At 33.6% G+C, this 51,296-nt stretch overlaps 6 protein-coding genes across 11 annotated transcripts in view; 4 read left to right on the top strand and 2 right to left on the bottom strand.

Annotated features, from left to right (window-relative positions):
- The first annotated feature begins 2,682 nt into the window (after positions 1 to 2,682).
- Positions 2,683 to 9,875, top strand: LOC102588096 (AMSH-like ubiquitin thioesterase 1). The gene is made up of 14 exons (XM_006341528.2): positions 2,683 to 3,054; positions 4,284 to 4,348; positions 5,068 to 5,143; positions 5,220 to 5,411; positions 6,017 to 6,108; positions 6,756 to 6,861; positions 7,274 to 7,320; positions 7,527 to 7,860; positions 7,967 to 8,056; positions 8,142 to 8,204; positions 8,308 to 8,382; positions 8,700 to 8,762; positions 8,933 to 8,985; positions 9,308 to 9,875. Exons 1-14 carry the CDS (start codon positions 2,935 to 2,937, stop codon positions 9,480 to 9,482), a joined length of 1,551 nt encoding a protein of 516 aa, XP_006341590.1. The 5' UTR covers positions 2,683 to 2,934; the 3' UTR covers positions 9,483 to 9,875.
- A 5,403-nt stretch (positions 9,876 to 15,278) lies between these two features.
- Positions 15,279 to 15,989, top strand: LOC102587774 (uncharacterized). Its single transcript, XM_006341527.2, has one exon. The coding sequence runs from the start codon at positions 15,279 to 15,281 to the stop codon at positions 15,987 to 15,989; it is 711 nt and encodes a 236-aa protein (XP_006341589.1).
- Positions 15,990 to 19,670: 3,681 nt separating this feature from the next.
- LOC102587444 (uncharacterized) lies at positions 19,671 to 21,477 on the top strand. Its single transcript, XM_006341526.2, has 4 exons — positions 19,671 to 20,038; positions 20,759 to 20,839; positions 20,934 to 21,005; positions 21,093 to 21,477. The coding sequence occupies exons 1-4, from the start codon at positions 19,808 to 19,810 to the stop codon at positions 21,225 to 21,227; spliced, it is 519 nt and encodes a 172-aa protein (XP_006341588.1). The 5' UTR covers positions 19,671 to 19,807; the 3' UTR covers positions 21,228 to 21,477.
- Positions 21,478 to 24,229: 2,752 nt separating this feature from the next.
- On the bottom strand, positions 24,230 to 36,827 carry LOC102587113 (uncharacterized). Its single transcript, XM_006341525.2, has 14 exons — positions 36,262 to 36,827; positions 34,736 to 34,945; positions 31,610 to 31,804; positions 31,141 to 31,505; positions 29,732 to 29,960; positions 29,277 to 29,445; positions 27,977 to 29,185; positions 27,679 to 27,850; positions 27,357 to 27,575; positions 27,149 to 27,286; positions 25,879 to 26,113; positions 25,703 to 25,762; positions 25,163 to 25,234; positions 24,230 to 24,655 (listed from the first exon to the last, which is right to left on the bottom strand). Exons 1-14 carry the CDS (start codon positions 36,565 to 36,567, stop codon positions 24,521 to 24,523), a joined length of 3,714 nt encoding a protein of 1,237 aa, XP_006341587.1. The 5' UTR covers positions 36,568 to 36,827; the 3' UTR covers positions 24,230 to 24,520.
- Positions 36,828 to 38,271: 1,444 nt separating this feature from the next.
- LOC102586109 (HBS1-like protein) lies at positions 38,272 to 48,429 on the bottom strand. Of its 5 annotated transcripts, none has more exons than XM_006341521.2 (13): positions 48,285 to 48,429; positions 46,358 to 46,517; positions 46,076 to 46,200; positions 45,086 to 45,250; positions 44,065 to 44,301; positions 43,817 to 43,894; positions 42,726 to 43,066; positions 42,539 to 42,649; positions 41,971 to 42,458; positions 40,858 to 41,026; positions 39,150 to 39,389; positions 38,906 to 39,040; positions 38,272 to 38,744 (listed from the first exon to the last, which is right to left on the bottom strand). In XM_006341521.2, exons 3-13 carry the CDS (start codon positions 46,179 to 46,181, stop codon positions 38,613 to 38,615), a joined length of 2,202 nt encoding a protein of 733 aa, XP_006341583.1. In that variant the 5' UTR covers positions 46,182 to 46,200; positions 46,358 to 46,517; positions 48,285 to 48,429; the 3' UTR covers positions 38,272 to 38,612. The 5 variants fall into 5 exon arrangements, with proteins under 5 accessions (XP_006341583.1, XP_006341584.1, XP_006341585.1 ...); XM_006341522.2 differs by having other exon boundaries at positions 42,726 to 43,063; XM_006341523.2 differs by having other exon boundaries at positions 44,065 to 44,286.
- A 2,708-nt stretch (positions 48,430 to 51,137) lies between these two features.
- The window catches only part of LOC102585772 (histidine--tRNA ligase, chloroplastic/mitochondrial), a 9,009-nt gene continuing 8,850 nt past the window's right edge, over positions 51,138 to 51,296 (top strand). The window contains exon 1 of one of the 2 annotated variants that reach the window (XM_006341520.2): positions 51,138 to 51,282. In XM_006341520.2, coding sequence (XP_006341582.1) covers positions 51,221 to 51,282 — 62 coding nt within the window. In that variant the 5' untranslated portion in view covers positions 51,138 to 51,220. The other variant, XM_015306223.1, reaches the window with a different exon arrangement.

Genomic DNA, 51,296 nt, shown 5'->3' with positions numbered 1-51,296 from the left:
TATATATATATATATATATATTGAGTCATTTTCTTTGTACCTAAAAATACCTATAGTTTCTTCTCGTTGGCTAATTCAATAATGTAACATGACCCGAAACTTGCTTTTTTTTTTTTTTTTTTTTTAAATTTTGTTTTGGGATCCTCTTTTCCAATCTTCCGCGGAAAAAGAAAAAAAAAACTAAATAGTGCTGTTTCATTGAATCAGATTATAGAGTATGTTAGACCAACTTATTAAAAACTAGTAGTAGTATTTTATTTATTTTGAAAAATATGAGAAGTACTTTTATATGTGTTGCTTTATTTTGGTCCTTAATGTATCACATGATTGAAATGGTTCTTAATGTATTACAAAAAATGTTCACTTTAGTCTTTTACCCTAAATCTAACAAAAATTATAAAAGAATGTGTTATATTTAACGGTGAATTCCACGTGCTAACAAAATATAATAATGTTATTTTCTTTGCAAGCTCTAAAAAAGAGCTCCATGATTATCATCTTTTTTCTAACAAAAAAAATATTATTTTCTCTCTTAAAATGTTATTTTATCTCTTGATTTCTAAATATTGTTCTCTATTCTCATTTATGCATATTAAAATTCATGTTTATATATGATGTAGCTTTGTGGAAAATCACTTAGCTAAGCTTTGGGTGTCTTGTCTTATTAGAGATTTTATGGTATTTTCTGTTTACTGATTCGATTGTAAAATTTTGATTTTTTCTATATGTTTTTTGTGATAAAAAATTATTTCGTCATTTTGATTCACTGAAGTAAGCAATTTTCACATTATCATTAACAATTAAGGAAGCTTTCGCATTAGATTCCGTCAAGTTGTTGTTTTGGGCTCATTTAGATCTTAGTTTAAGCTTGAATAAACTATCGACGAAAACATCAGAAGGATTATAATTTAACGGCTAAAAACTGCTTTGGAGTTAAAATAATATTTATGAAAAGAGAAAATAATGAATTTTGTTAGAGAAAGTAGAGAAAATGGTGGTGTCTAGAGCTATTTCTTTAGAGCTAACAAAGAAGATAACAATGGTATAGTTTGTTAGCTACATGTGGGATCCACCGTTAAAAATAACACCTTCTTTTGACATCTTTGTTAGATTTAGGGCGAAAGACTAGAATGAACACTTTTTATAATACATTAAGGACCATTTTAATCATGTGTGATATATTAAAGACCAAAATAAAGTAACACATGTACATTAAGGACCATTTTGATCATTTTCTCTGAATAGTTTCATAAGACTTTGTTATTTTTTTGCACTTTTTTTTTTGGCACAATTACCTTGCTAGATGATACACAAATTTTAAATAAAAAAATTACCTCCATTCTAGTCATGTTAATCTAACAAACCCAACATTTGCTGGAGTGATTGATAGGCACTAAAATGAAGATATACTTTTATTTTTTCACGAAACTTATTGACGGGTTCATTTTATCTTTCTTCTTTTTGTGAATTTTTACCTCATCTATGGCGACGGCCTCTGTCGTACCAAAGTTGATCTAGGAGGAGTATAAGAAAACGATTTGACATAATTTTCGAAAGAAGCAAAAGAACTAAGGAGTATCCTCGAATCCTGATCAAGCCCCTGAAGCTGAAAGATTGCGCATCCGATCATCAAGCGACACATCTACACTATTTCCTTTTATCCCACCTGATGATTCAATTGATTTTTTTTCGAGCAATTGCAGATTTAAAAATTTATATATCATCTCAGAAAATGATTGTGCAAAAGGCAATGATCAGTGATATTATTGATCAGTATAAGACTCATGTTCAGAAATTGAAAGTCATACGAAGAAGAGATATGATTAAAAAGGATGATATCCGAGATAAGGTGAGAATGACTTTAGTGGAAGGACAAAATGTGGGAATCGAAACAGAAATGGTTCAGATATGTGAAAATGAGATGTTCAAATGTCCTAATGTGAAAATGTGAAAAGTGGGGCATAGATGGTTTCATTAGAGGCAGAGGTAGACCCAATAAGTACCGGGGAGATGATTAGATAAAACATAACACAATTCTAGCTTATCGGGGACATGTCCTTAGATAAGAGGTTGTGGAGGATACAAATTAGGGTAACACTTTGTGTGTCTTGTTATCCATTCATACTAGTTGTTGTAGTATTGCTCTTGTAGTATCTAGTCCTTTCATTTATGTAATTATTTGTTGTTTTGTACTTTAATTATCATATTATTTTATCGTAGTTTCTATTTTATGATGTTTGTTACTATTTCTTATTCTTGTACTTTTACTACTTTTTTTGGACTACTTTGGACTTTTTCTCCTTGGGTCGAAATCTATCCGAAACAATCTCTCTATCTTTGAGATAAATATTAGTTTTGAGACTATGTATTGTTTGTTAATAATGTATCTGTTATTTCTTGTATTTTTTTCGAACTACTTTGAAATTTTCTCCCTTGAGCTAAGATCTATCACATATTTTCTACCTCTAAAATTAATATAAGATATGTATACCCTTTACTTATTCTAAACTCCAATTTGTAAAATTATAAAGAGTATGTTATTATGATATGCTCAAATATAACTTGAAATGAATTATTATTTCAATATACAATGGGAGTAACCGAGTAATATAAAAAAGGACATGTGGGTACATTATTATATAAGAATTTTTATTTATTTTTTTAAAAAGAGTGTGAGTATCAATGTTTGTTCAACCAAACGAGCCCTAATATCGCCTTTCCACATTTGCCCCCGTAGGATTCGTGAATGACCTCTTTGTTGTCCTCGCCCGTGCCTTCCCCAATCTCTGCCTCTCTCTCTTCCAAGCAGGGGCAGGCGGGCAGCCATTGAAGACTCAATTTTCTGTGTCTGATCAACGTTACGAATTACGCTCTGCTTCAATTGAATGATAAGGAAGCAGAAATAGAGGAATTAAAACCTCCAAATTCTTCAATATGATGACTCGGTCGTCGTCGGGGCAAATCAACATCGCAGCGCGTACGAAGAAACTCGATGTGGATAATCGAATCGCTTTGAAAATTTACTATCGCATCGCAGATAATGTCCTCAAACAGGTCCTCCTTTTCCATAACCTATTTTATGAATTTGTACTTTTTATTTGAATTTCCCGTGAATTGTGAACTAAGTTAGTGAATTTTCGATCGATTGTTCAATGATCAAAGCTATATCATTACATGTGCAACTCCTAAGCTTGAAAATTGAATCACTGATTTTTATTTGCATACTGAAAATAATTGGCGACTGTAGGGTTTTCATTGGAGAACTATTGGGAGTATTTCGTTGTTGTTGTCACTATCATTATTTTATTGTGATTTTATTTATTTATAATTTCTTTAATTGGGAAACTAATAGTAAGCAGACTTCCATAATTGGAAACAATTTTCGCAACTCTCTAGGATTACCACTGCCCAGGTTTTACCATTGACTTATGTAATGCCTTTCTAGCTAAAATAAGTAACCATTGAACCACGAATGGAGTGCTAGCTGTTTAGGTTTTGCTGAAACAGAGCAAGTGAAGCTCTTCCACTTTGGGGTATTTAGGGCAACACATGCTCATTTCTTAGGTCAGTACTTAGGTCCAATGCTGGATTTTCATTAAGATTTGGCTTTGCATCAAGGTTAGTTCTTGGGTCTGTTCTGATCCTATTCCAATTCGAGTAGCATATATGATCCCCTTTACTCTAGTTATACTCTTGTTTGGTATAGTATAGAAGAACAGGCGATCAAAGATGTCATAATGTTATTTGAGCTTTAAGCAGATGCATTAGCTAGAATTAAGCTCTGCCAAGTATTGGTATACAATTACATATTTGAAGTCACCGAATCTCCCTAAGATTGTTGCTTCTACTTTGTCCAATAACTATCACATCTGTATGTTGCTTGTTGCTTTTGATGATCTTAGAGAACCTTGCTAATTCTTTTATGCTAGCCACAATTGATCCCTTGTTTGATCAACCCACTGCCACTATATTATTGTTTGCTATACCTGGTTAATACTCTGGAGCCTTTTCTTTGCATTCTTAATATTATCGCAACTATAGCATGGTACTTGTTTGGTGGTGCATTGTGTCTGTTTGAGTTGGAATTTTCTGTTCTGATATGCAACTGGTTAGTAACTTCCCCATCATTTTATGACTTCTTATGTCACTCAATTGAATGCCTTTTGGTGCTAAAGTGCTTTGCTGCTAGGAATAGTTTATAAATACCTTTCTGTATGAGTCCAAGTTCTTCTTTGTTCTCTACAAGCAACATTGCAGGAAATGATATGGTTACGATATTGTAGGCCGACATTTTTCGTGCAGAGGGAGATGTCATAGATTTGTATGTCATGCTTCTTAGATTCTCAAGGTGAGAAGGGAAGTCACATGATCCAAAATTATATTTTGTTTTCAGGTTAATGTCAGAGACTGCATTAGGGTTTATGTTTGTTATTGTGCTTAATTCTGAGGGGGTTAGATGCTAGAAGACCTTCCTTTCAAGTTTTGAGTACCCAAACTCTCTTCTTCTTCTTTTTTTTCAGAGTTGACCAAACCGTCCTATTGGATAATAGTACTATCTCCTAAGAAGAGCATTTCTCAATAGTGCATGCATCAAAGTTCTTTTATTTTTTACCTCCGAACTACTTGCTAACATAAGATACAGAGAAGCATTCAAAAATACTGTCTAAATTTTATGCTCGAGCCTTCCAAAACATTCTTTGATTCACCAGATTTCTTAAAAAACTGAGTTTTAGAAGCTTGTTAAATACTTAATAAATATTTTATTTGTTTTTAATCCACATTCTTATCCAGTCTTATCCAGTGGGTTAGTAGGTTAATTTACGTATAGAAAAAGTTTTTGGTTTCTCTAAATTTTCAAGTGCAGGAAGTTTGTAACTGAAATTAAAGATGGGTTATGTCTGATAGAGTAACCTCAAGTTAGGGTAATCAACCCTTAAAGTTTTTATTTTATATTTAAATTAGAAACCTCTAGATTGAATTACTAAGTGGTTTCAATGATTTGGATGTCTTAACTTTGTTCTGAATGCCTGGCAATGTATTTAAATTACGTGTGTTTTTCTGTTTAAGTTTGGTCTCTGAGACAATACCATGCCATCGAGATTATCGAGCATCACTGCAGAGCAACAAAATTTATTTGAAAAAGGTAAGACAACGATGCCTTTCCTCTGTGTTCATAAGTAAGCTTTACCTAATCTGACTTTCTTATATTTGATCTCTAGAGATTACTAAATGCTGTGGCTGAGCTTGAGGATTTGAAGCCAATAGTTCAACAGAAACTTGAGGCGCTAAACAGAAAAAGCACATATCAAGGAAATAAGGGGAACAATCATCATCAAAATAATCTTTTAGGATTCTCAGGGGAATATTCTCCTGGCAATAAGCAAAGATTTAAGGCTTGGGGGACAAATAAGGTATGCGTTGTGTACGTTCTACTTCCCAGGTGTCATTCAAGTGATCTTGTTTGGCAGCCTTGAATTTGGTTGTAATGCGTGCAAGTCTGTTTTTGTGGGTTCTATTTGTCTTTCATATTTTCTAGAAAGTGTATGGTTACTGGTGTGCAGTGCTCCAAGCACACTGTATATAATTATAATAACAAAAAATCAAGAGATGCACTGAAGATGTTGAAAAACTGTTTGTTTGAAGCTTACCAAAGCGATAATTGCAATTCCACTAACTAAGAGGCTTGCCGGAAACGAAACTTTTAAATTATAAGAAAACTTTGGTGTATCATAGCCATATGTTGTTTCTCTTACTTAAAATTGATTTTTTTCAATAACTGAGAAATTCCCAATGGCCAATGGTGGACAATTCAAAATTCAATGGATAATGGGCTCAGCCCTTTACCTTTCTCCACTTAAAATGTTGAGATTATGGTTGTGTTAGATTGCCTTCGAAGATTTTATTTAAGATAAGGTGAAAGGTTGTGAACGAAATGCTAGATTCATGGGTAGTTGGACCTTTTACAGCTTGTATTAATGGTCTATTTTGATGATGTTGTTGTTTCTGCATCTCACAGATAGCGGCGCCTGTTCGAGAATTTGGGTATAAAGTTCCAACATCCACACAGTTTTTGCCTGTGAAGCCTGTAGATGAGCATATCCGCCGTTTGTACGTTTCTCCAATAAAAATTACTCTGTAATTTATTGCTAGATCCAATGTGCCCGATCAATGCACTTTAATGGCATGGAGTAGTTGCTTAGTTCTGGCTCTAGTCTGGGGTCTCTTGCTAAATCTGAATGTTGCATGTGGAATCTGTTCATTTTACCTTGCTTAAAATTTACTGAAGAGCTATGGAATCACTTATACTGTTATACATGAACCACCAGCAGACGTTAGTATACATACCTCTTTGTAGCTTTCATCATTAGAGTAGTGTGTTTATTATTACTTGGAGCCTACAAATTATGAAAGAAAAACCTATGGATGTCAAGAATAGTTTCTTTTTATCTTAATAAAGCCATGAGTATTAAATGATAATGATACATTTTGCATTGTATACTGGATTAAAAGATTCCTGAAGTAAATGCTGTAACTTTAACTTGTCCACAAAGCATAGCAAGCACACATCTACACGCTGAAATCATATTTTATAGCATTCGCAAATTAAAATCTCTTCTTAGGCTGGCACAATATGTGGATTAGAAACAATGATGGGCAAGGTAGAATGCATTAGTCAAGGTGAAACTGAGCTTATGTTTGCCGGATGTCAACTATTTATTCAATGTTCTTCTTTGTTTATTATGTTGCTTTTCTAGGTCACTTAGTATTCCGCGTCCAACGGATGAAACTCTGAACAGACATTCCATCTTGGGTCCGAATGGACTTCGAGGACAGTTGCAGCTTCCAGCTAGTGACAGAGGGGTATGAAGGGTTTTTTATATTATTTATTTGTTTTGTATTTTTGTCTTAGATAAACATGATTATAGTCCTCAAACTAGTGACAGAGGAGAGTGAAGGATGTATTCTTATAACTTTGGCATAGTAAAATACAATTTTAATTCTCGTAAGTGAGAAGTCAATGAAATTCTGACTCTTAATCAAGATGTAGGTGTTCTAGTCTCCAATGTCTTTTATGTTGAATTCATTCTCATGCATCTCTGCAATAAAACTCTTGCACAAGGTCAGAAGCTCTTGAGTTGGATCATGGGAGGATAGGCATAGATTGAGTGTCCCGGCGAACAAACCTTTTTCAGGAATATAAGGGCTTAAGACCTGTTCAAGTAAATGTAAGGACTAAAGTCTAACAAATAACAACTTCTGTACTTAAATGCAGGTGTCTTATCCAAGTAATGTTGACTTCACCCCTGTTCTGATCCCCAGGTGAGTTTCTTAGTTAATTGATTTCTTTTCAACATGTTTTATCATTTGTGAATTTTTTTCGCTGTTACTACACGTATTAGTAATAGCATTGTCCGGGCTTATAATGCATTCCTGAGCTACCAATAGATAATATTATTTACCGTATAAGTTTATTTCTCAGCGTGCTTGTATTTGACTTTTGAGTATAATTCTTAATCCGTAAACAGCCTCCTGAAGCAGCCTCTGGAAAATGAATCTTCTGATAAGAAGGATAATATCAGTTCAGAATGTGGGAAACCATGTCAGGAATTAATGTTACCAGTCAACAGTGACAAGCCAGTGCTGCGTCTTGAGGAACCTGCTTCATTGATTTCCTTTGATGCAGAAGAAAGCCCTCTACAATCAGAAATCATTAGACAACCTTCTCCTCCACCTGTTCTTGCGGAGGTACAAGATTTGATGCCAACCGCAGCATGTCCAGTTGAAGAGGTGGAATGTGGATTGGTTAAATCATCACCTGATGGTCTAATCTGCTCTGAAGATCCCCTGCAATTGCACATTGTGAGATTTTTCTACATTTTCCTATTCAATTTTTTGGTTGTCCATTTCCTTGTCGTTTTTTCTCATTTTACATTATAAAATACTTTCACCTATTCTCATTTTGTAGTCAGCATCTGTGATGGATACTTTCATGAAGTTAGCTAAGTCCAATACTAACAAAAATCTTGAAACCTGTGGTGTTCTTGCTGGATCACTAGTATGTCCCATTAACAATTATCATTGTGTTTTCAGTTACTATCTCTTTGTAACTGTATCATCATCCATACTATTGCTTGTTTCAGAAAAACCGAAAATTTTATATCACAGCTCTGATCATTCCTAAGCAGGAATCGACATCAGATTCGGTAAGTAAGATTCATTTATATTATTCATAATAAAAAGAGTAATTGTATTTTTCTTTTGATGTGTTTCCTTGGATGGTATCCTGATCAAATTCTTTCTAAGCAGTGTCAAACTACAAATGAGGAGGAAATATTTGAAGTTCAAGATAAGCAATCATTGTTTCCTCTTGGGTGGATTCATGTAAGTCTGTTTTGCGAAGATCCTAGTCCTTGATGAATAACTCCTGAATTACGACGTCATGTTAAGTATAAACTATTGTATCAAGTCCCAGTTCAGTTTCTGTGATCTAGTGGAGTTTGCTATGCTTTTGTAAGAAAATATGTGGAAGAACTATCAAGTAGCGGGTAGAACACCTAGAATACTCAATTGCAATTTATTGAGTCATAATAGGAAATGTATATTGAAATGTTGTCCATGGTATCTTCTACAAGTTATTTTACAGCATCTTTTCCCATAAAGTCACAAGTAATGACTCTTGACTTTGCACTCTTTTTCAGACACATCCAACGCAATCATGTTTCATGTCATCCATTGATGTTCACACCCAGTATTCATATCAGGTTTCTGTACTCTTAACTCTACTTCCTCAACCGGGATATGCCTCTAGTTTGTTTACAAAAACTGAGGCAAAGTTTATATGGCCTATTGCACCTGAATTTATGTTTAATTATTGATATGATTTCATCACTGATCCTGGATTCACTTATTTCCTTTACTAATGATTAAGCAGATTATGTTGCCTGAAGCAATTGCAATAGTAATGGCCCCAAGAGACAGTTCAAGGTAAAGTAGCCTCAATCTCTGGTGAAGTAGATTTTGCTCTTAGTGTAATGCCCTTGTTGGTGATGTTTGGTACATGTTTTGTGCATTATACAATCATTTGATAGGGTTTATATATCTTACTTGATGAGATTAGTTACTCAACCTAGCTACTTAACCAAAAAATATTTAGCTATCTTCCACGATTGGAGAAAATAGTCCTGGTGTGGGTGGGATTATTTGTTGAGGATTGTATCCCTCCTACAAGTGAGAAATGACAATCTTCCCTTTTATCTCTAGTTAATGATGTTCATCTAACTAATCTGTGGTATTCTATTGTGCGTAGAACTCATGGAATATTCCGATTGACAAATCCGGGTGGAATGACAGTTATACGACAATGTCCAAGGCGTGGTTTTCATCCGCATGACCCTCCTCCAGATGGTAGCCCAATTTACAAGCATTGTACAGATGTCTATATGGATTCTAACTTGAAGTTTGATGTCATTGATCTGCGATGACTCCGATCATTGATTAATGATTTGAAAATACATCTTTTTCCATGGTGCTTGTTTATTGATTAATGTTGGTTGGTCTACGAGATTCAATACATAATCGGTGAATACTCAATTTGATAGTTGTTATCGGGTAACTCTCACCTTTGAAGCTGCAGATTGCGTGCAGGTAAAGGTTGTAAAAGGTTCATGCCTGGCATTCTTGCAGATATAAATAGAACTGCATCTTTGAATACGCATAATTAGAACAATTTGTGTAAATAGAAATTCTTTTTAAGGCATCATCGTGTGTAAACTTGCAAAATGGTCAAAACTATTGACGTCATAGCTATTGTAACTGTACATCAGTTGTCACATGTACTTTGTGAATATAGTTTTGTTGGTTCAGAATATTTTTTACTTTATCTCTTCATCATTTAGAATGACGGAAACAGCCTCTCCACCTCCACGAGGTAGAGGTAAGGTATGTATGCATGCATTCAACCCTCCCCAGACCCCACTTGTGGGATTTCATTAGGTATGTTGTTGCATCATTTAGAATGACTAAAAATTCAAAGAAAGATTTTGCTTCGGACAAAATATAAATAGAGGTTGAGAAGAAAAGAAAAACGATTTAGGTTAGAATTCTTTATCCAAGACTGACTTTGTTATTGAATGATTTAACAACTTAAATTTGGAGAACATTATTTGGTAGTAATTTATATATTGCTATGTGCCATCCTACAACTTTATGGTGCTCAAATTCCAATGATCTCGTCCATGATATTTCCTATTTCGTTGTCCAGGGCCCCTGATTAATATAGGAGGAAGTGTCTGTTCAGGATATCTGCAGTGTAATCCTTCCTGCCTTTTGTTAGAGTCGGCAGTACATGTCTGTATTATGTAGAATCTTTTTTTTGCTCAGCTGTTTCTTTGTATGTTCCCTTAAATCTTATCTTCTTTTTGTTTGGGGGAGAAAGTTGGGGTTGAGTTCCAGTTTGTTTTATCGTCTTTGGCTGAATTGAATAGACTACTGTTTGTTTTCTTGTGGTCGAGGCATTAACTTTTGGGGTGGATTGATTGGTGGGGTAAAGCAAGGCAGACTTAAACCTTGTGGTGGAATTTGCCTATTAGGATTGATCTCTGCCCATGACTCGTATTATCTGCTTTGGCTCAAAAAACCTTACAGATTTGTTCTTTGGACTAAGCCATCATAGAATCCAAAAGTGAGTGAATCATGTGAATTTATGCTATGCCTTGAAACCTCTTCATTTTCTTCTCATTCTGATGTAAGATTTGCCTAAGGTGTTATGTGTACTTTTGAATTAGCACTGTCGGGGGACTAAAAATAGCACCTTGATTTGACATACTTTTTTGTTTTGCTTACATCTTCGATAGCAACAAATGCATACTTGATTCTGGGACCCTGTAATCTTGTAAGGTTGTGAATTGTGGCCAACCCGCTGAGTATTGTATGGCTTGGGAATCCACAACTTAGGTGTGTTGTTGGGCCTAAATTGCATAATGTAGATAACTTGGTCACATGTCAAGTCTTAAAATATGGTTCGTCTGTCAATAACCTGAAAAATTGACACAACCATTGTCGTGAACGAGGGCTGTCATTGATGAATGTATACCTCCCACTTATGTCCATCAGTTCTATGGATCTGGACTTGTAATAGTCAGACATCTTTGCTATTAATCTTAGATTTTCGTTAATCATTACCATCATTGTCATTTTCCAACCTAAATTATTTTTCTTTTGAATAATTTGGAAAGCTTTTTTTTATTTATTTATGTCAAATTGAATTGCTTTTCCATGACCCAACAGGCAAGGAAGGGAAAGATACTTTTTATGGGATAACTCCAGATATTTTTTTACTGTGAACATTAATTTCTCTTGTAACTTTTGCTATAAGGGGTGGTCCAATGATAATAGATTCCCTGATACTGATAGAAAGGGACTCTATCGATCCAAGCCTTGCCTAGTGCTATTTATATTTTTAGTATGATTTACAGACTATTGCGGGATTTTCCTGTACACACTACACACCAAAGAGTAGCTGATGTGTTCCCTTGTCAAAGAAGGGATTCGATACATTAACATGACCGCTTGTAATTACTCGTTGACCCGAGTTCAACGAAAGATGATAGAAAATGGAAAACTACGTACTTTCTTTTTTTTTGCAATCAAGCATATAACATTTCGTGTTACTTTATTTTTGTCTACCTTTTCCTATCACGCTTTGCAAGTTATTGCTAGACACCAAAAAAAAAAAACTCGAATCACGTGAAGCCTATGGGTTTTTTTGTTGTTTATTCTTGGGGGAGAGGATCTAGGATATAAAACCCAGTAACTTCTAGCACATCTTATATTTATATCGGAAAATTTATTAAATATATAAGAAATATCTATTGGGAATTCAGTGACAAAGAATCACTTGGTCTAGTATTAGTGACAGAACCCCCTTAAGCTTTATCGGCCTCTTGTATGGGAGTTTGATTCTCCTTGGACACACATAAAAAAAAAAAAAAAAAACTTTTTATTTTGAGATTATTGAAAATTCATAAACTGGCTCCTTGCTATATTCAATGATTATGTTGGTAGTCTCTAAATACCTCCATTTTAGTGATGCCAATTCAATTTTAGAACCTTCCAAAACTGATATAAATCTACAATGTTGGCAACAGAATCAATATTAAACTAGTTTTAGCAACAAAAAAAACCTTTCCATGTTAGTTCTAGAAGGAAGTGGTAAGACCTAGCCAACGTACAAGTATTGCATAGCACAATTGTGAAATCTTCCAATCATGTTTATTGATAAACTGTCAAATAAAAGAACATGTACTCTTTGCATTCTTTGCTTAATCTGTAGTTATCATGTCATTGTTAAGAAGAAAATGGAAAGCATGTCTTCTACATCAGAATCAGACCAAATATACGTGAAACTTTCAACAATCTTTCAACTAATCCCAATTGAAATCGTATTAATGATTATTTATTAGTCATATCAAATTATCAATCCACAATAGTTTCTATTGTATTGGAATTTATCCAAGGGAAGTAGTAACAAAAGTCAAACAACAATAAATAATAAGGTAGAGTATATTTCAGTTCTTATTTTGGGGAGTCACCAACAAATAGTGACATTTAATAATATATAGTACAATATAGCTAGTGCAATTAATAAATGCAATCTAAGAAAAGTAGCATGTATGCAATCTTATCCATGGTGGAGTTGCATATATATTTGAGGGGTATCAATCTTTTATCAAAAAATTATATTGTGTTATTGTGTATATTCTATATTGACAATTTTTGATTTCTGCGCGATTTTACTTCTTTATATTTTGACATGCACCCCTTAATTGATCTGTCACTAATTTTATTCATACTTAGTGAAAATTGAGAAGTTATTTCTTGTAGACTCTGAGGTTATTGTGTTTAGGACAAGTAATTGAATTGAATTAAGTATGACCCAATAAATTCACCTTTAGTGATAATGATTGTCATAATTTAATTTTTATAGAGGCATGACAAAAGTCATCATAGAGAGCGTTGAAGTTAGGTTTGATGTCCTTGTAGGAATAAATAGTGTAATTGATTTTATTTGCAAAGAAAGTGATTAAATTAAAGGGAAAATGTATCTTATTTAATTCCAATTTATCTTAATTAACTGTAAACAAAAAAGTTGGTAAAGGTACAATCGAGATAAATTATTCGTGGTGACCTAGTTATGTTGTTAGCAATTACAAATCAATGATGGATTTTGGATTATCTAGAGAAAGGGCCCTGTAATCAACAATTTCCATGTTTTTCTTGATCATGTTTCAATAATTAAACATACTTAAACCTAATGTACAAGCCATCATGACTCATTTTTTTCTTCTCTATATTTATATTTTTATTTTCTATATTTGTGGTGTGTATGTTAAAAAAACATAGGACCTGCCTAGTCAATAAGTAATTTATATATGAAGAATTTATTCATCTAAATACTAAGCCTGTTATCTAGAAAAAAAAATTAAATAAGAAAAAATGGTAAAATAATAGTAATAATAATTAAGTCGGTGGTTGGAGCCAGCAAACACCAAAAAGTCAAGAGAAGAAAGAAGTTAACCCACAACCTCCCTCTTTTTTAACTTAACGCAAATTCATAAATTTTAAATTTATAAATTTTGAATAATCATAATTTTTTTTATTTGTTATTCTTAATAAGTTGTGTAATTTTTTTAAATATAAAATATGATCTTTATCAAAAATGTTGAATTTATAACTTTTATTGTGACTCGAACCTTACTTGAGATTTCTAGTTAACAATAAGTGAATCTTTTCACTCCGTCACACTTTTTAATGGTAGGATCTTGTGCTTCAAGTTAGAACCAACGTAATTGAGTAGCAATAGCCTAAAAATTGGCATGTAGTCAAATTACTCAATTGTATTTAGGCCTATGACTCAAACGTGTAGAGACAAAAGCAATGGAAATAATATAACATGTATGTTAATGCTTAGTATAAATGATGTATGTTGCTTCAAAGTGTTAATAAATCATTCATGGTTTCTACTTATTATTATTATTATTATTACCCTAAGCTTTTTCACTATAATTTGATATTTGGATATTGACATGTGTTGCACATTCTAACAAAGCAATTAAAAGAAACAATTTCTTGCTAAAGAATTATGGTATTTTCATGAGTAATAGAGGCTAATAATTAACATAATGACATAAAGACTCATTCAATGTTTCATAAAAGTAGTTCGTTGCCGTAGTAAGAAGGTATCTCTTTTCCCCTTTTAACATCCTCCAAAAGTGTTAAGCGTGCATACTCATTTTGTAGTGAGTAGACATGTTATTCATACTATTAAACCCGAGCTTTTAGAATTGAAATAAATTTAATAATGGATCGTGAAACTTCAGTAAACTTTTCTATCTAATGAAATACCCTTCTTACGAATTCCTTTAGTGTCAATATATTTCCTATTCATTGCATTATTTGTCTCATTTTATTTTAGATATTGACCTAAGAGTATGAAATTTTTTAGACGAGTATAGAAATTGTTGAAAAGGTCAAAACTCTCTCAAGGCTACGTGAAACGAAACAATTTTGCCCTTCTTTTATAAAAATGTCACATTTATAATCTGATATTACAAAACGGATTCGATTTTGCCCTTATAGACTAACAATATAAGCTAAATCGCAAATTTAGATGATTTACAAAGTTCGATATGTTTTTTTCCTTTTTTTCTGAAGATATTTTATAAATAACTTATTTAAATTCAGTGAAAATAATGAAGTGTCACTAAATATGAAAAACTATATATAAAAAAGAAAGAAAGAAGGATAAATACATGAACATGTGAACTCTCTTAAAGTACATGATACAATTTCGTTTTAATCATCTTTTAAACAAAATCTATAATATATCTCTCAAGTATTGAAATTTGATTAATTTATATTCAACTTACATAAAATTTATCCCAAAAAAGTGATCTCTATCAATAACTAAAATTCAAAATCGAGATATTTAATTAAAGAATAAATAACCCTATCCAATATCCAAGTAGATTTTTAGTATTTGTTTTAGACAGAAAAACCACTGATCATTGTCAAACTACTAGTGCCCCAAAATTCCAACCACCTATTTAGCCTCTTCTTCTCTTTCCTTTTGACTCTGCAACCATTCTCTGCAAAATTTCCTTTTCTCCTCTGTAGTCTGTCAGTATTCCCACATCACATTTGAATATTTGTCTTCTTTCCCTTTTCCTCTTCTCTCCTCTTTCAATAATTGAACCAAAGAAAACAAAACAAAATAAAAAATGGCCATTGATATGATATCTGAGCCTCCAAGCTTAGCTACAAGTCCAAGAATCTCTTTTTCCCACAATCTTTCACCTTCAAATCTTACTAATATTCTTCACAACACACAAATCCAAGAACCTGTTCCTTCAAATTCTGAATTTGATTTCTGTATCAGCAATACAGAAACTTCATCAGCAGATGAACTCTTTTCAGATGGCTTAATTCGCCCAATTCAACTTCAAGAAAAGTTTGTCAATTCTTCAAAACAAACCATTTTATCAAAAAAGACTCAATCTCTTCCACCCCTTCCACAAATTGACCAAAATGATCAAAACCCAAAACAAGAAATCAAAACAGAGCAACAAAAGAATCATTCTTTTTGGGGTATTAAAAGAAGCAGTAGTGTTCATTGTGTTAATACACACAAGAAAAGTAGTTCGTTTTGGTCATTACCTTTATTATCTCGAAGCAATTCAACTGGTTCAGTACCAAATTCCAAGAAACAGGGTGCTCTGCAATTAAAGCAAATAAAGAATTCATCAACACCAGCAAGTTTTTACACATTTCCATCATCTCAAAAACCGCCATTAAGGAAGAATTATGGAGCAGCAGGGACTAATTATGGTAATGGTATTAGAATTAGTCCAGTTCTTAATGTTGCATCACAAAATTTATTTGGATTTGGGTCTCTGTTTCGCAATGGGAAACATAAAAAGAGTAAGAAATGATATTGTTTGTACCAATTTGTAGTGATCACTATATGAAATGCATCACAGTTTGTTATAAATTCAAGATTTCTTGATTATTTTTTTGAGTTATTTGAACAGAAGGAAAAAAAATGTATTCAGAATATCTGCAGAATTCGTCTCTATTTTGTCTTGTTTGGCTATCATGATAACAGAAATATCTAAAATTATGAGTTCTAAGTTTTGGACATAGTTGAAATTTTGAAAAATTAAAGTTGAAAAAAAAAAGTACGTCAAAGTTGAATTGTGTTTGAACGTATATTTCACTTTTTAAAAGTAAAAAAATGTGAGTAGAATTTTTCCACCTGGTTTGAATAAATAACCAAATAATATTTTGAAAAGGAAAAAAAAATATATGATCAAACACTTCCTAGGATCTAGTGATGGGTGGGGTGGGTTTGTAAAGTGAATTGGGTATTTATAAATAGGGATGATTTATTTATTTATGAATTTACCATATTTACATCTGTTATTTATTTCTGAGCTCATCATAAAGTATATATTTGACTAAAAATATAAGAGAAGTCGTATATTTATATCGAAAATGTAGCAAAAAGTATACTTAATAGTACAAACATGAGTATATTTATACCAAAAGAAAGGGTTTTTGAAGTCGAAGTTGTTGCGAAGGTAATTTGAAAGTTAAAGATATTTTTAAACTGTATATTGTGTATATCACTTGAAATTCGTGAGTAGAAATCTTTTTTTTTTCACCTGATTTAGAATGTATAACTAAACAATTTTTATTTTTATTTTTTAAAAAATCCATATTCAAAGATGATTTTTTGGTGGATGAGTTAAAATGTACAAATTCATATCATTCATGTAATATCCCCCACTGTCATTGTCTAAGGAGACACAAAGACATAGATATAAACCTTATTTTATGATTGTCTTCTCTGGCTTCTTCCTTTATAATTTATCTTGGATATATCTATCTATTATTTCATATAAATTTCAAGATTACTTTTAGGTCTGTCCTTTCTATTTTTTTATTTTTATTTTATAATATAGTATATCATTATAGTACCATATAGTGATTGGGTTCAAACTTTACTTTAAAAAGTGGTTTACTGTGTCCGTTGCTGTTTTTGTCTTATTTTGTGAGATTAAGACAATATAGTATATATCATCCATATAAAGTCAAAATTATGATTCTTACCAAGTTCACAACTCAAATATAATTAAATAAATGAAACCAAAGTAGGTGAAGATATATTTTAGTAATATATATTACTGGAAATTATGTTTATGTGTGTATCATGGCTTCTTCTATTTTCCTAGTGTTTTCACTTTTGGATGATACTGAAAAATAACTTATAAAGAGCCCTTGACAGCTACACAAATTCCAACATATATATAACATGTTAAAGTGATTTTTTCACCATATATCTAAGTTTTAAATTTGATAAGGATAGTTATTCGATATCTATATTGATAAGAAATAAAAAAGACTTTAAATTAGTTTAAGTGCGTCGAAATTGGTCCTAATATTTTTATATAAAAGAAAGGGATAAAAGAGCTCTTGATAGACTACACTGAGTATGCTATTGTTATTATTCGGAGACTATTTCAAATAAGTATTTTGCTTGTTAGACTGACCCATTTTTTCGTCTTAACCTAAAATGTAAAATTTGAAGTTTGAAAAATAGATATTAACTCAGATTTTTGAAGTTCTTACTCATAAAAATTTTCAACTCTATTTTCACTTCCAAAACACTTCAACTTTCAAATACTATTATTTTTCAACTTATTTTGACTATTAGTACTATCTTTTAAAAATATCAACCAAATCGTGTCCAAACTCACACTTAGTATATTATTAAAAATATATTAGTAATAGTTAAAAGTAGCTTCATTTAGGCCACCAAAATTGGTAGATAATTAACTTTAAATCATTCATTATGCTTTGCACGACTAAATAAATATCCAGCCAGAGCCATTCAAAGAACTTTTCATTAGGTGGTCCAAAAATAGGGAAAGAAATTGCATTTTTAGGTCAAGGGACATAAACAACTAGTGAGTTACTAATCATAATATAAAAGACCATAGGGACAAAGAGAGGACAATAATATACGTAGGTATTTAAATAGAGTAGGGAAGGTAACCAATGAGGATTCCGGTAAAATGCATTTGCGAAGGTAGAGTGTTTATTTGAACACCGAATTCATTTCCTTGAAAAAAATATACTATATGTATGAAACTATTTTTTAAAATATATTTTTACCGTAGATGTTGAATTTCCTGCATTCTTTGTATGCTGACCTTTTGAATTTCCTTAGTGGTAATTATGACTTTGTTACTGATAATTAATATGGTAGGTATTTTTCATTCTTAATGGTAGATTTCTGATTCAAACCCTAAAAATTGAGTCTATTTTGTTAGGAATTGTTTTAGCCTGACGTGAAACTTTGGTACAAATATAAATTTAATCGAACTTCAATACAAATAAGTAACGAAAAAAGAATAAATGAGGAAGCAGAGAGTATAGTCATTGGATGGTGTCCTTCAACAGTCCTAGTATCAGTACGAGCACGTTCTTAATTTGACTCATATAGTACTACCACTTGGTAAAATTTGTTACTATATAGTACAAAAATAATATAGGTGATCATATATATAATTTTGGTAGTATAAAAGATGAGATTGACCGTAGATATTTGATAAAAAATTAATCAAAATACATACAAGTTGATTTGAACATCATAATCATTTAAAAAAAATTATTCAGAAGAAAATGTTTTTACTACTTGAACCATATATATACATAAAACTCAAACATCCGATTCTTAAGAATAACAATATTGGGATAGTTAATCACGAGATTAAACAATTACCAAATGTTAGAATAACAAACAAATTAATCAAACAAGACTTGCGTGGTGAGTGAAATTAAATACACAACTACATCAAGGATATTTAATAATTTATATATTTATTATTTAAAATGGTTTTACTCTAATTGTATAGTGCAATTTTAGGGACAATCAATTGAATCTTTCACAACATAGATTCAATTCTGTCTTCCCTCAAAGGAAGCTGGTCTCGTTAACATTAAATTTTTGAATTATGAGTTATATTTCATTTTTTTTAAAAGACGATTATAAATTTTAAATTGAATATCAAGTTTAGTATCACAAATTTTTAACTATTCAAAAATTCAAAATTATATACCTTATATTCAATCATACTTACCTTATACATATACAATAATAATAACTTCAATTTTCAAAGGTCCAGATTAGTAACCAACAACCTTATACAACATTTCAACACGAAATTATACGACATGGACTATAACAGTGTGGCCTCAATACTCCACAAAGTTCTAACTTCTAAGAAACAAAATATTAAAATTTGAATTATATAAACAAACTAATCAAAATCAAACTTAAAAAGTTCAATTCAATCTAATTTATAATATAAAATGTATTTTTTTAAATTCAAAGAGCAAAATAAAAAAAAATACTAATAAGATAAATGTTAAGAAAGGAAAAGTCATTCGCCTTGGCGCCAAATAAGACGATTCCAATTACGCGATGAAACAAGCAAACCCAAAGAAATCTCCACCTTACACGTTGCAGGCAGGAATCGAATTGAACGACAGAGATTAAACCCCTGCTCTGCACGAATTAAGGCCAGTTTCATAACAGCTTTATCAGTCTCGTAAAACGCTCACTTGCTTTCAATTTTTGTCATCTCTAACAAGGGCAAAAGAGAGAAAAGTATTACTGTTACAGAGGAGAAAGAAGAAATCAAAGCTTTTCTACTGTGATTTTTACTTTAGTTTGAGATCAGAAATGAGGAGAAATCCAAAAGCTTCGATTGACCCGATCCGCACGAGCAAGCGGATAGCCAAAGCAAAAAATGTGATGAATCCAATAGTCGCCATCGAAGCAATAAATAAGAAGAACTCTAAAGTTGCTGGATCGGAAGTAATTACAAGGAAGACAACATTAGTTCCAAAAATTGCTGATGAGCCAACAATGACGAAGAAGATCAAAGCCTCCAAGGAAGCAGCCGATAATAAGGTTCTGTATAGTACTCTTTTTTCCTCTTGTTTGATTTTTTATGCTTTGTTTTACCTGCATATACTTCAGTATTTTTGCTTCTTTAAGTACTACTTTCTCCCTCCTGCTTTTGTTTGACGATAGAAATTTTAAAGTTGTTTCGAAATACATTTTATATGAAAAAAAAATGAAAGTTTTGTGATCAGAAGTCCAAAACCCCCAAAACTTGCTCAGGCCCTTGGAAATCAAATTTCATGGAAGTGTTAAAAAAATGCCGCACATCTTATTAAGTAGAAAAAGGGTTTGAGAGACCGCAGAGGTATTTTTGTCATTTTCATTGTTTTATTTTTGAGATAACTAATCTCGATACTATTATTTCACTCTCGAGCATGAATAACTTATCTCCGTACTAATTAGGAGTGGGCATAATTTTGGCCAACCCGAAACTCTAACCTAAATCTAAAGTTTTTGGATTTTTAGATTATCTATTAGACTACGCTGAAATCTTTATACCTTGTAGAGAGTTTGTTTAGTTTTGGGGAGATATTTCACATTATTGTAATAATTTCTTAGGACAGTATACAACGCGACTCAAATATTATTTTTACTTGTTTATCAATATACAATACAGTGTGTTGTATTTTTCTTTGTTTCTCCAGCATAATGCGTCTCTTATGAAGTTGTTTTAATCACTTGCTTTATTCTTATGTATCTGAAACCTTCTATTTGAATTCTGAACAGAGAGGTAAAAGGCCCTCTGCAAGTAAAGTTCCACAGACAGATACCAGCTACAAAACTCTGTATTTTGACTCGCAAAAAAAGGTATTGCTTCTTCATTAGTCCATTTGTGTGGATTCATTCTTTATGCTGCTTTTGCGAGCACTGATCTGGACGATTTATTGTCTGTCACCTCTAGGTTGAGGATTTGACAGAGCTAAACCATAAACAAGCCATTGATTTGAGCTACCGGAGTGGACAAGTTGATGCAGTAAGTACTACTCTACATGATTTGTTAAGCCTTGTTTTAGTATTTTGCAAGATACGAAGACTAATAATAATAATCTTATTTTTCCAGTATGAGTATATAATAGGAAATATGAAGAATGTGGTGGCCTTCTCTAATACAATGAGAGTAACTGATGCAGAGATGAACTTGTCTAAAGGAACTGCTCCAGATGGTCCTTCATTGAACCTGAACCATCTCGAATGAGAAGATTATATTCATAGAACGCGTGTTCATCCTCTATGGTACTGAATGTTTTTGGTGGCCATCCATTTATTTGGTGGTGTTAATGTACATGTATGTTGAAATTAACAACCCTTGGGTTGGGTCTTTAACTCTTGTTAGTTTTCTCAGTCAGTATCTGATGTTTTCTTAGCAACTAGTAGTATGGACTCTTGTTGGTAAAGCTGAAAGTGGATCTTGAAGGTAGAATGACATGTCTTGCTCTTTTTAGCTAGTCTTAACTATTTGTGATTCATTCTTTCTGTCAAATGAGGAAAGCCTGCTTCATTATTGAAGTCTATTACACTTCCCCGTTCTATTTTAGTTGTCGCCTTAGCTTTTTTATGCTTGTTAAGAAAATAATAAATACAGTGTATAGCTTTTTTTGCTTATTAAGTAATCAAAAAATATAATGTTAATTTCGTTAGGTTATGCTTGGTAGATAGATTTTTTCTGTCAAATATTTTGCATACTTTTTTTAATGCCAAGGGTATAGTTGAAAACAATTGTCAACTCTAATTTTGAATTTCTAAAATGACAATTATTTTGGAACAAATTTTATGAGCTAAAACAATAACTAAAATGGAATGGAACACAAGAAAGAGTTGCTTATATGGTTAATGTCTCTAGTTCCAATCCTAACGTTATTGGTTTGAGTCACCAAGAAAGCAAATAATGGAAGCTCCCAGGAAGGGGTGATTCAAATCCACAACTTTTAGGATTGCTGTACAAGGTGTTAGCCACTTAAGCAACTCTTTCTTTTTTACTGTAAATCGTTTCAAAATAGCAATTAGCAAACTTGTTTGTGTGACCAATAAAAAGACGACAAAATGAATTTTTTTGTAAATCGTCTAAAAATAGCAATTAGTAAACTTGGTTGCGTGACCAATAAAAAGACAACAAAACGAAAAATATTGATTTGGATTAAATCAAAACATTTAATGGAACAAAAATTTGAGAATTATTCCATCACATATATGAGATAATTTATCCCATCTCTAAGGTATAAATTGTGAGATAAATAGTCCAAGAATTACCTAATACCTCCTATTTTGTTGCATGTGGAATTGTTATACATCTACATGAAAGTTTAGTCTTTTCATTGCAAGATGATACTATCCTATTTTTTGAATGATGCGTAAGAAAACAAAGACGACTATATAGTTAAGCAACAAATACTTTTTATCCTTGTATTGCCAATGAATTCACGTGGATTCACTTAATCCTATTGAAGACATGCATATTCAATAAATAGGAAGAGGATTTTCATGAAGTTATTATATTTAATATGATAGATTTAAGAACGATTTTGTTTTCATTGATCAACGTAATGAAGATGCTATGTATGATTATTTAATTGCAAAATAGTCTGATACGAATGAAATCTGCATGTAGATGCACTTGATAAGAAAGAAAATGAAAATTTGAAAATATTATGAAAATCGATCATACTATTTGTGTGTTTGTGAATATGAAATATTGCTATATTGTTGAAAATTAATAATACATAAGAAAAAAATGTTTACTATTATTAGTGATAGTATTTAATGGTAACAAACAGTCGAGCTTTGTGGTAAACACTAGGAACATATTGATTAGTACTTTTATTGCAAAACATCCTCAAACTTGTGTATTAACAGAAGATGTTATACATATTGTTAATGGGATAATACGTATGCGTAACCCAAAATAAATTTGTGGTAGCCTAAGCTAAGTTTGCAAAAGCATAAACTATTAGTGGCAAATTATTGTAACTAGTAAAGGCATTCGCAGAAGTCGCTACAGATAGCACTTTACAGTCGTTAAAATTTGCTGCTAAAAACGATCTTGTAACAGCGACTAATAGAGCATTAGCGACGATAATAGTCGCTACCATAACTTTTTGTTGCGACTTTTATACCTATTAGTGGCGACTGGCGTTGCTGTGAATACTTTCTTTTCGCGACGACTGTTATAGCTATTTAGCGACAACAAAGGCGTAAGTAATATCTACTTTTACTAGCGACTAATAAATGAATTCGCCGCCACTAATACAAGTTTTTAGCGGCGATTTTAAAGCTATTAGTGGCGACTATACTTGCTGCTAATACTGACTTTTTGCGACGATTGTTATTGCTACTAACGACGACAAAAGCCGCTAATGCATACTTTTAGTTGCGTTGAATATATGTATTAGCATCGACTAATAGAGGTATTTGCGGCGACTAAAGCTGTTATGAATGATTTTTTTCATGTGTATTAATGGTTGCTTTTTGTAAATTTATTGACGACTCCGTTTAGCCTAAACTTCTTCTTTATGATTCAACCAGAGACAGCTTATGCATCAATAGTTTCCACGTTCATCCTGGCTAACAATATTTATTTTGACGTTTTAATATTTATCAATGAATTATTTGACATATTTGCTAATTTTCTAAAATTAATTGCAAACTCCAATTCACCTGAAATTTGGTGGATCCTTCGAAAACGATCGATGGAAATCGGGATCACTAGATCATACCTGGTAGGACGAAAAGATTTTTAGCATTCCCCAAACCTTCGGTGGCACATTTCTTTTCCTTTATGATAGTCATGTTGCATTTGGCCACACTTTTAGACTTCATATGTTATCATTTTTTAGTCGTCTCAAGAAAATTCAACCGTCTTTCATTATGAAATTGAATATGCGTTTGTCTTAGCAAAGTAGAAATGATGAAGAAAGAAAACTAATAAAGTGACATTTTTTACTTTTTGATAAACGGAGGATTCAACATCATATTCATTATATGCTACTAACAACAAATTAAGTAATTAAGGTTCCCATAAACTTATAGGCTTCTAAAATATTTTGACTTATGAAAGCTCACAGAAGCAAAGCCACGATACAGTTGTTGTTAACATTAGTTTTTTTGTAAGCTTAACATTATGTATTATAGGCTCTCAAGCTCCATAAGACCCACCTCTGAATTTTCTGTCAAAACTTGTCACCTCTGAGCTTAAGCTGATACTAAATCCAAATTAGCTTGCACCATATAAGCTTTTAATAGCGCAATAAACATATTTGTTTAGAAGAACTACTTTTACATAGTACAGAGTCTATTGACACTAGAGGAGGGGGGGAGGGGAGCTTAGCCGTCTGTACATTTTAGAAGAACTACTTTTTACTTTTTTTGCATAGTATAGAGTCTACTGACACTAGAGAGGGGGGTTGGGGGGGCGGGGAGCCTAGCCGTCTGTACATTATTTACAGGTTCAAAATCTCATTTAACAGAAAAGAGAATCCTAACTCCTCGGTCATTTCAAGTAGGGCAGTCTGAATCTGTTGTGGGCAGTGTAATGACTCTGGTGTTGTAAGATCCGCAAAACCCACACTTGTGATACAACCAATGGAAGGGCGTTCGACATTTCTGTTCACAATCATTGCAAAGAATATCCTGTATATGAAATGTCATATTAGATGGATGATTTAAGGAAAATACGGGTTCATCACATAAGTATCATCACCTAGCACCAAATTATATAGTATTTGCTATTATTAGAAGTTAGAACAACTACCAAACAGATCATCAAAATTAAGTACCGAGTACAACTTTTTTTCCCAATAAGTACATTATTGATGTTGAGACTCGAGACAGCTCATAACAACAATGTCACCATGTGGCAACAACAACTCACAAAACAAAATCACTCTTCTGGTTGCCATCTCTTCTGCTCCTTCTAGACTTCTTTAAGTTTTATGGAGCAAACAAAAGAAATTACTTAAGAAGACAACCAAATAATCATGCTATATAAGCTTTTTCATCCCACCAACATGACCGAAGAATCATACTATACATGTTCTCCATCCCATCGACAAATTGAAAACCTTACCAAATATGTTAATGCAAGTCCAAGAACTTGAAAGAAAATGTGAAACGGAAAAGTTAATTAAGAAGGCAAACCTGCCAATGATTCCGGTACTCCTCTGGAAGAACCTCATTAGCCAGCAGAGCATCGAGCATTCCAAAATAAACCTGGCAAACAAAATGCCAATTACTGTTAAAATATCCAATTCTCTCAGAAGTCCTTCGCACTAATTACACCTTCAAGGACAATTTTATGAATTACAACAGCTCAGCGAATAGAACCCATCCAACCAACCCTCAAAGACTGCCCCCCTCCCAGGAAAATCAAGAACACGAAAAAGGAGAAAAAAGATGCAGTGAGGAGAGGCACGACCCACAAATCAAAAGAAAATGATTGAATTTTCAAAAAAAATGAACACTCTTCATAGCTGCTGTATGATACTTTCAAAAAGTGATCACAAAACATCAGACTACCTGATACTCAACAACAAAGAACACAACTTCACAACTTTAACATGCACGTACTCCTCACTTTGCCAGCTATCGTGCTTGGAGGCAGCAACGATAAACATTTTAGTCACATAGTGCAACCTAAAAAGAATATTATAGAAGGAGATCAAGAGAAAATTCTCTTACCGCCATATTACCCATGGATTTGCTGCATATCGGGCAAATGTAGTTACTGGAAGCATATGCCTGGCAGAGAGAGCATGATTAAACTTAAGCAAACTTAAATAAAGTGAATTAGTTCCCAAAAGTCTTTAGAAGTCAAAGCAAGTATGCATACTGGACAATGTGATTTGAATTTTCACCTGAAAGCAAGCTGAGTGCATGTAATGCCCACAAGGCAGAGGTCTAACTGTTGCACTGGAAGTAAACAAAAACTCACAGCAAATGGGACAATTTGTTTCTAACGCCTTCTCCAAACATTTGTGATCTACCAAACCTTTTCCCAGACAACAATTGCATTTCATGCAATGATAAAAATCAATTCCAAGACCGTGTCCAACACGACAAAGGTTGCAAGAAGGACAGTGATATATCGGCCTGATACACAAGAGAATCATTCAGTAGAAGAAAACTGGCTGTTCTCATATATCAGTTTTCCAGAGAAATAGAGGATGTGTCAATCCTATTTGTTTTCTTTTATTTCATTGTCAATCCCATTCCTGGCTCCAGAGAAATAGTGAACATGTTGTTATGGGTGGGTCGGTTCAAATATTAGTTGTTGTTGGGATTATAATACAGAGATTGTTTATGCCAAGAATAAAAATGAAGGGACTGTTATACGGTGAATATTATAGTAAGTCTATGCATTAAATAATACTACATGGAATGTTACAGGGAGTACTACTTACATTTTTATATGCAAGTACTTTACCCGCATATTGCTAATACACAGAGGCAGACCCACATGGTTCAGTAAGGGTGCACGCACCCGTTAACTTTGAAAAAAATCATGTACATATATGATATCTATCTTAAGAAACTAGAAAAAAGTAGGATATAATTAACAATACACCCATAAATAACATAAAAGTGCCCTTGTGTAGTTGGTATAAGCTAGTGATGTCACCTACAAGACCCAGGTTCGAACCTAGCTATTACCTATTTTTTATTTTATTTTAAGTTTAGCTTAGAGCTTATATTGGTGCACCCGAAGTCTTCAAAACCTGGGTTCACCTCTGCTAATACACATATTCTTATTCCATATCTATCACACACAAAACAATACATAAATTCTAACATAACTTAATGCTGGTATTATGCATTAGTTAGGACTTCTTCTTATACGGCCAACAAAAAGCTGCACTAGCTATGCATGAATTATTTTTCCTAGTCCCTCCAACCAAACAATCCTTTAATGACCTACATAAGAGATAAACCTACAACCAGGTGATATTGTCAAGAACTACGATACTTCCAAGGTCATTAGATGGACAAAAACAGATCATGCAATTCTTCCTTTGCTAATTGAGGTATACTTAAAAGATGCACTCCAAAGGATAAACCCGTGAAGTAGGCTTTAAGCAACACATTTATGCTAAACTCTAAAATAAAAATCTGAGTGGACTCGTCTACCTCTCGTCGTCAAAGAACTTGCATATACTGCAATAGTATTTTGCCATGGAAAATCCATTGCATGATGGTGTCGCACAGCTGGGTCTAATTGGTTGAACTTTTAAGCAACGCATGCACATCATCTCTAGTGTTGCTTTCCTAGAAAAAGAATAAACTTGAGATAAAAAGAACCCAACTACAAGCTCAAGCATTTGTAGCTAAAGTTTACCTGTCCATTGAATGGTCGCTCACTTCATCATGGCAGAATCTGCATGCAAACAATTTTCCACAGCAAGCTGCAAGAACTTTGCAGTTTCTTTTGTAGTGTTCGCATCCAAAAATCTGCTTCTCCGTATCTCGAAAAGACGGTGAACACCCAACAACATCTTCACAACGTGAGATTTCTTCTGTTGATGCTTGTGATTTCTGCTGAGAGGCTATCCAACGGCTGAGTACATGGAAAAATGACCAAGCTGAGGTTTACTATCTCTATTTATCTACAGTTCAAGATGCAATACATAATAATAGCAAAAGGAAACACCCAGACAAACCTGGTCATCAGATTTTGAATTAAATAAGATTTCCTCCTTGGATCAAGAGTTGAATCCCAGTGAACTTTTCTAATCTCCGACTCAAGTTCTGTTTGATTCATACGGAAAATGTCTTTCCAACCGGGTTTGAACATATGGTCACTCTGATCCAAGCCTTCATGTGAATCAACACCTGTCTTATCAAGGAACAGATGTTACCTCCATTAGATACAATAAACGGTCAAGCCATAAATTAAGCACTAAACTGCAAATCCAAGAGCAGTATATGCAATGAAATAATTAATGTCATAGCAATAACCTCTGTTTGTATAGCTATTTTGCAAGGCTTCAGACTGTGAAGATACTTCTGGATTTCGTCTCCAACACTCGTTGAGCCATTCACTGAACATGGTGTTTCTTGTAGCCTGCTTTAATGTGTCCATCATCTTATTCTGCTCATCCTGAGTAAGAGCAGTAGTTACCCAAGGCAGCATTGACTGAAGTACTTCAGCCCCTGTGCTTCCAATTATACGACCAACAATTATGTCTTGTTCCTCCATAGAGAAATGCTTGCCAAATAGTGGCCACAGCTCATGTTCTTCTCTGAATATATGCTGATCCAGGCTAACTCTGATTGATTTACACATTCCTTGAACCTTTGTGGCAAGCTCATTGTATTTTCTTTTGCAATCCCTATCATACAGGCCAGTAGACTCAAGAATACTCCTCCCAGATTCCTTCTGGTAGGCCTCCTTCAACCCTTTGTGAAGTTCCGAAAGATTAGTGAGGGCAGATGATATGTCTTCAAACAGCTTCTCCTCCTGCTTATGGTCCAACATATAGGAATGAGACACATTGTGGAGTGCCTCTTTAGATTCAAGTTCAGGGAAAACTATCTCATCCTCGGCATTACTGTGGGCTCTGTACAAACCCCAAAGCAACCAGAATCTTCCAATGAACTGCCGAAGAAAAGTCTCAGGACAGTCACTAAGCTTACCAGATTCAACATCAAGATACTCCAAATCTTTTTGTATCGCCTTATGAAATTTGAATATGGTGTCAATGGGATGCACTTTATGGTTGGGTTGAGAAGAGGTACAATCTGTCTCCCAGATAAAGAGGCTTGACTCAAGAGAAGGAGCAGCAGAGCTGAAGGTCAACGAACGAAGAGATTTTGGTGTGGATATAGTAGTTAGTACTAGATTATTATCACTAACCCCCAATCCTGGGACACGACATGACTGATCATTGCAAGATATATTACAAGCATTTACACCCTTGGACAAGTCCAATGTATCATCTTTTGTGCAAAGAGAAGTAAGGTTTCTTTTGAATGGCCTCTTAGAATCATCAGAATGGACAGAGAGAAAACATGGACAAGGTGCTCCAGCATAATATTCTTCAATGTCAGCAAACCTTTTAACAGCGCAGGAACCAGTGACACTAGAAGACAAACATACACCATCTGTATGTCCTTTACATGCCCAGCCAGATAATAGGGTCACCAAAGCAGTATCAGCTTCTGAAGCTGCAAGAGCAGAATTCAATCACATAATTCAGGAAAAAAACAAAGCTCCTGGCATATCAACTGTTCTAGCAACAAAACTATTCAGCAATACCTGATAGCTGCAAGTTCTTTAAGAAATTTCTGGCTTCATCTTCAGACAGTGTTCTCACTAGCCAGGGTAAGACTCGTTCCATCAACTTCAATGGCATTAAACACAAACTTTGGTACAAAAGTTTCCTCTGTCTGTCCCGGGTAAAATGCTTTCGAGCAAGAGGAAGAACCTATATGAAGGACAATACGGAAATCATTTAGCTCTGAAGCATATTTTGCGGACATGGAGAGAAGGCAAGCAATAGCTACAAGATTATGTAGAAAGTAGATGCGAGCTCGAATGGAATTTATGGAGTAAGCAGACTCTGGAGCTTATTGAACCTACAGAGCAAGTTCATATTTTTGGGAATTAATGCCTGCCAATTTTATTCACATATGGTCATGTAAATATACAATTAGACACATAATAACTAAATAATTTCAGCAAGAAAAAAATAAATTTAAAATGAACCCTACCTGAACTTCTTCATTGTGGAAGTGTTGTTTAATTGTCTCAATAATTAAGTCAGCCTGAGAATATAATTTGGAGAAAAATTCAGCAGCTGAGGTGGAATTGACTTCTGTGCTTTGAATGCTCTCGATCAGGTAACGTAGCTCATTAAATTGAATTTCTTCCTCAGCATGCTCTTGGAAGAAGGAGAGCCCTCCATCTACAGCAGGAAATATGACCTTGTCCTCTGCAATGCTGCCATAAGGTAAATCTAAAGAGTAAAGTTTATGTTCAAGACAGGAAGAAAAAACTGGTTTGTAGTGGATATGCAAAATTCAATCATCAGCATTAGTAAATTGCTCATATTACAGTTTCTAACATTAAGCTCATTCATCAATAGTGCAGGATATATAATTTGAATTGTTAGACAAAGCTCCAAAATGTCAAACCAGAAGCAAGATTAGCTGCCTGAACTTCTTCAAAAGATTAAAGACTAAGGGGTCATTTGGTTTAAAAACAAGTTATGTTGGCTAAGTTATCCTGGTATTATTTCTTATTGACTGTTTGGTTTATTGTATTAAAGATAACATTACATAATTTATAAGAAGAAGTTGTTAGTTTACAAAAATACCCTCCACATTATTTAGTAGAAAAAGGGTTTGAGAGACCTTAGGGGTATTTTTATAATTTTCATTGTTTTATCCCGGGATAACTAATCCTGATAAATTATCCAAATACTAATTACTAATCCTGGAATACTTATCCCAGGATTAGTAACCAAATAAGGGATAAGGCAGTACTAAATTTTTATCCAGGACTATCTATGCTTGTCCAGCATACCAAACGACCCCTAAAGGTATTACTTTACCAGTCCTTGCAGCCACCTTATATATGTAATTTTTGGTTTTTCCAACTCGAACTTGAGCAGTTTCTTTTTCCTTTATTTTTTTTTGTTTTTTAAAGAGAGTAAAGATCTGTAATACTTAAACAAACTGTTATCGGAGTTGTAGAAATCAGCAATGTTCTTGTCCCTCATTAGCATACAATACAGAAAAGATCCAAAGGGTGGTTTGAGCTCAACATCAAAACCCTTTAAGACTGTTGAGTGACGTATCAACCATCAACTTTACCCATTATACACAAGTAAAATGTATGGCTTTATAGACAACAGGCAATTTCATTTCTTTCCCAAAAGTTCTAAATTTTCAGCCATAAACAATAAGTGAGGCATCATAGAATTTGATGAAATAAAAATCAATCATGACAGGACAAGAAGACTCATCAATTATGTCTTTATGCTCTTTTATTTGAACGGAGATCTAAATAGAAACGACAGCATGGTATACATAGTATCTTCAATGAAACTGTAGTGTCATAAGATTTGACGAATTTCTATCTATCAAATAGTGAAATAAGAATTTTTATAGACCAATACCTGTGAAATATGCAGACTTGAGCTATAAACTGAAGTCTTGCATAAAAAGCTGTCAAACTAGATAATTCTCCCGCCAACTCAATTCTTCTAGCCTCTGCTGCTATTTCATCTAACTCTCTCTTAATAGCATTATGCCAATGCAATACTTCATCAATTGGATTTCCAGAATCAGTATCAAAGGTATCACCCTTTAGCCTGAATTTTCTTTTCCCAGGGCTGGAAGATTCACACACACACTTCTCGTTTCCTGACGCACAAGTTTCAGTGACAGAGTTAAAATCCACAGAGCATGGAGGGTCAGCATCAATATCATGCCCACCAACTGCAGTGACACACTTTCCACCTTCCATCCAGGAGAAAATTACCTTCAAGAAAAGAAGCACAGCAAGCAACACAGTTTAAGAGGAGAAAATAGAAAAGGCAAACACAGAGAGAGAGAGAAGTGGTTAGCATCTAGAAGTTAAAAAACCTGTTGGAGAAGCTTCTCTTTTGGAATAATCATAGACAAGCACTTCTGCATATCCTTGTGCTCATCAGGAGATATAGAGGATGAAAGCCAGGGAAGGAACTTTTTCATCATATTCACAGGAATGCTACAAAGGAACTGCCAAACAAGTGATGCCTGCTCATCCATTGAGAATTTCTCAGTGAGCAAAGGGAACACCTGTCAGAAATATATGTAGTCAATAAACATGTAAATCGTATGGATTCTCAAAGCAATTGGATTTTGTGAGATTAATACTGACATCACGTAGGACTTTTGGAATAATTTGTTTTAGCTAAAGTGACTATTATTTTAAGGGAGTATTCACTAAAATGTAATGTAATAAGATACAAGAAGAGATCCATACAAAGTTACTATCCGGTCACACCAATTACACAAAGGCTCAAGTGGGAATGGTCTTAAGAAAAAGAGTGAGGGAAAAAATGGGAATATGCAAGAAAAGGACAACATCAACTGCCATTGTGGCAACTTCACATCACCAAAGAATTCAAATTCCGTATTTATCCCTGTGAGAACTACAAAACTTGAATTATCCCTTGTGTGTGTGTGTGTGTGTGTATATATAAGTTCCATGATACGCAGGCTTCAAACTCAAGATATAAAAGTAACGATTTTAATTAAAGATGTATAATACTATTTTTCTTTATAATTAATATACTCTAATGACACGTTAAACATGTCTTGTTGACAAGTTCTTAATCACATAACAGGAAAATTTTAAATAAAATATTATTTATGAGGAAGAGAGTTTGACTCGAGAATTAGAAGATATCAAAAGAACACAAGTGATTTGATATTTTATAAAATAACGTGATTTAAAATATGTAATAATTACAATTTGATGAAGATCATAAATAAAAAATGTTGGCATCTTTATAAATTTGTAAGCATGTAATTTCTTAGTTATAGATAGAAATAAATTTATTTCGCTTATTAAGTTTAAATGTCATTCGTAATTTCATGTGCCATGAATTTTTGCAAAATTTATTTTTTTCATCTTATTGAATCATCTAATACAACAAAAGAAAACAACGGGAGTATTAACTAAAAGGTAACGTAATAATTGACGAGAAGAGATTCATACAAAGTTACTACCAGGTCACACCAATTATGTTGAGTATCCCATATCCGTGGAAAGGGTCATTTGGTCTCCTTATATGGTTATGGGCAATCACTCCCCCATGAGTTAACTTTTGGGATTGAGTTAGGCCAATCCATTTCTTTCTCAAGGAGTCAGGTTCATCCCAATTCATCGTATTCGATATTCGTCCCCATCTTATATTGTCCACACTCCAAATGTCCAGTCATGGGCGTGAGAAGAGTGTTGAGTATCCCACATCAGTCAGATAAGGTGTGAGCGGGAATGTTGAGTATACCATATTGGTCGGATAAGGCATCAGGGGGAGTGTTGAGTATCCCACATCGGTCGGATAAGGTCATTTTATTTCCTTAAATGGTCTTAGGCAATCTTTTCTTATGAGCTAACTTTGGGATTAAGTTAGACCCAAGATCTATTTCTTTATCAAATTACAAAGGCCAAAGTAGGAATGGTCTTAAGAAAAAGAGTGAGGGAAAAAAATGGGAATATGCCAGAAAAAGATAGCATCAACTGAGATGTGTGGCGACGTCACATCACCAAAGAATTGAATTTCCAAATTTACCCTATGAGGACTACAAAACTTGATATATATATATATATATATGTAATAACCCAACCATTGATAGGCCAGGTTACACCGACAGGTTATATCTAGACACAAATATACTCTAGGCAAAACCAACCCTTCTTGTAAGTAGTTGAGCTTTGTCCTGCTTTTCGGTGGGATTAGGCAGGGTGGGAGCTTGGAAGTGTCGTAGTATTAGTCGTATACATGCAGTTTCTTCCTTTTGATAGTTGTTACCATATGTTGTCTTTTGTGTTTTAGTTACCACATTAAAGCGCGCTTAAGCCCTGAAGTGAGGCTCAAAACGTTTTGAACGCTTCGCCTCGCTTTATGTGCGCTTCACTGTCATCATCAAGGCTCTAAGACATACTTTTCCTTGTGTATGTTTTCTCCATTAGCACCTTTTTCTCAATAAAGCCCATACTTTATTTGCGCTTTGCACTTAAAGCCCCAATGAACCTTAGTGGTTTTTTGCATTTTTCGCTTTTGATAACACTGTTCATAATTACTTTGACTTGTTGCACTTGAGTTGAGTGTCTTTTGGAAACTGCATCTCTGCCTCCACGAGGTTGGGGTAAGGTTAGGTACACCCTACCCTCTGTAGAACCCACTTGTGGGATTTCACTGGGTGTGTTGTTATTCTTGTAATGAAGTTCCAGTTTGTACCGAAGAATGGGTATTGTTCATAGATAATCATATTATGTTGTAGATTTTTTACTTTTGGTATACTACTTGTGAAATAATAATTTTTTTCTCTGAATGTCTTAATTAAATTCTTTTTAGATAAAAATATTCAAAGATATCAATAAGCTCATAATGAAGAGGTAATAGCACGAGATCTTCTAGAAATCTCAACAAATATCATGCAAGTATAACAAAAATTAGGGTACTCCTTTATAGGTCAAATTCGAGAGTTGGAGCACTACATTTGTACCGTATGGAATATCCAATGAATGTTTTTTCAACTTCAACTTACTTTTATAGACTCCAAGGAAAAAAATAACAATAGACGAGTGTATAATTGGTACAGTTGCACATGAGTTACCCCAACTTCAACTCATTTGAAAAATGAATTGTGCCACTGTGTTGATGATCCACTTGATTCCATATTTAGGTGACCAATCCTATTTAACTGCTGCAGAATAGGTCGAGTATCCGAAATACCAGCACTACACCAGCCGCAACACCTCTGAAGGCTCTGAAAGTTGGTTTTCCCTTCTCTATGGTAGTAATCTCATGGCCCATATAAAGTAGGACATGGAAGAAATCGCATACAAGGAGAAGAATAAAAATGATGTAACATCGCTCACATAAGAACATGCAATTTTTGGATTAATAGAGACTGTAAAAACTGACAACTGAGATGGTATATTAACATGTGGAATCCTTGAACATGAAACTTAAGCAGTGTCTCCTACAAGAATACCTGTTCTTCCTCTTTTGACATGTGCTGACTAACAGAAGTTTGCAATGCCCCAGTACAAGATGCTAGCTCTCGTGGAAATCTTTCGCAATTCTGCTTCTCAGAATTTAAAATCTCAAAAAGGTGATCAAAAAGATCATTTTCACCTTGGTGCTCTAAGGAGTATGTTGGCGCTACATTCTTCACACGTATATCAAGAGCTGGAAAGATCACCTGCAATTGTTATAATCATGCTATCATCTTTAGCAAAAGGCATGACAAGGAGACATTTACAAAGTAGATCCAACCAGGAAACATGTCACTTTATCACGCATAACAAAAAAAAAGTCAATCATCCACGGTACTTTTTCTTATAATCCAAAAGGATTTCATCGCATGTTACACCCAGATGGTTTAACTTCTACAAGAAGTATGGCATTCAGTGTCCAGAAAATCATCCAACTATCTATACAAAATGGAATGGTTACACCAAAAACACTGTTTCAAGCGAAAGGCCTCCTTCGACATTTTTCCGTTCAAGCGAAAGGCCTCCTTCGACATTTTTATGTTGTTCTTCCTGCTCCTTCAAAAGTTATTCAATATTTTTCTTGCCAAATCATCCAAAAATGCACAAGAGGTATTGTCTTCCATGTTGCACCTTTCTAGTCTCTATTCTCTCTATCCTCCAACTTTCTATAACTTCCGCAACTTCTTTTAGAAGGTATCCAAGCGTATTAAACAAAGAATACACAAATGACCAGACTGAAATACTTCGGCAATTAAATTGTATAGGGTGAGCGTAATATCGGTGGACTCTGCAGATCTAAACTTAAGGTCTTCACCATTAACCCCAAATCCATTATCATTTAATATAAGAAAGAGAATAAACACACTACCAAATGGAAATACAAACATGTCATGTACGTCAATTGGCAATAGCACTGAGGACCGCCATTTTAACCATTAGACCATCAAAGCATACAACATTTAAACAGAGTCTCTCTATCTCAACAAGATGTCAATCCTTAATCTGCAGTAGAAGAAGAATGTAATTTGTATTCTAATCCCCATCGTGGCCTGATAAAGGGATTACTTTCATGTATGAGCAGCCTACAAGGCTTGTTGAGGACTCTTGTCCTCGTCAAACAAGGAACAACCTATTTAGCATTATCTATAAAACTAGATTGCTCCAAAACGGAAAAAAATGAAACTAACACCGTCAGAAGAAGTGCCAAGAAATTAGAGGTGAGAAGTATTGATTGATTAGGATCAGACTTCAGAGTGTTTGCCCCAATAAAAAACAGAACAGACATTAACAGAAAACATGTACACAAATCACTATTCATCAGAAGGATCACAGAGCTAGACAACAAGTAAACAGGGGAGATCACTAAAAATTCAATAGCAACAAGAAGCAGCATAATGTTGGAAAAAAAATAAAAATTTAGTTAACTTGCAATTCCATATACAGATAAGCCAATGCCACTTCATACAACGACACAAAAACAATTTGCTAGTGAAACTGAAGCATTCAAAAGTTGTTTTGTTACCTCATCCTCAGCATGACAATGATGCTTGTAAACTGATCTAAGAAAACGGTACCGCTTTAGCAAAGGCTGTATATCTTCCAATTGTCCAGTAGCATACGCTAACGCCGAACGGTGAAGTGCATCAAGCTCCAGCCGAATTGCCTTGTGAAAAAAAAGAAAAAACAGAATTGGAGACTCCTGCTTACCACCACTAGTCTCCTTTTCCAAAACTCCATTAGAAGACGATGCAGAGGAATCCACCGCATTGACTCCTCCGCCACATAAAACCGCTACTCCTCCACCTCCCTCTCTCCCTTGAGTCGCCATTCTCCACCGCTTCTAGCCCTAATTTCTCCAAAATTTTCAACAATTCTGAATACTCAAAATAGAATTGGCACTTTCTCCTTTCTGTTTTTATCCTTCACGTCTGTAGACAAAAACACACACAGTTTTCCTCTCTGTGTGTGAATTCAGAAATTTTGCAACACGTAGTTTTTGTATTAGAGAAATTTGCATTCAAAGACTCCGCCAGAAATGTCTTTATGTGACTAGTCAGTCATACGTGTGCACATAATACGTAGCCTTTTTCTCTTTTTCTTTTTCTTTCTCAATTTAGATACACATAACTACTTTTTAATTATCAAATCATGAATATTTTTTACACATAATAAGGGATTCCTAGTTATGGATTAGATTAACTGGTGGAATACTTTTCTTCATACTTTGACCTGGACCCCATGTGCCACATTGGATTATCTTTTTTTTTAATACTTCAAAATACGAATAGGAGAAAGTTGTTCAGATGTTAAACACTCTTCATTTTCAATTTTAAAATTCAAATCTCAAACAAATTAAAGTTCCACTAAATGATATTTACATTATAAAACTTTATATTAGAAAAAAAAAAAGTATTTTCAGCAATAATACTATGCTTTTACTTTGTTTGGAAAATTAACATCTAAAACTGATTAATTAAAGGTAAAGAAAAGTAAGTAGGGACGAATTTGTCGTTTAGTGGCAGTCACTTGGATTATACCCACATAATCAGAAAGAGTGATTTCATCAAATAAAGACAAAAGTGTAAGAAAGATGTGTGTGTGGATGAGGAAGGAAATAAGTAGTTAATGGATGAGATTTTCAGAATTGATTGCTCATTACTTTCTTCGTTGGGAGATTAACCTTTTTTTTCTCTAGTCAAATTTTAGTTGGGAGATAAACTTGAACAAGTTTTGACTCTTTCTTTAAAAAAATTTGCACTGATTATTGCTTAAAAATCCTTTGACTGTATTTAATTTTACATAGGTGAGTCATCAGTGAGGTCATTGTGTGAGCAATTTGTTGTTAAATTTATTTGGTTTGTTTGATTTTAAGAACTTAATTGGCATGTTCATACCAATATATAATTACATTAGATCATTTAATTCAAAATGAAACCATCTTAGAATTATAATCAAAATTATCAATCCCACTTTTTATATGAAATAAATAGTTTGTTAATTATGGTATAAAGTTTATCCTTAGGTAATTATCCCAACCATAAGTTAAGAATTCCTCTGACCAAACAGCAATAGCTTTCGAATATTTTTAAAAATATAAGTAAGCGGCAAGGATTCCACAGAAATTTGTATTTACAAACTATTCAATGAATGTCTGAAAAATGGGTTAATAGCTGGTGAAATACGGAACTGATAAATTACTTTTTTTAAAAAAAAAAGCGACTCATATAAAACTACTATAATATAATAATAGTCAATATAGAAAATTGATACAAGTCAACTTTAATTATTACTAATAATAGGCTTCATTGTTAAAGGACAAGCAATATTCTTCTTTTTCTCTCTTTTTTTTGGTTAAAAAAGTTGGGTGGTGAATTATTAATAGTATTATATGGCACGCAAATAGCTTGTGCAGAGAGTGTGGAAGGGAATAGAATCAACTACCAACTCAGTTTAAACAAAGCTAGCCATTCGAAATACACGCTTTCAAATATTGATACTTGTTAATATCTCAATATCATACTAGTGCACCTAATTAGAAAGAAAAGAATCAAAGCTGTCCATTTCACGACCTATGTGCCTGCACTTTTTCGAGTTAATAGTACAGAAATACATAATAAAATTAGAGTTATACTAAAGAACAAGAAAAAGAATCATATCGGAATAAAATACATGTAAAAGTATTACTAGCCCCACCATAGATTCCCACTTTTCCCTGAGAAATAGAAAGAGGATACCAGTCACTTTACAGAAGATGATAAATTTGGGCAGCTTTTGCTGTCCATGTCTCTCATACAAGCTACAGATCCTTAACAAATACTTTTGCTGCTGTGTTCTGGCCATGCCATGATTCTCATTCCAGTACTGAAAAATTCTTTACTCCTGCTTCCCTATAACTCGGGTCACCAGACCAAGGGCAACAGTTCTTCCTGATGATCGGAGAGACACCCTTCCAAGAGCTTTACAGTTAGAATGCTCGTCAATGCAAACCATTCCTTGCAAAACCACCTAAGCCATCACAAATAAGCTTATCGAAATGAGTTATCTTTAACAAGACAATTTTCAACCTTCACATGGACGGCAGAAGCATATTGCATGCATCCGCCCACCAAAGAAAAAGAAATACACAAAAATAAACATGAAACATGACAGTTGATTTTGTCAAAAACCTCAATCATAGCATTCTGCTTTGCCAGAAGACATCGAGGTGATTTTTTGGTCTCCTTTCCAGTCTTTGGATCAAGCAATGACAAAATCCTCACAACTCTTGCAGCCTCCTTAGCGTGGTGTACAAGAAATTCCAACTGCATAGTTCAAGATATTAAGTGCTCTATAACCATTTAACTATACATAAGACATGGAACACAGATATTTCTGAAATTTTCACTAGAACGATCGATTAATGGATGGTACCTGAGAACCAATTAAAATTGGAATGCCATTGTCCAGGATGAGGACCTTCAGTTCCAAATGATTTGCAACTGGAACAGGGAATTCAGGGTGGCACAAGACACCTCCTGCCATCACGTGATTTGCATCAATACCCTGTAGATTGATAGTGACACTGTCTCCAGCTTTTGCAGCGTTATAAACCTGAGAATCACGTTCCAATGAACGCACTGTCGCCACATCTCTGAATGGCATAACTAAAACCTGGCCATGTTCATAATTTGGTGTTAAATGCATAGGTATTAGTCTGTCAACTATAATGGAACTACACTGCCAACAAAGTAGATTTCAGAAGTTTCGCAGCTGCAGTTTGCTCTTTGCTAAATGGAACATTTTTCCTACTCTTTATTTCACTATGATCAGCAAAAAATTTCCTTTCTTCCACCACTTAATCTCTTCCTAACTCTCTTTTCCTGTGTTCCTCTTCAAGCATCTTTCTATACTCACACAGTTCTGCCTCTAAAATGTTGCTTATTCATGTGTGGTAGACATGTTTTATTCTTTCCATACTTCTCCCCAATTTTCAAGGATAGTGTCGATGAAATCTTATGGCCCCATACTATTATTGTTTGTAAAAAATACATATAGTGTCAACAATCTTGGCTCAGCTTTTTCGAAAAGTACCTAGGGCTTTCTATTTCTCTAAATTATCTCTCAAGACTTCATGCAGATATCAAATGTTCAGAGCCTTTCTCCAGCTGAGTCATCATAAATTAAGAAAAAACAGCAAAACAAACTCACAGCTACTACTGCAACAGAACCAGCCAAAAGAGCTCAGACATCAAACCAGAAATGATTTCGGTTAAAAAAAACTTAAACACTAACAACAACAACGTTGAGAAAAACCGTTCAACTATTTATATATAACGAATACAATCAACGATACACAAAGAAAGATGATTCTGCTATTATAAATATCTAAATCTCAGAAATAGCAACTGATGTCTTTCAAACTTTTCACAAATTTTAGCAGAAGAGCATCCAAGTGCACAAACCAACATCCTTCTCGCCTAAAAAGTGAGAAAATATATAGAAGAATGAAGATCAACCACAATGAAGGTTTCAGGCAGTGTTTTGATCTATCCCAAAACCTTTCGGTCTCTTTTGTAGGATTCAAGTGATTCTGTGGTTTAAGACAGTTCTCCAGTTGTAAGAGATATGTTTGCTCTATAAATGTGACTCATAAAAAACGTGTTAATGACTTTAAAAAGTCCTACAGACAATAGGGCCTATACACGTTTGTCGCATAGGAACCTTTAAACATTACTTCTACTACCCTTTTGTTTTTAAAAAAAAAAACATAAGCGGGTTTATAGTAATGTTACTGACACGTTTAAATATATGTTGTAACCTGAGCTATGAAGCTTTCACCGTTCTCCGTCAGCCCTTAGTTTTTACCCATTGAAATTTTGGAATAAATTAATACTAAAAATGTTACTCATAAATACCTTTTAATCTGTTTTGGAAATTTTCTAAAAATCTGCATCTTTTTTGTTATTTAGTTTGGAAAAAGGATTATTTAGGTTAAACTTCATCTTTCTGACACTAATCTGGATAAAGGTTAATGTTTATGATGACATAAACCATTAAGTAAGAACATGACCCCCCCAAGCATGTGTTACATAGAGGAAGAAAGGGTACAAGAAAGGAATATTGTAGTAGTCTCCAGTACCTTATTTCCAGTTTGAAGAGCTCCCCTCTCCAACTTACCGCATATTGTCACTTGTCCTTGAGACTGTGCTCTAACAACATCACATATAGGCAATAAAAATGGCTTCGAGTAGTCTCTTTGAGGAGGTTGGAGAGAGTCTATTGCATCCAATAGGCAAGGACCTTGAAACCTGCAAGTTTTCGAAGCCATGTTCTTACTTCAAGAGTTTGTCAAGAATCAAGACAAAAAGGTACCTCCAGTAATTTGTGTTAAACCAACTAAGGATTTTTGATAAGCCGTTATTAAACAACTAAACCTCAGCCCCAAATTAATTGGATTCAGACACTTGAATCCTCCATTTCCATTCTGCTCTATCCAAGTCCATTTCATTTCAATACTAATTAGTTTTTTAAAGCAGATTAGGAGCTTCATATATGGGATAAAGTTTTCTAACTAAAACAAATGCTCCTGAAAAAAACTAATCTAATGTGAGCATACTACAACTACTAAGCCTTGATCTAAACTATTGGTATCACCTAAATGGATCTATTATTTTTAGCTAAATCTACACTGATTCTAGAGACTCTAGGTTTTATAAGACATTCTCTCATTGTAATTTTAAGTCTGCCTCCATCCCCTTTAATCATCTTCAATCACCTTGTCCTACCTATTAACTTCTGCACATGGAGTTTTATGCAGGATATGGTGAATAATCTCAGGCCACATTCTATCATTTTGTTCTCTACGTGTGCTCTTGTGTTATTTGTTGAATATGCCATCTCTTATCTATGTATATCTACAACATTCATCTTATGGGTGTGTTGGTTTTAGAGGTCCAATACTCACTTCCATTAACATTGTAAACCACAATTACTCATAAAATTCAACTCAATGGCACAATCTTCATCTTAACAAGTAAAGTAGACCTTTAAGTTATTGATATCTAAGAAGACTTTCGCTATTTTAAATTCCAGCTACCTATTGTTTTAAGAACTCTTTGTTATGTCATAAAGTTAAGAGATGTGACTAGAATTAAATATACAAGTAAGGTTGTGCTTTCTTAAACCCACAAACCCATGACACAAAAAACAGGAAGGAAAAAAAGAAGAAGAGGATGTTGGTTAGTAGGCTAACCAGGACAACAACCGTGATTCTGATGGACCTGTCACCAAATTTTGGTTTTCCATGGCACTTAAGGGAATCCATGCTACTGAAGAATCTTTAAACTTACAAGCACGGAGAAATGTGCCTAATTGTTTCTTAATTGCATCAAATCGTTCTTTGGAATATCCCACTGCATCCATTTTGTTAACTGCAATTATAATCTGATCCACCCCAAAGCTTTTGATAAGTTGTGCATGCTCCCTCGTCTGACCTCCAGTAGCATCAATACCTGCTTCAAATGCACCTACTGAAGCATCAATTACAAGAATTGCTGCATCTGCTTGTGTAGCCCCTGATATCATATTTGGGACAAAGTCCCTGTGGCCTGGGGAATCAAGAAGAACAACACGGTAACATTTTGTGTTAAAGTAGGCAACACCCACTGTCATAGTTATTCCCCTTTCTCTTTCTTCAGCACTCTCATCCAATGCCCAGGCATAAGCAAACGACCCTTTTCCCTGATTGAATAGACAACAGACTTGTCAACAAACTCGTAAACATTTGATTGTGTCTTACACAAAAGGATGGGAATAATCACTTGCTGCTTAGCCTCTTTTTCATATTTGTGCATTTCTTTATGGGATATCCGCCCCAATAGGTGCAACAACCTTCCTGACAGTGTTGACTTTCCAGAATCCACATGGCCAACCTACATATTGGGAAAAATTGTGACTAAAAGCAGTGTAATATACACTAAATCAAGAGAATGTAAACAAAGGACTTACAATTGCAAGATTTAGCTGGTTGAAGTTGTCTTCTGTTTGAGGAAGCTGTACAATTTTCTGAGGCTTATTCTTTGAGCTTGATGCTGCACTGTCACTCTTTCCTGTATCCACACTGTGAGGCTCTGATGATATAGATATATCGTTCAAATTGCTTGTTAGGCCATTATTTCCCCTAGTTTTCAAAGCAGAACCACTATCCTTCAGATCATAGTGTTTAACTTTTGCTAATGAGGTTGAAGAGCTTGGATGCCCTTCAGCAGCCAATTCCTTTTTAACTTCTGTACTCAGTTCCTTGTTATTTGATGGGATATCTAACTGTATGATCTTGTCAGTATCAGCTGCTGAACAAGGCAAATAAAAGATGTCAAACTCTCCAAAATGAAAAAATATATAAGGTAAAGAAAACAGTTACCCGACTGAGTGTTCAATACAACCCTAGAAAAGGGTATTCGCGAACCCTAACCAAAGTTAAACAGGGCAAAAGAAAAGAAAAACAGAAATTTCATGAAAACACTAAATTAACAATATCACGGTATCCAAATGAGATTTAAGACTTATATTAATTTAACAAGAAATTTAAGCTATTACTTGGCAAACCACTAGAAAAAAAACTGAAAATGTCATGTATTTACTCACTATTCCAAGGAGAATAATAAGAACATTATGGTGGAGAAAAAAAGTAAGGAGCAGTAAATTATTATAATTATTGTAAGAACATGATTCACTCACTGTCCAGTGTTTCAAAGGGAACACCCAGACATCTATGCTCTCTCACATAAATCTCAAAAAATAGTGATCTATCTTTCCGATGAGGAGGGCACTTGTAGTGACCCTTCATTGACTATTTCCAAGCTCCATCTTCGTCAATTAGGCCAATGCAAGAATGGTTGATGCATTAAGATTCACTGATTGCAAGTTTTTTCTTTCCAATTTCTCATTTATTTTTGCAGTAAACCAACGTGAGTGCAACCTCCCCCATTGACTCCCCGGACTTAAATGCTAGAAGTGCTATTGCCCTAACTAAGAACCACCTTAAGGAAATAGGACACAAAATAAGTGTAAAAGTAGAATCAAAAGCATGAATAGAGTACCTTTGGGACGTAATTTGGATGGTGCTATTCCACTCAGTACTAAATCGTCTGGAGATGGGGAGTCAAACTTGAAAGGTACTGCACCATCATTAGCATATGTGAGGAAATGAATTAAAAGCAAAGATGGTCAAATACTGAACAGAGATAGAAGTACCATGATGCAACAAACACAATTTTTCAAGCAAAGGGGAGGGAAAAAAAGGAATGCATATGTCTATACACCGGCCTGTGCTTGAACACGTGCAGACCTATATCAATCTTGCAATGGCTTTGAGAGCAAAAAGCTCTGTGTAAATCATGAAACTGTCCACATATATTTCCAGGCTTGTAGAAGTTAAAGCAATCTTCGGTCTTAAAAGAGTAATTCTGTGCTTCAAAGTTTATAACATTTTTTGCTTTCTGAAGCAGCAGTGATGGAAATAGAGACTCGGCCATTACAGATGCTCCAGAATCTTTACATATGCCACCAACTGCACGGGAACCATCTACTCTATGAAGCAGCAAGCAGACCACACATGAAACAACAAGCAGAACAGATAAGACCTATATATAATTATGTAAAAAGGTAGTTTGTCCATACAACCTAATGACCTTTAAAATAGGCAGACCAAGAACAGAGAAATGCCCAAAACCTTCAAATAAGCATTATATTGTAGTAAGTAAATAAAGCATGAAATATAACATTAGAGATGGACTACCCATGAAACAATTCCATCTCCCACCCCCAAAGAAATGTTTTCTCATGTTCTGTAATACGCTTTGGTCCATAGTGCAAGTAAGCAAAGCAGTTCACAACTTCACATGTGTGCTAGTCTGCTAGATGGCAATGATAAATTTCAGAGACAAACATGAAATAAAATCAAGGAGAATGCGACCAAACACAAGGAAACAGTTACTCTTCCCAAACCCCCACAAAAAATGTGTTGTCGTGTTCTCTATTTCCCTGGTCCATACTGCTAGTATTCACAAGAATGCTATAGGGTAGTAATAAATTACACAGAGAACATATATATACCAGCAGACAAGCTAGCAATATGTAAAGCATGAGACAACATCAAGGAGAATTGCAACCAATGGACTACCAAGAAACAGAAAAACAGTTCCCTCTTCCTGCCCCCCCGCCCCCAAAAAAATAATAATTGTTTTCTCATGTTTAATGGGGATGGAAAATACAGTAAGCAATCTGTCCATAAGAATGTTAAGCGTAGAAACAAATTTCACAGAGACGCACATATTTAGACCCTGAGGACAGGTTCCAGAGTTGCTAACCTGCACTTTCTTTACTGCTGACACATTTTTTGACCAATGGATTACGAAGGACTCCACATATATCACATACATTCATGGTATCTTCATTATCAAATGTGCAAATGGGACAATGCCAAACCCCAGACTTAACTGACTCCTGTTTTGACCTTGTTTCTGGCGGCACACCTGCAGCAAATTGTTAAAAAGCATATTGAGTTCTTCAAAGTTCTCTTAGCATTTACGGGGTTTGCTATTTTCAGGACCTTCGATCATGGTAATCAACCATAAACATTTAACTACGCAAAGAAGAAATCTCATTGGTATTTCCTGTGTTCTTTCATGTAATAGTACTAGTTGTAAATTTAGTGTAGAGCGGTAAACATGACATTAAGGACCTCAATTTAAATGGTCATGAAGTTGCATAGGATATCATTATCTGTAGAAGAGTACCAAAAGCTTTGGATGTTCCACAGCATGAGAGACAAAAATTGAGACACAGAGAGTGTAACACTGTAAATTTTAGGGAGTCCTCCAAGAAGTTAATCAGATCATATGTTTAAGCCTGGAAATAGTTTTGAGTAAGTTGTTAAGTATTTTTATCCTTCAAGGATTCCCAGTGAGTAGTATAGAGAAGAGCCCCAACACAACTAAATGTTCTCCACCAACCTACTTCAAGAAACAGTCAACAATGGAATGATGACACATTAATGATTATTGTAACAGTTCAGAGAAAAATAACACAATACAGCAGGTCATTTCAATTTAATGGACAATACCATAAATTTTAATTAGCTTGCAGAAACGAGTTTGGAAGTACATATAATACTTTTATTCAAACATGACATCAACAAAGGTAAGCCAGCATTACAAAGAAGTGATCTCAGTATGATTAGTGTCTTTTGCTATTCTTGTTTGTTAAGGGCCTGAGGGGAGATAGAATGGGATTGTGCTGCCTCAAGATCTTAAGCATGAAAATCTAACAAGCTCCCTAGAAAGAACTGAGGTACTCACCATTTTCCTCTGCACAATCATACCCATCATCATAGTCATAACCGTAATCTTCATAGTCATCAAAATCTTCCTCGTACTTAACTCCATAATTTACCTTACGAGGCATCGTGAACTTTCAGCTATGCCTAAAAATCATGTACTTCAATGGTTACTCTCTTGATAAATCAAACCCAGATTACCAAAGGTGCGACGTAATATGTAAGCTCAGCAATTCCAACAGTAAAACAAAACACAGTTTTCCTTTGTCATGCTGAAATAAATTTGAATATGAATGTAATTTACCTTGATGTTGATGATCTCATTTGGAAAACATCTTCTCCAACTGATTTACGGACCAGGAAATCTTGTCCCAATCTGTGTAGAAAATTCATAAAATACACACAGAAGACAGGAACATCTTCTGTGACTGTGCTGAGCGTGGGGGAAGAAGATTTAAAGTTTCCTGTCCAATCAAAGAAGCTACGGGATCAGAAAAAAGTTTAAATTAAGTGTATTCATAAAGTTTATCTTATCTCTGCTCACAACAGGTTATATGTTATATGGCTCAGCCTTTCAATCCCTTGAAACAAGCTCTCGAAAGGAAGATAAAAGAATTATGAGTTCCAAGAAAATTCTTTGCAGATATGACGTGGAGGAACAATGTCATAGACAAGCTATGTATTTCAGTTCAGTGTTTATCCTCGTGTATGTATATAGATGTCTATATGACTTGTCTCCTTCTACTATTTGTTTCAATTCCATGGAAGACCATCAAGTTTAAACGTAGAGTTAATTTTGAGCCCCCAACAGAGTAGAATCCAGCTAGTTCATCACCTTAGTAGTTACAAATGTATAACACCCATTGGCCAGTAGCACACTAGAAACATGAAACCCTACGTGTTTAGTATGTCGGAAAGAACTTCTCGAAAATAAGTTACTTCCTGAAGAATATTTTGTTGTATATGATTAGTAAACAAAAAAATTTCAATGTTAACAAATTGGATAGAGTATTGATGAACTTTTTTAGTATGAAAGATTTGATAATAATATCTAAATGTCATTTGGAGCAGTGACATGAAGTTAAGAGTTGAAATGGTTGTGAAAACAAAAATGACTTCCACTCAAAAATGAGCAAATTACTGCTTTCATAAGAAAAATCCGGCAACCAAAGCACCAAAGAAATGACTTGTTTTCCAGTAAACATTTGCTGTCATACCAAATAAAACCTAAGAGTCACGTCAGAATAGGTGAATCGAATATCCGTTGACTAATTGTAATTCCTTAGCATAATTATTCTAGAAGTAAGTGGCACATAAATAGACAAAGATTAAATAATTAATAAAGGATATATTAGTCAAATAACACTCCTACTTAATTTTTTTTCTCTTAAGGGTTGTGCAAAACCTTATTCCAGCAACTAAAAGGGAACAGAGTGAGTAACGAATTTATGTAGTAGCTGGATAATATTACTGGATTTAGTTGGTAGTACTGTCAACTTGATCTCGAGTTAAGGAATTACAGTAATAGTTAAACTTCACAAAATTAAGGAGTTAAAACGTTTATTTTGTGAAATCGTAAATCTTATCTAGCCAATACAAGATCTAAGAGAGTCACAAAAGATATAATTATCTCACATGTATCTATTTTCAAGTAAATGAAAAAAAGTTAATATACTTGAATATCAAGAAATTCCAAGAAAACACAATGCAGGAGTACGACTAATATACCATATCAATGCAGTTGTGGTTCAAATTGAATACAAAAGACAAACTGTGAAACAAAGAATTAGCAAGAAACACACATAAATGGACAAGTAGTTATATATCTCAAGTTAAGGAATTACATTAAAAGTTAAACTTCACAAAATTAAGAAGTTAAACCGTTTATTTTGTGAAATTGTAAACTCTTATCTAGCCAATACAAGATCTAAGAGAGTCACAAAAGGCATAATTATCTCACACATTTATTTTCAAGTAAATTACAAAGTTAATATACTTGAATATCAAGAAAACACAATCTGTACGACTAATATTATATCATATCAATGTGGTTGAGGTTCAAATTAACTACAAGAAACCAAACTGCGTAACAAATAATTATCAAGAAACATACATAAATGGACAGTCCAAAATTACTTAATTTTAAAGAAAGACATCAAATAAGGGTTTGTGCAAGATGAATGGCAAGGCAGTGAGAACGGAAGATAAACAATTTCGAATCGTAAGCTTACTGCTGTCAACTCCGGCGAAGAACAGTCGCAGAATCGGAAGAAACAGTATTGAGAAGTGATTCAGCGATAATTCCCCCGTAAAAAGACTTTCTGGCTTCCTTTATTTTTCTGTTTTATTTATGCCTTTCTTCTTCTTCTTCTCATTCGGGAAATTTCCTAAATACTGCGGTAATTATATAATGTTAAAATATGACACGGTTTAATCAAGGAATTTTTTTTTTGGGTGGTTTGGGGGAGGTAATTATATAATGTTAAAATATGATGTAAATGTATGATTTTATTATACACTATCATCAATTAAATGGTATAGTACTTTTACGAGTAAATAATTAAATATAAATATATATTTTTCGGTTATGAAGAGATAATATATTAATTTCATGTTGGTAAGGATATATTGTTTCGGGATGTACCCAAGAGCGGAGCCACCTTGTCCCAAGGGTGTCCAATTGGACACTCTTCGTCGATAAATTATACGATATATATACGTAAAGTTTTGATTTATATTGGTATATATGCTAGAGTTGTTGCAAACCCACTTGATGCCCCAGTTTGATTCCCAGCATGAGCATTTTCATTTTTATGATATTTTAATACCTTTTTCCTTTGTGGATAAGATTTTCTTAAATTTTAATATATTTTCCTTTTGGAATAAAGTTTTAATTGAGAAAAAAAATCCTTAAATTTTAAATACCTTTTCCTTGTGGAATAAGATTTCCTTATATTTTAATACTTTTTTTCTTTGTGGAATAAGATTTTCTTAATTTTTAATACATTTTTCTTTTGAAATAAGGTTTTCTTTCTCTATAAATAGGAGACCCATTTACCCAAATTATATCACAATATTATTAAAAATACAATCTCTATAATTCATCGTTTCTTTTTTTAAAAATTACTATTCAAAGTTTAGACCCCCCTTCATAAAATTTATGTCTACGTCACTGGATGTACCCATTATATGATCAGATGTCATTTGATGGTCTACATTGTTGATATTGCATAGTTTAATTCTTCTAATTACAAAAGTAGTTTTGGGAGTGTCTGCTTACCCGAGTTCTATAGGATACATTGGAAAACTTCCAAAAAGGTCATTTCTTCCAAAAAGGGGTCAGTTTGCTCCTTCCGTAGTCAGCTCCTCTACCACTCTATTTTCTTTTCAGTGTATGATGATTGTGATCTCTAATTTCTTCATCAAGTACCTACATCTCGAAACAGTATTGTTAAAAAGTGAAAAGTTATTATTAATCATTTATATTATTTGGGATGAATCAATGGCTTGAGATTTTTGCTAGTGGCGAGTCTCAGTCCATGTATGATGGCTAGTCTTTCGACTTGTACCACAATCATGTGATAATAATACTCACAAGAGTCTTATGGGAGTATAAATATTATCCCTATCTCACAGGTAAAAATGTATTTTCAATATACTCTAAGCTCAAAAATAAATAATCCAAGACATTTCAAAAAATAAAGTAACAAGAGTATAAAAAATAAATTATGGGAACAAGACAACACATAGTTTATATGATAATCGCTATAACAAAATTATATGATAGTCAAAATACTAGGCAACAAATAACAACAGAAATTGAAAGATCCAAAACTACAAAAGAGATACTATGACTATTGATATAAACGAGTGACAAGACAACATATTACTTTTTAACTGTCTACCTTAATTTGTGTTCTCTATAATTTCCTATATAAAATCATCTCTTCGATAAACTCAGACTCGTTTAGTGACCAACATTAAAATCATTCAATAAAAGTGCAATGTTCAAACTTTTTTGGATCCATTCACTTGCTCTTAGTTTTACAATAATATACTTGATTAATTTTTTTAAAAAAAAACACATAACATTCTATTATATATATATATATGATGAAATTATTGAATATTATTTTTAGTGGCATATGCTTTTAAATTGCTTCACATGTGATGTAACATGTTATAAAATTTCTTATAATGTTTTCTTCTCTCTTTTCTTAATCTAACTATCGTACTAATATCTAAATTGAGTTAAGCTATAAAGAATACAAATAATACTTATTATATATATATCCATTGAAGTTATAAATTATAATGCAAATTAACCTTTACTTTTAAAATCGTTCCTTTTCATTAAATATATTTCTAATTAATTTTGTTCAAACCATCAAAATCGTCAAATTAATGTAAAACGGTAATTCATTTACTTAAAATTTATTAAGTTATTTAGTTTTAAAATTTTGAAAATTGAATTCTTGTAAAAATAAAGATATGTGTTATAGAGTTCTTTGTTTTACACCCTTACTCTGTACACCTTCTGATTAAATTTAAACTTATTCTCTATTGTATTGTTTCAGTAATATTGTATTCGGCTAAATATTATTTATCATCATTGTCTTATTCTACCCATTAATAATTTTAAAATAATTTAATAAAAATATTATAAGATACAAAGTGGAGTTAGAAAAAGAATAAATAAACAACAATATAACAAAATGCAATGACTATTCAAAAGTGCATCCCCCGTTAAAAATGAGATGTGAGACAACCCTCTCAAGGCCAATTCCGATCTACCGATAATACAAGCGAGATCTGAAAAAAAAGCCATTATTTTATTAAAGAGCTTATAGCAACCTCTCGAATCAACATCAGGCCGATTTAAATAAATTGTTGTACGATAAAAATAAATAAATTGTTTAATAATAATAAAGGCAAAATTAAAAAAAAGATAACAATCCTATAATAGTAATAATTTTCATGGTTACATAAATATAAATTTCATAATATAATACAATAAAAGGTGAGTAATAATTTTAATAAATATTATTTTGTTTTTTTAAAAATAAAATTAAAAAATACAATACAATAGGTTGACATTTGTGAACTGTGAAGAGGGATATCTTAGCCGAAATACTGTACCGTTCCACGGTTTCAGGCCGGTGAAACCATGCCGGCAATTTTAAACTCTTCTCTCTTTAACTTCCACCACCACCCACTGTTTTCGACGGCGGTTCTCACACTCA

Source organism: Solanum tuberosum, unplaced genomic scaffold (assembly GCF_000226075.1).
Source record: "Solanum tuberosum cultivar DM 1-3 516 R44 unplaced genomic scaffold, SolTub_3.0 scf00026, whole genome shotgun sequence".
NCBI classification, from domain to species: domain Eukaryota; kingdom Viridiplantae; phylum Streptophyta; class Magnoliopsida; order Solanales; family Solanaceae; genus Solanum; species Solanum tuberosum.
The sequence above is the reverse complement of the archived record's forward strand: the minus strand, read 5'-3'. Positions and strand labels throughout refer to the sequence as shown.

Coding starts and splice junctions, on each gene's coding strand:
- LOC102587444 (XM_006341526.2), top strand. CDS start 19,808: ATGAGGAGAAATCCAAAAGCTTCGATTGACCCGATCCGCACGAGCAAG. Junction 20,840..20,933: donor ATTTTGACTCGCAAAAAAAG/GTATTGCTTCTT, acceptor TGTCACCTCTAG/GTTGAGGATTTGACAGAGCT. Junction 21,006..21,092: donor GGAGTGGACAAGTTGATGCA/GTAAGTACTACT, acceptor TTATTTTTCCAG/TATGAGTATATAATAGGAAA.
- LOC102587113 (XM_006341525.2), bottom strand. CDS start 36,567: ATGGCGACTCAAGGGAGAGAGGGAGGTGGAGGAGTAGCGGTTTTATGT. Junction 29,446..29,731: donor TCCACAATGAAGAAGTTCAG/GTAGGGTTCATT, acceptor TCCTTCATATAG/GTTCTTCCTCTTGCTCGAAA. Junction 25,763..25,878: donor TGCACTCAGCTTGCTTTCAG/GTGAAAATTCAA, acceptor TCTCTCTGCCAG/GCATATGCTTCCAGTAACTA.
- LOC102587774 (XM_006341527.2), top strand. CDS start 15,279: ATGGCCATTGATATGATATCTGAGCCTCCAAGCTTAGCTACAAGTCCA.
- LOC102588096 (XM_006341528.2), top strand. CDS start 2,935: ATGATGACTCGGTCGTCGTCGGGGCAAATCAACATCGCAGCGCGTACG. Junction 4,349..5,067: donor ATGCTTCTTAGATTCTCAAG/GTGAGAAGGGAA, acceptor TTTCTGTTTAAG/TTTGGTCTCTGAGACAATAC. Junction 8,763..8,932: donor ACACCCAGTATTCATATCAG/GTTTCTGTACTC, acceptor ATGATTAAGCAG/ATTATGTTGCCTGAAGCAAT.
- LOC102586109 (XM_006341521.2), bottom strand. CDS start 46,181: ATGCCTCGTAAGGTAAATTATGGAGTTAAGTACGAGGAAGATTTTGAT. Junction 42,459..42,538: donor AAAAAGAGGCTAAGCAGCAA/GTGATTATTCCC, acceptor CTATTCAATCAG/GGAAAAGGGTCGTTTGCTTA. Junction 39,390..40,857: donor CTCTTCAAACTGGAAATAAG/GTACTGGAGACT, acceptor GAACATGGCCAG/GTTTTAGTTATGCCATTCAG.